The following is a 72,089-nucleotide window of genomic DNA, read 5'->3' as shown; positions in this document are numbered from 1 at the left end:
GGGGCCAATCGCGTGTGGAACTTCCCGCGCACCCCTGAAATACACGTACCCTGCTGAAATCGCATGTGGAACTTCCTGCGCACCCCTGGAATACACGTACCCTGCTCGCACAGGTCCAATCGCGTGTGGAACTTCCCGTGCACCCCTGAAATACACGTACCCTGCTCGCACGGGGCCAATTGCGTGTGGAACTTCCCGCGCACCCCTGAAATACACGTATCCTGCTGAAATCGCGTGTGGAACTTCCTGCGCACCCCTGAAATACACGTACCCTGCTGAAATTGCGTGTGGAACTTCCCACGCACCCCTGGAATACACGTACACTGCTCGCACGGGGCCAATCGCGTGTGGAACTTCCCGCGCACCCCTGAAATACACGCACCCTGATGGAATCGCGTGTGGAACTTCCCGCGCACCCCTGAAATACACGTACCCTGCTGAAATCGCGTGTGGAACTTCCCGCGCACCCCTGAAATACACGTACCCTGCTGAAATCGCGTGTGGAACTTCCCGCGCACCCCTGAAATACACGTACCCTGCTCGCACGGGGCCAATCGCGTGTGGAACTTCCCGCGCACCTCTGAAATACACGTACCCTGCTGAAATCGCATGTGGAACTTCCCGCGCACCCCTGGAATACACGTACCCTGCTCGCACGGGGCCAATCGCGTGTGGAACTTCCCGCGCACCCCTGAAATACATGTACCCTGCACGCACAGGGCCAATCGCGTGTGGAACTTCCCGCGCACCCCTGAAATACACGCACCGTGATGGAATCGCGTGTGGAACGTCCCGCGCACCCCTGAAATACACGTACCCTGCTGAAATCGCGTGTGGAACTTCCCGCGCACCCCTGAAATACACGTACTCTGCTGAAATCGCGTGTGGAACTTCCCGCGCACCCCTGAAATACACGTACCCTGCTCGCATGGGGCCAATCGCGTGTGGAACCTCCCGCGCACCTCTGAAATACACGTACCCTGCTGAAATCGCATGTGGAACTTCCCGCGCAATCCTGGAATACACGTACCCTGCTCGCACGGGGCCAATCGCGTGTGGAACTTCCCGCGCACCCCTGAAATACATGTACCCTGCACGCACAGGGCCAATCGCGTGTGGAACTTCTCGCGCACCCCTGAAATACACGTACCCTGATGGAATCGCATGTGGAACTTCCCGCGCACCCCTGAAATACACGTACCCTGCTGAAATCGCGTGTGGAACTTCCTGCGCACCCCTGAAATACACGTACCCTGCTGAAATCGCGTGTGGAACTTCCCGCGCACCCCTGAAATACATGTACCCTGCTGATATCGCGTGTGGAACTTCCCACGCACCCCTGAAATACATGTACCCTGCTCGCACGGGGCCAATCGCGTGTGGAACTTTCCGCGCACCCCTGAAATACACGTACCCTGCTGAAATCGCGTGTGAAACTTCCCGCGCACCCCTGGAATACACGTACCCTGCTCGCACGGGGCCAATCGCATGTGGAACTTCCCGCGCACCCCTGAAATACATGTACCCTGCTCGCACGGGGCCAATCGCGTGTGGAACTTCCCGCCCACCCCTGAAATACACGTACCCTGCTGAAATCGCTTGTGGAACTTCCCGCGCACCCCTGTAATACACGTACCCTGCTGGAATCGCGTGTGATACTTCCCGCGCACCCCTGAAATACACGTACCTTGCTGATTTTGCGTGTGAAACTTCCCGCGCCCCCCTGATGCACACGTACACAGGACAATCGCGTGTGGAACTTCCCGCGAACCACTGAAATACACGTTCCCCGCTTGGCGTTTGCTGTTTGCCAGCCCTGTGAACTGGTCGAGGGTTAGCGCAGCCCTTTGCGATTATTTGGGGATTTTGAAAGCTTTTCCTTGCGCAAGGGCGTAACTGGCGCTGCTGCAGGGTCGCTGCGCCATGCTGCGCCACGGCTGGTTTTGGATGCGAAAATCCATGAATACGCTGTGCACGGAAATCGATTTTAGCGCACGCGGCTGGCGCAGACATTCGCACGGGCATGCTGTGCGCCAGTCGCGTGCGCCACTTTTGTGCGAATTTCTATGAATTACCCTGTATGTTGGCAAAAGGTAGATACGCAGACAAGTTGTTCTTTCTCTGTATTTTTAGATTTAGCAGTAAGTAAGGCCTCTCGATTAGTATATCGTACCCTTTTTCCTTTCTGGTCCAGAGGTTAGAGTTTTCCTGCGTTTTCAGTTTGTGAACTATAGATTCAGCCATGTTTTTTAAATGTATGAATTTTGTATTCTTTGTATTTCCTTTTTCTATGTCTGAATACAATAAAGGTTATTGTAATAACAATTGAAGGCTTGTTCTATTGTAAAGAGAGAACTAAAACGAGATAATTGTTAAATGCTATGAGAGTCTGTATACACCCGGAGGTATATACGCTTTAAGTAGCTCATCTATTAGCCTCAGACTCTCAGCCTACAAAATAATAAAATAGGCTAGGCCACGTTTTGTTGTGTACACTACTGGGATCATAGCATCTGAGCTGCATTCCTTGTTGTAGTGTGGGCGAACGGATCATGGCCCACCTTACATTACTTTAAATCCCATGGCAGTGCTGACTCAGCCCCTCACCTTCCCTAGGTCAATACATAGAGCACCATTAAATTGGTTAATACCAACTGTTCTTTGAACCCAAAAGAAGCCGGCGTGAGACACTATATAAAAACACACATTATCATTATTCTCTCGTTTTATTTGCACTCTCCCTTATGAAGGCGGAGAAACTGAATGCAAATCTCTGTGGGCTAATTCAGCGAGTTATCTTCCTTCATATGTGCAGGAGGCAGAAGAAAATCACCATACAGGTAGCAAACGATATTCATGTTATTTTTTCAGTAATTGCAAAATGTCACTTTCATTGAAAATGTATTTTGGGTTTGAAATTCAGCCGTGACGTCATGGTTCGGCCTAGTAGACTGCAATTGAGGTACCTAGTAAAAAGCAACGACGCACATGAGCGGCCAGCAAAGCGCGCGCGAGGCAAGCCCTAGCTTGAGAAATCAATTTGCAAAGTTAACTCCACAGCAAGCAACCTAGATTTTTCAAGTTATAAATCGAAAAACCGCATGCAGTAATTTCTTCCTCAGGCTTTCTGACATGACCTGTGATCTCTGAAACAGAAAAAAATGTACTTTTTATGTGTGGTCTTTAAATAAGTAGCAGACCCGCCGGAGTGATTTTAGGGCCAGAGCAGCATGACCGTTTATCCTTGTACCTATCAGAGAGGTACCAGTTTCCCTTCTATTCTCGAGTTACACATTTCAGCCTCAGAAGTGTTCCCAGCAGATCCCTGCTATGTAGGAAGGTCTATTAAGCGCCGATGTCCAGTTGCTCTGCACGCAGGCAAATTAGTTTAGACAGAAATGGCACATGACGTTCAAAGCCTGCACACGACGTGGTCCAAGGCCTAGATGTTGCAAGTATAAAGAAGGGCGTATTGTTCCAGTTAGAAGCTGAATTTCTAGTAGAGAACTGTTTAAAAGAAAGGTCACACAACTATTTTCTCTAATTAAATCATTTTCTTGTCTAATTTCCCAGTCTATTATTGAACACGTTTTCACACAAAAATGTGTTAAACGAGATTTGAGCCAGGCAGGACAAGATAACAAAACAAAAAAAATACGTTTTCCCACGAATGGAAAGAAGTGACAAGTATCGAGCGCCAACATACAATCAAAAGCATAGGGAACGTGGGCTTCTTTTCTTATAAAGATGTTAGCCTAGAATTAAATATGGTCTACGCTTTGTTTGTAGGCCTAGCACAAACTTTGCCATACATAACACCTGTAAATGGGTTGAAATATCACAAGCTGTTACAGTGGCGTAACACAACAAATGTGCTGGCCCCCTGCGAGCCCTGCTGAGGGCCCTCCTTAAAAAAAACAAAAGCCACGCCACATGCAAAATGCACAGGGTGATCATGCTGCCACAGGCACGGGTCACATGCTGCACACTAGGTGGAAGATGTAAGGATGTTTTTGAATCACACCACACAACTTTCACTTAGCATATAAACAAGGCTGCACACTAGGTGGAAGATGTAAGGATGTTTTTGAATCACACCACAGATCTTTCATTTAGCATATAAACAAGGCTGCACACTAGGTGGAAGATGTAAGGATGTTTTTGAATCACACCACAGATCTTTCACTTAGCATATAAACAAGGCTGCACACTAGGTGGAAGATGTAAGGATGTTTTTGAATCACACCACAGATCTTTCGCTTAGCATATAAACAAGGCTGCACACTAGGTGGAAGATGTAAGTATGTTTTTGAATCACACCACACATTTTTCGCTTAGCATATAAACAAGGCGGGTGGAGCTCAAACGTACCAGACCTACTGCGCATGGACAGCAACAATAATCTGTGCAGGACAGTGATGGAAACAGCTTTTGGTGCAACAGTGGCTCTTCAGGGTGTGGGATGTATTTACCCATGCATCCGAGCCCTACCTCAAAACTGTGCAGTACTGACATGAAAACATCATGATGGCCAGAGCTTCCCAGAAAATGCACAGGGAAATGCATGAAGAATAGGCTGCCACTCATTTTTGCCGATGTTATGGGCACAGAAGGACACTGCCTAAAACCACCATTGGACTACCCACACAGTAGTCTGAAACCATTGGGAATGGCAATGCTGATTGCCAAAAGCAAACCCATAACTGTGGAGAATTCATTTTCTTAAATCCCAAAAAGGGGTGCAGTACCAGTACTCACCACTATCCAAAAGCCGGCGTTTTAAAACCACCAGATTTTACTTTTTTGTAGAAAACTGAATAAATGAACCCAAAACATGCCAAAGAAAGACTTACTGAGAGGTGGATCCAATGTAAAGTTATATTCTGAAGTGACTTGAAGGTTTATAACAAGACTGGCTGAGCTGTGGATTTCAGCAGTTTAAGTAAATTTGGACTGAAAGACATTAAAAATCTCAATGTTTAAGAGAAATGAGTGACCTACTTTTGAGTGTCACATAGGTTGCAATTGTTTAAATGTCATAGTTTTAAACTTAGAATCAGCATTCTAGCTGCATATGTGAAATTGTTAGTTTATTTGAATGCAGAAACTGGGGAACAGAAATGACATGTAGCTAAAAACTGGCTTAAAGAGATTCCAATTTGCCTGGCAACTACCCCCATCAGGAGTGAAACTTGAGTCACAGCTGTGTTCCCAGGCCTAGTTGCCCTTTTGCTGCTCACACCAAAAGGGATATGACACTTCCCTGATTGAATTACCTGGGCTCTGCAGGAAATTGAACAAAGCCCTGTCTTGACTCAGGCAAATGTTTTATGGCGGGAGTCGTAAATGGAGATTTCTCCTGGAAGCACAGGGGAGGGGCACTGCCTGTGAGAGAAAGCTGGCTTGGCAGAACTGGAAAAAACAGAAATTCAACCTTGTGCTGGAGGAAAACCACACCCCTTTGGGGCCAGAACATAACTCTAAAAAGATGAATAACTCATAGTACGGACTTGTGAAAATTTTATAAATGATACCATAATTCTTGTGATTTTTCTGCCCACGTTTTAAGACGTGCTAGGACCCGGTGGTATGTTCAGGGGAGTTTTAGCGGAAAAGAGGATATTACTCAAAATGTGTGCATGTGAAAAATCTGACACTTCATCAACTAATGTCCATACTCCTTGCGCACATGTGTGTAAATTTGGGTTAATGTCTGGTATTGCAAACCAGTTAAAAAGTGCAAAATATTGCCATTTCTGAATGCAAGCTCCCAGGAAGAGCAGAGTTTGAACAGGGTATACCTCCTGTAATGCATGATGGGTGCATATGATTTTAAAACAATATGTACCTCTGCAAATATGTATTTGGTTCAAATCTAGATTTGTGTGTAAGTTGACAGGAGGAGTGGACTTTCTGCAGGCTGTAAAATGACATCACTCTGACACAACTTAGCTCCCCCAATCAGGGGAGAAATGAAAGCTTGGCCAATGACAAGTGGAGAGGGGCTGGCTAGTGATGCTGCTCACACACACCCATTTTAAAAACACATAAAAGCAGAGAGACAGGACAGATAGGGACCTTCAAATCCATTTGCAGCTGGAAGCTCTGCCGGGAAAATCCATACTTTACCTCCATCAACCTTCAGAGAGCAGACATAGAGACTTCAATCTATCCAGAACCAGAAACCCAGACCAGACCAGCAGAGTAGAGCTGACCTGTTAGCAGAACCAGAGAGAGCTGACCCAGATCACTGTGAAGTGCAGAGACCAGAGTCCAGTCTAAAACCTGACCAGATCCGTGGCGAGGCCCATTTAACTCAAGAATATAGTGTGAGTACATAGAAAACTGTGCAGAACCAATCTCTTAGTTAAAATAATATAATCAAAGCTATTTTAATCTAAGTAGAACTGCCTCCTAACTGTCACCTGTCATTTGTAAAGCTGTCACGTGTCATTTTCTAGTTGCAAGCTGCACTTGTCTTTTTGAACTTTAAAATTTCAAATCTGAAAAACGACCTTTATTTAATCGCTCATATCTCTGTGACCGTTTGTGCTAGAGACTTGCAGTAACTTTCATCTGAAAGCTTAGAATCTCAGCTTCTAATCGCACCAAGAACCACATTCCTACCCCTTATAGTTTTACCGCAATCGCGGAACACGCATTCGCGAATTTTGCCGCGATTTGCAAATTTCTTCACGTGTAAAAATCTGCTGCTGCTTGCCTTCCATTTGCCAGAAATTCGTTTAACCTGCTAGTTACTCCTAGATACTTGCTAAAGTGAGCCTGGACTAATATTAACTAGATACCACTCACCCTGAACCTCTAGAGGGAATTAAACGCATTTTAACATATTTTCACTCCATTGCCAGCACATATGAAAGCATTTTGCCTGTGTTTTCAACGTCTGTAGTCTAAGTTGCTGGGTGAACTGAATCACATTTAATTGCATTTCTGAGAACTGTGTGCCTTCCTTCCATTTCCTTGCATTGCATAAAAGGGGGGAGGGAATTGTCCAAGAAAGTGATTACATTGTCTTTTGCTGAAATCCTATCAAGTTATTTTCTTTACTGCATTTCATTCCACATTGCATCCATTTGAAACCATAAAAGTATTGTTGCTATCTTATCTATTTCATGTCAACTCCTTAGTGATTATCAAGAAGTGTGCTAGTGCCAGATTCTCCGTTGTTAATCTTTATCATACCAGATTAAGTGTGATATTCAATTATTAATTTATTATAAAGCGTGATATAATATATATTGTTTAAGTTATCAAATAAACCTTTAAACTTGCAAAACAGAACTACTTCTTGGCTCAGTGGGGTCAGGAGGATTCCAAGAGAGGGGTGTTATATAGGGGTAGTCATCCAGAACGCATGAACTGGACATAAAGTTATATCAATAAGGGTTTTCATTCAGTATTATAGACTAGGCGTTGACTTAGCTGTAGTGTTGAATTGAATCCTCTTACAAATTGGGGGCTCGTAGCCGGGACGTTTGGGTTAGATCTACCATTTGTGCAGATTAATACAGCGTGCCAGCTGACCAGATACACATATCCGGTCGGATCACCACGCTGTGTTACGCTGTAAAGCACTCCTCAAAGCAACGCTCTAAGGAAAAGGTCTGTTGCAAAAAAAAAATAAAATACAAACTTCTGTAAGTCAGGACAGAGACCAATCTCTAGAATGACGACCTTAGTAGACATGAAAATAGCCAGAGAGCACCTCTTACATAAACTATTTGTGAGAGGTGAATGGACTGAACAGGGCCAGGATGCCTGGTTGCAGGCCATCACGCGACAGGTCACTGAAACAGGGTCAGACCTATGGAGAGATCAGGGTCCATTACATGTGGCCCTGAGTGAACTATATATGGCTCCTAAAGCCAAAGATGAACACGACAAGATTGTTAGGATAGCGGCATTTTTATATTTATATATGGGAGCCATACAGAATAAATGTGCTGAAGGCCATGATCTGGCAAAAAGGCAACAGATGGCGTTAGAGAAGGCCCAATCTGATCTGGACTCTTCTGAGCAAAGGCTGCACAGAAGCCAGGAGTCAGAAAATGAGACCAGACAGTACATCACTAAAATAAAGCAGGATATGGATGTGCTGCAAAAGGAAAAGTCAGAACAGGATACCAGATTTCTGGCCTTGCAGAAGGAACACCAAGAAGGTTTGGACTCCCTACTGCAAAGCCAGAAAAAGCTGGAGCAACAACTGGACTTCAACAGGGTATGTGCTGAGCAGGTAGTCACCCTGCAAGGCCACCTAGATAGGGAAAAGGCAGAAAGCAATAAACTGATTCTGAAAGACCTGGATACCCAGGCAGAGTTTGATGAAGAGCGCCGGAAAGCTGGTGCCCTTCAAAGGCAGAGGGATGACCTGGCGGCACAGATGCAGGCTCTTAGTCAGGAAAGGGACACCTTAGGCCAGGAAGTCTGCCAGTTAAAAAGAAAAACGGAAGAAAATCACTTGGCCCTCCAGGGGCTGGGTGATCTCCAAAAAGAGCATGCAAACTTGTTAGAGCACACCAGAAGGGTGGAAGATGCTCTGGCAAGAAAGGAGCAGGCCAGTAGGGATGGGAATCAGGAGGTAACCCTCCTGCAGCAAAGACTGGCCCAGTGCTCCAGGACCAATCAGGAAGCACAGAGGGAAAATGAGGCCCTCTGTCAACACAATGATAGGCTCCAACAACAGGTAGCGATGCAGGAGAGACTGATAGAGTCTAGTAAGGCCTTAACTGAGGAACTGAAGGCACAAATGCAGGCTCTTGCATTGCAACAGGGAGCAGGGGCGGATAGAGATGAGGTTCGCTGGGAAATGGAAACTCCGGAGCATAACCTCAGGAGCCCTAGTACCAGAGGCCCTCATACCTTTCAGTCCCTGGACTTTGCCACCCCCATGTCCCCTGGCGCACATGAGCACAGGGCCACAGGGATGGCAGATTACTATCCAGCCAGAAGCATGGGGCTCATAGGCCAGTACCACCCAGGAATGGAGGGGCGGGCATCCGGGTATGGGCACCCAAGCACAGTGCAATTTAATGGGGAACCCCAGGAGAGTAGGCCCATTAAGGGCATCCTGAAAACCTCTGCCCAGTTAGGTCAGTGGAGGGGGTACCCATCAAATCCTGGCAGCAAGGAGGAATCTGAAGACTCCTCTGAACTGCGCAGGACACAGGAGACCAGGTCCCCAAATTCTGCCAGCCATTCCCAGGCTCGCAGAATCCGGGAAAACCTGGAAGAACAGACAGGAACCTCTGGGAGCAGTGCCTCTGAGTCAGAGGATGAATGGACAAGGGTTACCCGAACCAAAAAGGCCAATAAGGCAAAAAGGGCCTTGCTTAAGGACCCCTTAAAGCAGATTAAGGCGATCAGGAGCGTCATCACGCCTTACCATAAGAACGCTAAGTATTCTGTTTGGGAGCACTTAGAGTTGTTTGAGCAAATGATGGAGACTTTCCATTTGAAGGACAGCCAAAGCTGTATTCAATATGTAAAGTGGACCTTCTCCCCGGAATACTCCAGTTTCTTTGCGGGGCTGGAGGACCAAAATCATTTAAGATGGTCCACCTATAAGGCGGCCATCTTGAAACATTTTTCCATTCATAGAAATCCTCAAGAGGCTCGCAAGGCAGCCTACAATTTGCAATGTGGGGAGGATCAGGCCCCACAAGAATTTGTGCAAGAACTGAAACGTGCTTTTGCGCAGACCACCAGAAGGGTGCGCACAGACAGTAGAGAATTCATTAATACATTTTTTCATGCCTTGCCCAAATACATAATGACCCAGCTCGTGAGGGATTTTCACGAGAAAAGATCTTTAGACTGGGTCATTCAACAGGCTACCCGGATTTATGAGGTGCAGAAACCGGTAGATAGCAAAAGTAATGCCCAGAAAAACCCCAAAGCCAACAGCACCCCTGCTGCTGCCAAGGTGGCAGAGGTAAAGGTCACCCCCGTTTTGGATTTGGAGATGGGGGGGCCTAAAAACCTACCTGCACCTAATAATGCTAGGCCCAGAAGGTCCTCGGGCCAGTCACAGACAGGGAGCCAGGGAGGCAGCCCCACAAATGGGGTCCCTCGCTCTCCTGATTATATAAGTCCCCGTTACAAGGGAAATCGACCCATCCTGGGTTATGTGTGGACTCCTCCAGCCCAAGGGGGGGGATCCAGCCAAGCACCTAACCCAGGGAACTTCCCTCCAAACTTCCCACAGGAGGGCAGAAATTTACCAAACCCTGGGCAGAACTTTTTCCCCAGATATCCACCCGACTTTCAGCCCCAAAACCATCCATCCTTCTTTCCCCAATTCCCTGAGCCCAGACCACTGAATCCGGGAGAGGGGAGGCCAAGGGTGGAGGGGTATCCAAATCTTCCCAACCAGGGGTACTACCAAAGAAGGGATAGCTACCCTTCCCGGGATCAGCCCAGGGGAGAAAACAGGGCCCCGTATCAGCCTGAGCGGGTTTCCCAGTTAGAGCGCCAGGTTCAAAACATGGTGCGGGATCTGGGTCACATACTGAGGGCTCAGCAGAACCCTCAGATGGGTGTGCCGGCCCAGAACGCACCCAACTCTGGACCTGGTGCTCCAGAACAATGACGGGGGCAGCACCCCGATAACTCACCGGTTCCCAGGGAGGAGGCACAAGGGGAAGGGGGGTGTAAAGCCTTGGAGGAAGCTTCCTTCCTCACTTGTTAACAGCCCCTGGAAACCCAGGAACCGGAAACAAAATCTCTTGCCCCTGAAAGTCTGCCTCCTAAGGAGCAGAGGGGGGGTAGGAGAAACAAAAGACCCAAACAGACTCAGTTTGAGGAGGAGGTACAGACCTTCCAATTTGAGGGAGAGGGATCCTCAGAGGATCCTGGGAAAATGATCTTCTCCTTCAGAGAGGGGGGAACTCCTCCCAAAGAAAAATGGGTCCCTAGGGATGCAGATCCAGACTGGGGAGATGTGGAGACTGAGCTACCGCCGCCCACCATCTCATCCCAGAACCAACAGCAAGAAAATTCCCTGGTTCAAACCCATCCTGGTGACTGCCTCCAAAAAGGGGGGGGGCGGCCCGGAACCGGAGCCAGGAGAACCCACAATGGCTCTGATCTCCAGTTGCCAACTTTTTCTTTCAGATTCCCAAGGCTCTCCACAGAAGTCTGCCCAAATTTCTTCTCTAGCGACGTCCAAAACCAGAAAGTTAGCCCACCAGTTGTCCGAAAATGTGCATTATCTGTGCCCCCTTGAGGAGAAGGAGGGAAGATATTATGCCCCGGTACAAGTACAGGGGCAGGGTACAATTTTGGCACTGGTGGACACTGGATCTCAAGCTACCCTTCTGTCCAGAAGGGCCTTTGATGAATTGAATGCAGGAAGGGGAGGGAATTACCAAATTCCTCTCACCTCACTTCCTGGACAACTCCAGAACTTTGACGGGAAGGAAATTCCCGTCGAGGGGACGGCAGATTTGGACATTAAAATTGGGCGACACAAGTTGAAACACCCGGTCATAGTTGTGACTCCAGAGGGCACCCCTTGTTTACTAGGGAATGACCTCCTGAGAAGGTTGTCACCCCTAATAGATTGCATAAACAAGGTCCTCTGGACCCAGACTAACCGACCAATAAAATTAAAACAGAGTGTCAACCATGTTAGTTTAAACGGCACCTGCCACATGGTTGAACAAAAATCTGACCAAGTAGAATTTCACTTCCAGAATAGCCAAACTCCAGACGTGACAGTAATAGCAGTAGGACAACAGACTGGTGATGGGGGGTCCTCTCTATTTCTGAAAATCAACCTTCCTTCCAGTTTAAGGTGGTATTCCACACTGGAAGGAAACACCCTGAAATTCTTTACTAATCCACAATCAGAAACTCCCACTCCTACAGTCCAGAAAGATGTGAAATCAGCTCAGAGCCTGGCTGATATTCAGCAAATTGGAGAGCAGTTGTTCATCCCTGTTCAGTTAAATGATGGGAAGGACTCTGTTCTCGCTCGAGTGTGTGTGAACAACGGTAAGAGCTTCATCAGCGAAGCCATGTTCCGCCAACTCACAAAAGATCCAGCCATTCCCACATTCAAACTGATAGACAAATGCGAAATGGACCTGGAAGCGCCTAATTCCAAACATCTCCTGCCAAGCAGGTGTATGCTCAAAATCTCCATTGGCAACAAGAGCATAGTCCACAATTGTTGGGTCGTGCGAGACGTCCCTGCCGCCTTTTACTTAGGCAGTGACATTCTCAATCGCTTTGCCATTAGTTTGGACCTAATAAACTTCAAAGCTTGGTCCCGATTAGCGGATAATCCCATGGGCTTTGATGATCCAGAAAAAGCATTTAGGTCAGCTCAATTGCTACCTTATGCAGTTGAAATTCAGATCAAAGAGGAAGTCACCATCCCAGAAAGGACCCGACAATTCTCCCTGGAAGTGAAAGTTAAAAGAGGACAATATTTGCAAAACCCTGATGCTTACATACATCTAAACGCTTCTCTCCAACAGCAAGGGTTGGGGGTAAACCCAACACCATTAGTCAACATAGAACATGACACCATTCCAATAGAGGTGGATAACAGCGACTTAAAGAGTATTACTCTAGCCGCAGGCACCATTATTGGAATGGCGGTTGATGACCGACATTTTTCCATAGATTTAGGTAATGAACTGTTAGGGCCAATCCCCAAGGACTGCTTTGACAGTGACAGTGATGACAATACAACACCAGACAGGATTTTTACCCGGCATGGGGGGAACTTCCTGGTGTACACTTCTTGCCCTTATGGTAAGGAAGATGTGACTTGTGACTTCAGGAGGGACGAGGTGATTTTCCAGGTCCATGAGGGCTGCCTTTCCCACCTGAAGCCTCCAGTCCAAATCAGCACTCTGACCAGGGACTTCTCCACCCAGCTGGAGGAGGCCGCTGAGATAGCCAAACCAGAAGTCTTTCCAGGCTTCAGGCAGATGGTGGAAGAGAGAGTCAACCTAGCTGATGCCTGTGTGACTCTGGAACAAAAGCAAAAGTTGAAACAAGTTTTCTTGGATTTCCAAGATCTCTTTGCGGTAGACTCATATGACTGTGGTCGCACTGACATCCACACAACAACAATCCCCACGGACCCTGGCATGACTCCAGTGTTTGTGAAGGAATATCGCTTGCCTCTCGCATCAATGGAGTCCCTTACTGAAATAATTAAGAACCTTGAGTCCCGGGGAATAATCCGTCCTGTCCACAGCACCTTCAATAATCCGGTGCTGGGAATATTGAAGCCAAACGGCCAGTGGAGACTCTGCGCCGACCTCAGGGAGCTCAACAAACGGGTCCATACTTCCCGATGGCCTCTGCCCTACATTGACCAAGGGCTGGCCCAGATCCAGGGGTCACAGGTATTCACTGCAATAGACCTGACCAATGGATACTGGACCGTGCCGGTCAGTAGGGAGGACCAATACAAGCTGGCTTTTACCTTTGGAGGCCAGCAGTATACATGGACCCGGACTCCCTTCGGATACCTCAACTCCGGTAATGAGTTCAATATTTTCCTACATAAGGCCATGCCTGACCTGGGTGTGAGGGGTAACCTGGCTTATGTAGATGATGTCCTCATTAAAAGTTCATCTGTGGAGGAACACATAGCGGAGATCCGTTATGTTCTGACCCAGTTGAGGGCCGCTGGAGCAAAACTTTCCTTTCAGAAAGCACAGTGGTGTAGAACCCGTGTTAATTTCTTGGGGCATGAGATTACTCCTCAGGGTCTCTGTCCCCAGGAAAAGAAAGTGGAAGCACTTCAGAAACTGAAAGACCCCACAACTCTGCGGGAACTAAGGAGCCTCCTTGGACTGACTAATTACAGCAGAGAGTTCATTGAGGGCTACGCAGAGATTACCAGACCCCTGATTCATCTCCTGAAGGGGGGGGTCAAGTGGGAATGGGGTCCAGAACAATCCGAGGCAGTAAGACAACTCAAAAGAAGCCTCTCACAAGCGCCTTGCCTAGCTTACCCCGTCAGAAACAAGGAGTTCTTCCTGGAGACGGGGTTCTCTAATACATGCTTGACGGCAGTATTATACCAAAAGCATGACAAGGTCAATAAAGTAATCTCCTATGCGAGCAAAACTTTATCCTCTGTGGAGGAAAAATTCAACGATTGTGAGAAGGCACTCCTGGCAACGGTGTGGGCATTGAAGAATTACCGCCCGTTTATCCAGGGGGAACACATCATAGTGGAGACTCCACACCAGCCTCTGCAATATCTCCAAAGTGACAGAATCCGGGCCGGAAATGTGAGTAATTCCGAATTACTTCCTGGATTCTGTCAATGCAAGGCTTTCCTGTGGAGGTCAGATATGGCCAAAACAAGAAGAGTCACCTCGCGCAAGGTCTGGCTGACTTGCATGATTGTGCCAGAGAAAACTGTCTCGAGGACGAAAGTCTTAAAGTCAAGGACAACACGGAGGCATACCTTAATTCCCCACACAAAGTCTTTGAAGAAGACAAGTGTGAGGGAATGCCCACTGTGTATGTGGATGGATGCTCTTACCATGTTGACAACAACGGGGAGAAAGAACTGGTGGCCGGCGTAGGGAATGCATGGGTGAATGAGTCCCCAGAACCCTCCGCTGGATACAAAATTGGTCCCCGAAGTAGTCAGGTGGCAGAATTGATGGCTGTGCATCAATTGGAAAACCAGAGGCATGTTATGTGCTAACAACAAACCCTTGAAACATAGGAAGTTGATCCAAAACATTGATGATCTGGTCACCTCGAATGAGATGACCATCTATTGGAAAAAGATCAAGGGTCATTACAAAGTAGAGGGACCAGACAAAACTGGAAATGACTTAGCTGATCAGCTGGCCAAAACCGGGGCCATCCAAGGGGATCTAATTGAGATTGAGTCCCTGTTGGGGGAAATCCAGGTCACTGCTATCACTAGGTCCCAGACAAATGCTCACAATGACCTCTCAATTGCACAATGGAGTAAGGAGACCCCTGATGCTGATTTGATTACAGCTCAGAAGGGGGATCCAATAATTGGTAAATTTTACCAGCACATTGAGGACCCTGAGAACTTTCCCCTGACGGATACCGATTACATTGGGAAAGAGGACCTAAGAGTGTTGATGAAATGTCCAAAAATGTTCCGAATCCAAGACGGTTTGTTGGTAAGGAAATCCAAAGCTGGCCACGATCAGTGGGTGGTTCCTACCTCATTCCGAAGCCTGATGTTAAGTCACGCCCATGATGCGGCCACCGCCGGTCATAGGGGGTTTCACACAACATTGGAAATCTTAAGAGAGGTTGCATACTGGCCACACATGGGGCAGGACCTCGACCAATACTTGAAGGGGTGTCTTGTGTGTGCACAATTTCAGCCATCATCCCTCACGCACCGTGCGCCTCTCCAAAAGCGGGGGATGACCCTGCCATGGTCAGATTTACAAATCGACTTTGTAGGCCCCGTGATTCGCTCCGCGAGGGGGAATAAGTACATGTTGACCGTCACATGCTTGTTTACCAAGTGGGTGGAATGTCTCCCAGCCCCAAATTGCAAGGCAGAAACCGCAGCTGCCTTGATGATTAACCACATCTTTTCTCGTTTTGGTCTACCTCAAAGGATTGAGTCAGACAGGGGTAGCCACTTCACCAGTGAAGTAATGACAAAGATGTGGGAGATACTGGGGGTCAAAAGGAAGTTGCATATTGCTTACAGGCCAGCTTCTTCTGGGGCAGTAGAGAGATATAACCGGACAATTGTGAGCATCTTAAAAAAGTTTGTGGCAGATTCTGGGCCAAGTTGGGATATCCGATTACCTTTGGTCCTAATGGCCATCAGATCTACCCCTTCATCTGCAACCAAAATGTCACCATTTGAGTTGATGACTGGGCGCAAGATGGTGCTTCCGCAGCATTTGCTCTATAGGACCCAAGAGCAGACACTGATAAATGCCTCCACTACTCATGAGTATGTGGAGAATTTAAGGAAACACCTCCAACATGCTTTTGCTTACGCTCAGCGGAATCTAGAAAGATCGGCTGATAGCATGAAGACCCACTATGACCTGAAGACTTCCAGGAAGGAATATCAGGTGGGGGACCGGGTCTATCTATACAACTTCCAAAGAAACCAGGCAAAACAGCGGAAATTCTTGCCTACATGGAAGGGACCCTTTGAGATCATCGACAAGATCTCCCCTGTGGCCTACAAGATCTGCATCCCCAAAGGCGGTTCGGCAGAGGGGGAAGACAAGTGGGTCCACATAAACCAGTTGAAATGTTGCCATCCCAGGCACACTCTGCAACAACTGGAGGAATCCTCTGGAATCCTAGCGGGTACTGTCTCAGACTAATTCAGTTCCAATCATAAAACATACCACATCTAGTCTCTAAAATATTGTGATTTGCATGAAACTGTCTCTTAGTTATACTGTTTTTTTTTTTCAAAAAAGAATGTAATGTTTCGTTATGATGAAATGCATATGCTGCCCCACTATCTCAACAGTGGTGGAAACACGTCTATGAGTAGGTATTGCCGCTCTTCCTTTGTCGTCCTAGGAGAAAGAAAACCTTGAGACTGGCCAAGGAGGACGATCCGGAGACCGGGAGCAGAGACGCAACGGGCCCAGTGTACCGCCCAATATTCCCATCAGGACCGGCGAGGAGAACCGATCGATCCGACCGGATGGAGGAAAAGATGCTGAACTGTGCCATCTATTGGAAGAAGATGAGGAAACATCCCAGGTCTTGCGAGTCCCATCAGTGAAACCGAATGGCCATCGCAAGAGGGGGGCTTGTGGGATGTATTTACCCATGCATCCGAGCCCTACCTCAAAACTGTGCAGTACTGACATGAAAACATCATGATGGCCAGAGCTTCCCAGAAAATGCACAGGGAAATGCATGAAGAATAGGCTGCCACTCATTTTTGCCGATGTTATGGGCACAGAAGGACACTGCCTAAAACCACCATTGGACTACCCACACAGTAGTCTGAAACCATTGGGAATGGCAATGCTGATTGCCAAAAGCAAACCCATAACTGTGGAGAATTCATTTTCTTAAATCCCAAAAAGGGGTGCAGTACCAGTACTCACCACTATCCAAAAGCCGGCGTTTTAAAACCACCAGATTTTACTTTTTTGTAGAAAACTGAATAAATGAACCCAAAACATGCCAAAGAAAGACTTACTGAGAGGTGGATCCAATGTAAAGTTATATTCTGAAGTGACTTGAAGGTTTATAACAAGACTGGCTGAGCTGTGGATTTCAGCAGTTTAAGTAAATTTGGACTGAAAGACATTAAAAATCTCAATGTTTAAGAGAAATGAATGACCTACTTTTGAGTGTCACATAGGTTGCAATTGTTTAAATGTCATAGTTTTAAGCTTAGAATCAGCATTCTAGCTGCATATGTGAAATTGTTAGTTTATTTGAATGCAGAAACTGGGGAACAGAAATGACATGTAGCTAAAAACTGGCTTAAAGAGATTCCAATTTGCCTGGCAACTACCCCCATCAGGAGTGAAACTTGAGTCAAAGCTGTGTTCCCAGGCCTAGCTGCCCTTTTGCTGCTCACACCAAAAGGGATATGACACTTCCCTGATTGAATTACCTGGGCTCTGCAGGAAATTGAACAAAGCCCTGTCTTGACTCAGGCAAATGTTTTATGGCGGGAGTCGTAAATGGAGATTTCTCCTGGAAGCACAGGGGAGGGGCACTGCCTGTGAGAGCAAGCTGGCTTGGCAGAACTGGAAAAACCAGAAATTCAACCTTGTGCTGGAGGAAAACCACACCCCTTTGGGGCCAGAACATAACTCTAAAAAGATGAATAACTCATATTACGGACTTGTGAAAATTTTATAAATGATACCATAATTCTTGTGATTTTTCTGCCCACGTTTTAAGACGTGCTAGGACCTGGTGGTATGTTCAGGGGAGTTTTAGCGGAAAAGAGGATATTACTCAAAATGTGTGCATGTGAAAAATCTGACACTTCATCAACTAATGTCCATACTCCTTGCGCACATGTGTGTAAATTTGGGTTAATGTCCGGTATTGCAAACCAGTTAAAAAGTGCAAAATATTGCCATTTCTGAATGCAAGCTCCCAGGAAGAGCAGAGTTTGAACAGGGTATACCTCCTGTAATGCATGATGGGTGCATATGATTTTAAAACAATATGTACCTCTGCAAATATGTATTTGGTTCAAATCTAGATTTGTGTGTAAGTTGACAGGAGGAGTGGACTTTCTGCAGGCTGTAAAATGACATCACTCTGACACAATTTAGCTCCCCCAATCAGGGGAGAAATGAAAGCTTTGCCAATGACAAGTGGAGAGGGGCTGGCTAGTGATGCTGCTCACACACACCCATTTTAAAAACCCATAAAAGCAGAGAGACAGGACAGATAGGGACCTTCAAATCCATTTGCAGCTGGAAGCTCTGCCGGGAAAATCCCTACTTTACCTCCATCAACCTTCAGAGAGCAGACATAGAGACTTCAATCTATCCAGAACCAGAAACCCAGACCAGACCAGCAGAGTAGAGCTGACCTGTTAGCAGAACCAGAGAGAGCTGACCCAGATCACTGTGAAGTGCAGAGACCAGAGTCCAGTCTAAAACCTGACCAGATCCGTGGCGAGGCCCATTTAACTCAAGAATATAGTGTGAGTACATAGAAAACTGTGCAGAACCAATCTCTTAGTTAAAATAATATAATCCAAGCTATTTTAATCTAAGTAGAACTGCCTCCTAACTGTCACCTGTCATTTGTAAAGCTGTCACTTGTCATTTTCTAGTTGCAAGCTGCACTTGTCTTTTTGAACTTTAAAATTTCAAATCTGAAAAACGACCTTTATTTAATCGCTCATATCTCTGTGACCGTTTGTGCTAGAGACTTGCAGTAACTTTCATCTGAAAGCTTAGAATCTCAGCTTTTAATCGCACTAAGAACCACATTCCTACCCCTTATAGTTTTACCGCAATCGCGGAACACGCATTCGCAAATTTTGCCGCGATTTGCAAATTTCTTCACGTGTAAAAATCTGCTGCTGCTTGCCTTCCATTTGCCAGAAATTCGTTTAACCTGCTAGTTACTCCTAGATACTTGCTAAAGTGAGCCTGGACTAATATTAACTAGATACCACTCACCCTGAACCTCTAGAGGGAATTAAAAGCATTTTAACATATTTTCACTCCATTGCCAGCACATATGAAAGCATTTTGCCTGTGTTTTAAACGTCTGTAGTCTAAGTTGCTGGGTGAACTGAATCACATTTAATTGCATTTCTGAGAACTGTGTGCCTTCCTTCCATTTCCTTGCATTGCATAAAAGGGGGGAGGGAATTGTCCAAGAAAGTGATTACATTGTCTTTTGCTGAAATCCTATCAAGTTATTTTCTTTACTGCATTTCATTCCACATTGCATCCATTTGAAACCATAAAAGTATTGTTGCTATCTTATCTATTTCATGTCAACTCCTTAGTGATTATCAAGAAGTGTGCTAGTGCCAGATTCTCCGTTGTTAATCTTTATCATACCAGATTAAGTGTGATATTCAATTATTAATTTATTATAAAGCGTGATATAATATATATTGTTTAAGTTATCAAATAAACCTTTAAACTTGCAAAACAGAACTACTTCTTGGCTCAGTGGGGTCAGGAGGATTCCAAGAGAGGGGTGTTATATAGGGGTAGTCATCCAGAACGCATGAACTGGACATAAAGTTATATCAATAAGGGTTTTCATTCAGTATTATAGACTAGGCGTTGACTTAGCTGTAGTGTTGAATTGAATCCTCTTACAAGGGGACACTGGTATTTTAAGGATTCAAGTCAGTGGCAGATTGTGAATATTTCTTTTTTTTGGAGGGCAGTATTCTCGCAGATGAACTATCATTAGGGACTGAGTGTTGCAAGGAATAATAATGTAAAGATGTTTGGGGGTGAGATCCCCGCTGTGAGAACTTGAAACAAATAATGCGTTGAAATGGTGCATTTAGCAGCACAAAGAAAAATGGGTACCATTCCATACAATTTACAATTAGTTATCTAGGGAACACGTCAAAACACCTAGAAGAAAGTCATGTCTGTCAACAACAATAACACAGGAGCATTACTCAAAAGGTGCATGATGCCTTTATCCCCAGAATATGGCAGCATGGCAATGCAAGTCACCTTCATGTCACTATAAATCACTTCATGCAGCTACATCCATAACATAACAGCAGTCCAAATTTAAATCTCTTTGATGTTGGGGCCACAATCTATGCCAGTATCGTTACTCTACATCGCTTTCAAGAATCACTTTAATACATCTATGATAGCTTGGTCACTGTATATCAATTTTGAAGCTTTGGCCACAATCTATAACAGTTCAGCCACTGTAAATCACTTTCATGAAGCTGCCGCCACAATCTATGGCAGTATGATTACTGTAAAACACTTCCATAAATCTGCAGCCAGAAGCTATGTCAGTATGGTTACTAATCACTTTCATAAATCTGCAACCACAACCTATATTAGTAAGGTCACTGGAAATCCTTTTCATGAAGCTGCAGCCAAATCTCCAGACCTCTCCCAGATCCCTGCTCAAGAAAGACATTAATTCCCATTTTTTTCTTGACATTCTGGGATTTGTATTCCTATATTTAAAATTTAAAATACAACTCCAAGTCCCAGATTTCCAAGAAAGAAATGGGAATAGATGGCTTTCTTGTGAGAGCTCTGACTCAATACCAGTAGCATCACTATAAATGACATTCAGGAAGCTGCAACGCACAAGGACAGCGATTGGACTCCTTAAAGCAGGCTTACTTTTGTCCAATCAAATGTGGACTTTGCCTATACAAGTGGGGGTCTCTCACTCCTCCTCTGATTCATCTTTGGATTTCAAGACTCCAAGAATAATTTGTTTGGACCCTGCTGGGAGAGAGAGCCAGAGCCAGAGCCCTCCAGTTATTAGGTGAAGGCAGGTGTTCCAAGTCAGAAGCAAGTTCTGCTCCCTAACCTTCCCTAGGGCACAATGGGGAGGCCTGCTGCTAGCATAAGATGTGCCTTTCTGCTAGCTAAGCCGGTACCCAGGACCTCACTGGAGGTGAAGGGTCCCGGAAGGCATTTACTAGCTGCTCATGTGTATGGGAGAACATGAACAAGGACTTATCTTGTCCCTGAATTGGGACTCACAGCAACCTGAGAGCCAGATCAGCTAGGGCCCCTGTTTTTTGCAGTCAAACTGCTTCAAGCTGCAGTTCGAGAGTGTTTAACACATTTGAACAACCATGACTCCACAGTGCTGCTTTTGGCACTCTCTTCAGCTTCAAACAGCTCCACAGTGCAGAGAGCCTATTTCAATACTGTTGAACTGCCAAAAACAGTCAGCTAGAATTACTGACTCCTAACTGCCTCCCTGGTCCAACTTTGGGTCCTACAGAGGTCACCTTTGATACTCTGTTTGTGCACAAGACATATCCTTTTACAAACATTGCGGTTATTGATTGCCTTTCATCCCTGTTTCATTGCCCAGAGTTCACCTTTCTATCTCTTGCATATTCTGTGTTCTTTTCAAAGGCATAGTTTTGTGTAATGTTGTTCTGTTTAGTTATTTTGGCACACGGTATGTTTAATTAAAGTACATATGCATATATGATTGGGCATTCCTTTATTTTGGACTCCCGCACTTTGCTTTTGAGTTTGCTACTGTTTCACATTCACACGCTCTTGGGAGCATAGGCTGTCCTCGGCCCGTGTTACCACAAAAGGCAAATGTGGTATATCTCTTAAAATGAGGCTGTTTCACTTTGATGACTGTGATCACTCTTGTTTTGTAGAAGTGTGTGGACTGAGTAGGCATTCATCCTTGTGCAGGGCAGAAGTGATTATGTTACACTGGGCAGCGTTTGGGATGTGACACAGACTGTGCCTACAACTTAGACATCCAAAATAAAAAGGAAAGTGCAGCTAATGTTAGAAACACTGACCAACATGTTTTAATTGCCACAAGGAACTTGACCTGAACCCGCATACACTTTGTCAGTAGGTGAAATGCCAAGTCAGGCGACTCCAATGTAACAGTGAGGTTACAAAGTCTGAACTGTTGAAAAGCCTCCAAGCTTTTGTGGAAGATTGAGGGATGGGGGATTTCCAGGGGCCTAGTAGCAAAATAGAGCCCTCAGGTAATCCTTTCTCTGGGAGGTGGAGAATTGGATGGGATGGCTACAGTGATACCGCTTCCCGCCATACTTCTTAGAGAGCAGGGAGTGTGGTCTTTCAGAGGTCCAAGTAGTCCCACTGGTCTCAGGCCTCAACCAGGTCCGACGCTTCTGTGATGTCCTAAGCTTCCTGGGTGAGTCGCACTAGGGACGTGCTAGCTGACAGGAAGTTCCTTCTTGATGACGATAGTTGTCCATAAAGGAGAAGAAGCAGAAGGGCGAGAGGCAGATACAGAGGGAAGAAGCTGCTTTAGCAGACCTAAAATTGAGGGATTAGAGGGAGGCAGAAAAGACTGCAGCATCAGTAGCAGAACAGGAACACAGGGGTCTGATCACACTGGAGCGGCACAGACTTTAAATTGAGAAACAGCGAGAATGCAGAACATCTAGTGGGGAGGGAAGTATCTTGGGGAGCAGTCCTTATGCGCAGTCTACCAACAGATGGAATTGATGTCAATATTCAGTTGGCTGCTGATAAGAGGCCCATTTAAAAAAAATGTAAATTGCCATCCGCGGGAAGTTCTGCAAAACCCATGAGCAGTACCTCAGGAGTTTTAGAGAGCTAATAAAGAAAGTAGGTTGACCTTTGAGGTGTTTGTGCATAAGTCTTTGTAATACCTGAGTGGGTGTACCACATGTAACAAAGTTTACACATTTGAGGGCATGTAAGGGCATGTAAGTTTTGGTTGCATTAAAAAATATCATTAAGAAGTGGGAAATGGAGTTACAGCATTTAGTGGTCAAGTGTACCACAGACCCTAGAGAGCTTGCCAAGGCTGCCAAAAGGTATGTGAGTACTGGAGTCCCGGAAAATTACTGGGGAACAGCATCTAAGCACAATGAGAAGGTAATTGATAAAACCAAATCCAAGGAGTGCAAGGTCACAGGCTCTGACCGTACTGCTGAGAAAGGGCCCCAAAAGCACAATGGGAAATCCCTGCCACATGGCTCATCAGCTCCAAGAGAAAGAAGGAATGAGTCTAGCACTAAAACTGGGGTACCTGCATCCACAGCCCCAAGATTATTTGTATGTGGAAATAGGACACATAGGTGAAGAGATTCAACTTGGAAGTGTAGTCCCAAATAGGACATAGTTAGTACTATCCTCATGGAGGGAGAATCCATAGACAACATGGACATCATAGATGATGATTTCCCACTAGGCCAGGGGTGGGCGGGATCAACCCTAGTTTCTCTGAGTGGGAAAGGTATTGGGTTTCCAACAGAGGCCCCAGATCCTACTAATAATGAGCTATTTTTGGATCGTGTAGTCATAATTTTGTGTTGCTGCTGTGTGTATCACCCTTATTTGATGGTGGTGGGTGCAAGAAGACCAGTTATTTCCTGGTCCTGACAAATTAGTTAGGGGGTTTTATGGCCTTACACAATGCCCACTGACAATCATGGAGTCCAGTTGGAGAGCTGAAACTTCTGAGCTCTGCATAGATGTCTTGGATGCAATTTTGGTGTATTGTCTGTGAGGGCACAACCTGCAAAAAAAAGAAATCTATGTCACGGGTCACTAGATCTAGGTCTAAGGAAGTAGCACAAGAATGAGAACTTGCAGCCATGGGCCCAGGAATGTTTTCAGCTGGAGATGTTGAGCTATTGGCACTGGTACTGTGCACTCCAGATACAGAGTTCACAGAGGAACCTGCTCCTTCTGGAGCCAGCCTATTGGCCACTGAGATGCCTACTGTGGTTGCAGAGCTCTCAGGGTTGCCTACAGGCATAGAACCATAATCTGGGACCGATGCCAAAGCATTTTCAGGCCTCAGGAGCCTACCAGAACTCTGTGATGTGTCACCAGCTGGAAGTTCAAATCAGGCTGTCCTTTGCCCAGCACAGAGGAACTGTGCCACTCTGGCTGATCTTTGTGAGCAGGCAGAGACATAGGCCCTCATTCCGAGTATGGAGGTAGTCATGGCGCTATTTGTGTCATGACTATCTCCCATACTGGTACCGACTACGACTTGGTTCAATGGGGACTTACCAGTGTAGTCCGACCTTTGTGGGACCGGTAAGTCCCCAATGAAAAATCCATTCCCCATTCCCATTTGAGCCCACATAGGGCTCAATGGGAATGGGGAAGTAGCTATTAACGGCACCGCAATTTGCGGTACCGTTATTAGCTCTGAAGTCCCTTAACAAGTCCCGCCCATAACGCTTGGTCAAACCAGGTGTTAAAGGAGGGACCCGCTAAGGGACCTCGGAATAGGGTGCAAAGGGTTTACCGGCACCGGTGTCCTTATCGGTGCCGGTAATCCCTTTGCACCCAACTCGGAATGAAGCCCATAAACTCAGGTTGAAGCCCATGGGAAGTTCAGGGTGTACTAGGAGAATGGTCTCCTGTACAGGTAACCTAGGAATACTGAGGCAGGGACCAACCAGAGGCTGGTTGTACCCCAATGCCAGGAAATTGGCTCATGACATTCATTTGGCAGATCACTTCAGAATGACCACGACAGCTGACAGGTTGTCCGCCCATTTGTATTGTCCCCCGAAGGGGGGTGAAAATAAAGGAGTTTCTCAGGTACAGTCATACTTGCCAAGCAACCAGTAAGTCTGGGGGGGCAACAAAGGCCCCCTTAATTCCACTATTAGTTGTTGGGTGGCCTTGTAAGAGAATAGGCATGGACATTGTGGGTCCTTTGGATCCTCAGACCACCTCAGGGAGCTGGTACATTTTGGTTGTGAAAGACCCTGCCACAACATATTCGCAAATTCTACCATTGAGACGCATCAAAGCCCCTGTGGTGGCAAAGGCTTTGATTGTTTTTTTTCTCCAGTAGGGCTCCCTAAAGAAGTTATTTTTTTTTCTTTTTTTTTTCTTTATTTAACTTTTAAGAAACAATTAAATATCAACAAAGTTATATTTCAGGATAACAAATCATTTCAATAAAACAAAATAATGGATAGGCAATCAGCATGAAACTTATAATAAAATAAAAAATTAATTGCATAAACAATAAAAAGAATATCCACAGGATTTCTAAAATGTAAACTTTGATACAATATTGTCAAAGATACCAATAATACACATACCAACACAAGACGCACAACATAACACAACATTAAACCCCCCTCTGAATCCCCCCTCTTCACCAAACTCTTAAGGAAATAAAACATAAACAACCAAACTCCGGCCAAATATTAAACACAAAATCCATTAAAAACACTCCATTGTTCATTATAAGCTTCATCTCTATGCAATTTGCCAAATTTGATCTTCTGAAAATGCGAAAGGAGCTGCACATGTACTAGCCATTCTTCAACACATGGCTTTTTCCTTGTTTTCCAGACACGCAAAATGTGTCTAGCGGCCACCAGAAGAACTTTAGTGACCCAACACAACGTCACACAATCCAAATGTCGAACACAATATGGGGATTTCATAAGTACAGCCAAAGGTGTTCTTGGAAAAGCAATATTCCACACCATGTCAATCCTATCTAGAACATCATTCCAATATCCATTCACCTTTGTGCAATCCCACAACATATGTAACATGGTGCCCCTTTCATTCAAACAACCCCAACACTTATCACTATCGCTCAGGCCAAATCTATACATGCTTGACATTTTATGGGGAGCAGCCACAATAAAATCACATCTCTCGGGTCTTTGTACCAGAGGAGTGGACATCATATTTCGTCTTTTAATCAACAATGTTTTTAACAAGTTATACCTTCTTTGTTCCCGCTTTTGTAGGCCATACTTCATTTTTAGGTACTCAAAAGTTTGCATCCCCCACCATCACATTACACCAAACATCTTCTAGCAACAATATGCCTCTGTTGATCCAACTCCTCCAACACAAAGTTCTATTATCAATTTGTAAGCCTGGATTCTGCCAGATGGAGGCTTCCCCGTACATGTACAACCCTTGATGACTACTCAAAATCACTGAAGTTACAGCATCCTTTGAAGATAATACTGTTTGTAAATTCACAACCGACCTCCTCAATCATATTTCTCAAAATAGTACCCCCCTCCTCAGGGTTGCCAAGAACAATCGTAACATCATCTGCATAGGCTAGGGTTTTAATTTCGAGCTCCCCCACTCTAAACCCCGAAAGACACAGAGCATGTCGAATATAAATTAAAAAAGGATCCAAAGCCAAATTAAAAAGATAAGGTGACAAAGGACACCCATGACGTGTGCCCTTAAAAAGCTTAAAACAAGCTGACAAGACTCCATTTACCCAAACCCTGGCACTGATATCAGACTGTAGTGCTCCAACTGCATTAATGGATAAAGGGCCAAAACCCATCCTCAACAGAGTGAAATTTAAGAAGGTCCAATTTGCACTATCGAATGCTTTCTCTGCATCCAAAAAAATAAAGAGCATGTTTCCTGTTTCTGTGTTTGATAGGTTCAGAATGTCAAGGAGGGTTCTAATGTTGTCATAACCATAGCGATGCTTCATAAAACCTACTTGAGTCTCATCTATCAAATTACTCATAAACGTATCCAACCTGATCGTCAAAATTTGAGTAAATACCTTAACATCAATGTTAAGAAGGGATATAGGGCGATAGTTACAACATTTGGTTGCATCTTTCCCTGCCTTAGGAATCACAGTTACAATTGCTTCCTTCATTGATGGGCATAATGAACCCTCCATGAGAAACCGGTTATAAAGAGCACACAGTTCTGGTGCTATCTGTTCACCAAAAGATTGATAAAATTCAGTCGGTAAGCCATCAGGACCCGGCGATTTTCCAGTCTTCACATTCTGAATAGCCTTCAACTAATATTGGAGCATCTAAAAACTCTCTGGCTTCACTAGACAAACAGGGGACATCAATCTTATCAAAGAACTCCATCAACTCACTTTCCAATGGAGTACGATCTTCAGCATACAAGGTTTCATAGAAGGAGCGAAATGATTCACTTATCTCTTCCCTCTTGACCAATACTCCACCTGAACCATTATCAATCTGAATATAAGACCTCTCACATAGGCCTCTCAGCCTACTTGCTAGTAATTTACCACTACAATCTCCAACCTCCCAAAAACGCTGTTTGGTATAAAATGTTCCACGTTCAGCTTGAGCATCAATCTCACACTTCAACAATTCTTTTATCTTTCCCACCTTTATACAATCTTCCACAGCTCTAGTGCTCCCAAAGATGGACTAAAGAAGTTATTTCTGACTGGGGATCCAACTTCATATCTGCGTATAGGAAGGCCCTGTGGGATGACTGTGGGGTAACTTAGAAGTTCTCCACAGCCTTTCACCCACAAACCAAAGGTCTTGTTGCGTTGTTCAACAATACCCTGAAAGTCATTAAAAATGGCTTGGAAGAGCACCTGAGGCAGAAATGGGATGCTCGCCTGCCTTGCCTAGTGGTAGGTGCCAAATATCAGTGTGGGGTTCAGTCCATTTGAGCTGTTTGGCTACCCTGTTATGGGTCAACTAAGTCTGGTGTGGGAAGGATGGTAGGGCAATTCCTGAATTCCTACCTGCAAAATAGTGGATTATGTGCTTGATTTAAGATCCAAGATGGCCAAGTACAGAGAACAGTGCACCCAGAATCTGAAGATCAGACAGGAGCTCATGAAGCACAGACATGACCAGAAGTCCACAGCGGCATAACATACTCCATGGAGAGCTGCCCTGGATTATGGAACCTTGTAAGCACTGGGACCTTCATGACAAGTAGATTGGGCATTGTGTGGTTCTGGAAGAAATGAGTGATGCTTACTACTGCAGTGACACTAAGCCTTCAAGGCAGACACACAGGATCTTTCATGGCAACTGGCTGAAACATCACTTCTGCAGGATGACGTGGTGTTAGCTCTCGTGACTGATGAATAGACCGAGGGGGACACATATCCCTCCCAGACTTGTTACACTCAGAGTCCACCGATGGGTCTTTGGAGGGAGTTCAGATCGCCCCATATCTAAGTGAACTGCAATTGCGAGACTGTTGGTAGCTGCTGGGCCAGTACGTGAGTCTCTTCTTGCAGACCCCAGCTAAAATGTAATTGATGCATCCATGACATTGACATCAGTGACATCAAGCTGGTGAAGATAGAATTCACTGGATGTCAGATAAGTTAAAGGACACCATCAACAAGAAGGTCTCCAAGATGGTGGGCGTAGTGTGAAGGCATCACGAAGCAAGACACAGACAACAGACTTAAAGATCAAAGTAAAATACTTTATTAAATTCCATTGTCAGGATGGTAAAAGGCCTAACTTGCCCTATGCTAAGGTGGGATTTCCCTACCTGAACGAAACTAAGGAAAGTCTGAGTCGAAGAGTTCAACTTAAAAGTCTGTCTGTCTCCAAAACCGATACTTGCCTGCACAACTAAAGCTATCCAATGTGTAGGGATGTCACAATTTAAATAAATAGTGTTGAAGTCAAAGTTCTGAGCTACATCCAGCTCGCAGCTTTCTTCCTGCTCTCCTTCTCCAAATATAAGAAAGTTCCATGAAAAAGTCTCAAGATTGCCTTTCTCCAGTTCAGAGGGATGCAGTTCAAAACCAATCCTTGGGTTCCCTTCCCCAAGTTCCAAGCAACACAGTTCACAGAAAACACAAGGTTTTAAGGCTTTGTTCTCAAGACCACACATCTAGCTCCTCAAGTCTCAGGGTTCCCTTTCCCAAGACTTTAACTTCATCATCATAATGTTTTTGGGTTTTCAACAATTGTCAGACTGAACGGTCCACCCATCACAGGTCGTGCAACCAGGATCCCTGACTCTTGGCCTCTTGGCTTTGTGTAGATTTAAAATCATCTAGCTTTTCCTTGTCAGCCTCTTGGCTCTGCCATTACTTATCAAACATCCTTTCCAGTCTTTGGCCTTGTCGCACTGCATTCATCCATAAAATTCAGTTTCAGGGTGCATTGCTCACACCCCTCCTCTTATGTCTCTCTGTCACACATGTGCCCTTTTTTGTAATTTGTTTTCACAACGGCATTTGGATAATTCACTTTATTTGCTTGGCTCATGAAGGTTTGTATTACATTCAACACTTACAATGCTTAACCCCTTAAGTGCCAAGGACGACTATGCTTGTCCATTATGCATAGTCTTGCATAATAGCCAATTCAGGGTTTAATTCAATTCGGTATTTGATACGCATTCATGCCGCTTAATTTTGAAGTTCCACTCAATTCCGTATTCAATAAGCATTAGGTTCTCTTAATTTTAAAGTTCCATTTAATTAGGTATTTAATATGTATCTGTAGGATTACTCTGGTGTTCAAGCATACTCCCCGACACTCACCAGTCATTTTGTCTCCTTCCGGGGGTACCCTCTGCTTCTCCTTCACTGATGAAGCCGGGAAGCTCCCCCTCTTGAGCTCCGCTCACCTGCCGCATGTCTCTCTCTGCATGCTGGAAACCAGAATACTTCATTCCAGACGTGGGGGGCGTCCTTTCTTCTTGGTTCTCTCTCACAGCTCCTGCTGTGGATCCTCTGTCACAGAGGCTCCCAGACTTGCAATAAAGACACAGCCCACTGGCTATGGGCTGTGCAAATACTGTGGGGAACTTGCCAGTGTCCTGACTCCTTGTCCGGTCCCACCACCGCTGCCTTCTCTGAAGCGAGGACTCCTGCTGGTCTCTCCAACACAGGCCTCACTGTTGCTCTCTGTTCTTCTGCACTGGTCTCTCTTTATAAACCTCCATCCACTTCACAGGCTGCAGGTGTGGATCTTTAATGATATTTTCCGAACCCCAATTAAAGGTACATGCCTGTCCCTCATAGCTCTTTGTAAGTATCTTCCTCATCCCTGTACTAAAGTGGTGAAAGAGTGTAGTGTTCATTACTATTAGTTGTCTCTTCCTCGTCCCAGTACTAAAGTGGTAAAATGGTGTAGTGTTTATTCCTCTTAGTCGCCTCTTCCTTGTCTCAGTGCTGCCAAGTGTTATGTGTGGGAAAAGGAGGGAAACAGCTTTACAATGACCTATAAAGGTCGGGGGAGGATTTGTTTGGTTCTCAGTTGGACAAGGGGGATGCTATGTCTCTCCTAAGATACCCCACTCCCAGTACCCAGGGACCCTCAACACCAAGGTGATCCTCCCTCTGTTCTCCTCCCTCAGGTTCAGGATCCAAGAGCAATGCCCTTTCCCTGAACACCTGATCAAGGGGGTTTCAGAGTGAGAATACCCTCAGGTTTCTCACAGTAGGGGTGGTTGAGCCTTCCCACAACCCCATTGCCAGTCTGGTGGTACTGGTACCTAAAAAAGCAAGTAGTGTGAACACAGGACACCACTTTTTTGTGGATATAGGGGGCACAATATTGTCACCAAGACATATGCTCATGCCATATGTAGGGAAGATAAGCTTATTGACATATTATGTGCTGTCAAGTTTAACCTCACATCAGGGTACTGGCAGGTTGGCCTAACTAGCAAAGCAAAGGAGAGGTCAGTATTTTCCACTTGGAATGGCACTAGCTGTTCGCTTTTATGGACTTTATGTGACAAAATGTCCCTGCCACCGTTCAGAGGATGGTGAATCAGGTCCTATCTTTTTTAGATGATTTCAGTGTTGCCTATCTAGATGATATTGCTGTTTACAGCCATTGCGGGGAAGACCATCTATCCCACTTGAAACAGCTGCTTCTAACAGTGCAGAAGGCTGGCTTGAGTATTAAGGCATCAAAGTATCTTATATAACAGGGTACTGTTACTTACTTAGGACACTAAGTGGGCGGCAGTAAAAATGGCCTCTCATGGCCATAGTCCAGGCAGTGATGTGTTGGGATCTCTCTACTACCCAGACACAGGTGGGAGTCTTCTTGGGCCTCAATGGGTACTACAGGGCTTTCATCAAGTGGCATGGGACCCTTCCCCTTTTCTCTCCTATGATGTTAGCTCTACAAAGTTGCTAAAGAAAGACACCTGGACCCTTGCTGGCCAAACATCCTTCCAAAACATAAAGAATAGCTTGTGCAAGGCCCTAGTTCTAAATCTCCTGGATTATGGGCAGAAGTTCTTCATTCAGATGGTTGCTTGTGAACTTGCAATTGGAACCATGTTTGCGCAGTACAGTACATGCGTATCTGAGCAGGTGCTTGACCAAGTGAGAGCACAACTGGGCCAGAGTTAAAAAAGAGGCTCTTGAAGTAGTTTGGGTAGTATGAATGCTGAAACTCTACATTTCTGAGTCTCGCTTCACTGTCCAAACTGAACACAGACCTCTTATGTGGCTCAGGGGCATGCTTGGAGACAACCCCAAGTAGTAGCATAGGGCCATATACCTTCAGGGATTGACATGGGCATACAACACAGACCTGGGTCATGGCACTCCACAGCAGATGGCCTCAGTAGATACTTTCAGTTTGAGGATGAGCCATAACCTTAGAAGTGTGAGTCTCAAACCTTTTGGCTAGAGGGGCATGTGATGTGTTGCAATCTGGCATAGGTGCAGACACCCTGACTTTGTTGATTTTTATTAATCAATAAAGTAATGTGGGTAATTCCATCTCTGAAAGGGTGGGTTCCTAATCGACTCCCATTCATAAGCTCCAAACCCAAAGCTCAAAATACACCTCTGCCCTGCTGCATCAGTCTCCTGATCTGTAGCCCCTGCTCTCAGCTGGCACACTGCAGTTTCAGAAGTCACAGGTGCCCGGTTTGACAGCTTTTGTGGCACAACATTGGAGAGGCTAAATTTAATTCTGTACCTCTGTCCCGAAACCACATAATTAGGAGAGTTACTATCCTGCTGGTAGCTGTACATTTTAAATATGAGTTAAACCTGAGTTTAGGCTATAGTGGCTAGTATTTCTGATAACTATTAAAACCACATCTGACTGGTATAATACATGTGTCAACACCGTGAGCACAGGCCAGATTTGGACAGGCTATGCATGTTCCTCCCAGCCTATTTTGATTAAATTCTATTATCAAGGACAGCTAGTCAGTTTAGTGTCAGTATTTCTATCATTTGTTTTAGCATTCGTGTCTACGTGTGAATTGTACTTAGTTTTGACACAATCTAGAAAACATTATATGGTGAAATGAGGGGCAGCAGAAATTGTTGCTTACATTTAGGACACTCCAAATGTTTCTTAGCAAGCATCACTGCATTAGATTATGTCTTTGTTGTAGGGGAGATGATTAGATTGTGACACTATTGTATTAGAACAAGCCCATTGTTAATTCTGAGTATGTGGTTGAAGGGCTAGGTAGTGCAAATATTGAGTAGGGTAGAAATAAATCATTGCTAGCATAAGGGCCACCCGCCATCTCATCCATAGCCCTGCCATGTTGAACTATGCCCAGTTAAGAGTTCAGGCAGCTTTCTATCATTCAGGGAACTAGGCCGCATTTCTGAGCTTCTGTCCAGATCATTTTATTAGATTTTATTCCTGCTTCCCCCAGCAAGTGATCAGAAGACCAAGGACTTGGAAGAAGAGTGAAGTTGTACACAAAGAGTGGTTATCGTTGCAAGACTTAGCTGTTCCCAGATGCTTCAGGGAGGAAATAGGCAATTCTATGTTCCCAACATTAAATACATGTTATGGCATGTGTTATGGCAAGAACTAATTATGATATTGAACAAGTCTATGGTTATACTGCCCCCATTGAGAAGTGGTAGGACCTTTGGAACTGCAGCTGACAAACTAAATAGAGCAAATAAAACCAGGAAATTAGCCCTCAAGAGCAGTACCTCGGCTGTGTTTTTATGAAGCCACATAATTCCGAAGAGAGATGTGGAAGGATATGTGCTAGGAAAGCAACATGTTTCACGATTGGAGTCGCATGTGGTATTGCCAAATGTACAACTGCAAGGTCTGAGAGTCGAGAATGTGTGCCAAGTTGTCTGTTCTCTTGAGAAAGTATTGTTGTCATCTCAGGATTGGGTCATCTCAGGGGCATGCACATAATGAAGTTGTCCTGGACAAAGATAAAAGACCATTGTAGCAACAGTAATATTGATAATGTTGTCTAATCAAAACTGAGTATTTTTCACTGACTACACAATTAGGTCATCCGTAAGGGGCAGCATTTACATGATCATTGGTAGGTTACTGACCAGTGGGTTTGGGTTGCATAGGTTGTGTTTAGATTTTGTTGTATAGGGGCTAGCTAATGGGGAATGTGGGATTAACATGTACTTGATATTTGTAACAAATGTTGTTTTGTAGTTTTGTCTATAAAAACTGTAAACCGGTATGGGCGTGTGAAATGCATTTTCAGTTTTTCAGTTCTACAGAGCTGACTGACTCTCCCGGATGTATTTGCATGAAATAATTGAGTTAGTTCCTTGCAAATCGTACACTCTTCAATGATTACTTGAATTGTTTTTTATCAATTGTTTTTTGGGCCTACCATATAACTGCCTGACTCTGCTGCACCCAGCAGGACTGTATCGCTGACAGATGCCTTTCTTTGATCCTTTGTGAGGTCTGGTGACACCTCTTTAAAGCAAGACAGAGCCTCAGCAAGAATAATCCCGGGAAACAGGAATCAAAGGGCACACCTTGCACAAAAGGACGAGGCTCACACCAGAGTGTTGCATACCAAAGGGCCTTAGACCGTTTAAATTCAAGAAAGGGGTGGAGTTAGTGTAGCCAAAGGGAGCTCTACACAGTTAAGGAAACGTTCGACCATCTTGAACCTCTCTATACCTTTCCTTCCTTCCTGTCTCTTTCACTTCCTTTAGCACAAATCACTTCAGGTATGATGTCAGTAGGCAAAGACCACTTGTCAGAAGGACATGTATTGGAGCCTGTGGTGGGTCAGAAGAAGGACAAAGACTCTGATCTTCCATGGTTAGATATGCTTTATTAAAAGAAAGTTAAAAGCTCCAGACTTTCCCTGGACTATGGGATTTCCTTACCCATCAAAACTAACTAGGGTGTTTGTCAGTTATCAGTGAGTCCAAAATGAAGCTCTGTACTCTGTCTAAACTAATCTAATCTGTTCCTGCCACTATCAAAACAACTAAGGCACAGGAGAGTGACTCCCTTTCCTGTGGGCTGTTTCTTAGTAAGTTCACTTTAGTAAAGTATTTGTTGTTCGTTCTTGGTAACTCATTTTCTCAAATCGTATAATTCAGATATTGGGCACCTCAACTGTCCACTAGTGTGTTTTACACGTTAGTTCCCCCTCTCTGCTTTGTCCTTCTCTCTTGTGACCTTTGTGTTTCTGTTTCCCTCTTCCCTAGGGCAATTCCAATATTTCCTTATTCATTAAACGTGAGCCTTTTTCTCTACTCAATGTCCAATATTTTCCCTGCCTTGTTCAAGTAGGACTGTTCCAATAATGATGCTCACTCTTTTTCAACATGGTAATTATTGGGACAATTATGAGCATGCCAGTAATGATTCTCACTACTTTCCAGCACTTGGTAGTGTGAGGGGTCAGTAATGCAAGGCGGACAACTGTTTAATAATGTATCAAAGTATGCCATGTTATTCTTAAAGTGATATTAAAAATGCCTCAATGTGCCAACTCCGCTACGTAATTCCATGAGTAGCCAAAGCTAAGGGAATACACTCTAACACAGGACTACTGGCCCTCACACTAAACAGCAAACATACAAAAATATATGTATGGCAATACAAGATGACATTGATGACATTCACAGTTCCTAAATGACCTTCTAATGTCCTGGATAATATTCCTTCCCCAGGAGTCAAAGTTACTTCTGCAAATGTTCATCCAAAGAAAGAATATGTCTTAAAAGTGAATTTAAGAAAGTTCCTCTACTGGGTGAAATATCCACTTTCCACTTCCAGTAAAAATAGCACCAATGGTAATCCTGGCCACAATTATTTATCACTTCTTTAGGAAGATTTGCCAGAGTTCAAAAGAAAATGCAAAATCCACACTGTCAACAATACACAGTTCTTGGTCAACAGTTAGGACTTCCTGAGTTATAGGTTTTAGCATTCGCAATGTATATTTGTCAGGATGACGTTTTAGTATTGCTGCTTCCACAACCACACTTCTAAATCTTTTACTGTGAGAACAGTTACCACTTGTCTCACAGTACTTCACCTTGTTTAGTCTACTGCAATGTTGCATCCACTGACATTTATATATATACACTACCACAGCTTCAGTATTTCCCTCCGAGTTGCACCCTGTGTGCTTTCTCCCTTCCGCCTGCCTCCCGTCCTTCCCCCATTTCCTGATTGGCCAAGATCTGTGTGTAAGCACACCAGGGTGTTTTGTAGTATCCCCAACACCCACCGTACCATTTAGGTCCCTGGTGCAGGTGAGTGTCGTGCCTTAGGTGTTCTCCCTCCATTTTGTGCATCCTTTGATTTAATTTGGTCCCCTATCCCCTGCGTGCTTACCCATTCCCTCCGGGCCGCACCCTGTGTGTTTTCTCCCTTACGCCCGCCTCACGTCCCTCCCCCCTTCTTTGATTGGCCAAACGTTCTCATAAGAATCATAGTGCTAGGGCAGCCTTCTGCCGATTGCAGCCCCTGCAGCTAAGTGCCACAAGGCAAAGAGCAGCCCGCTAGAGGCAGACCCTGGAGGTGTCTGCACTTGTCAGCAGGGGAAGCAGGCTGCCACCCACTACCAGCAATAACAGCCAACAGTGCAACCTAACCCCTCAATCCTCATTCACATACATTACCTAAGCAACCGTCTGTGCCCCTATTGTCTGAACTTCACCCTACGCTGAGCTCAAGGAAACAGGGAAGCAGTGCTTGGCACCTAGAACCCTGTTTGCCAGGGCTAGCTCAACCTTTCCACAAAGCACCTCCCAACGCCTTCCCTTGCTACCACCTTTACTCATCCGGGTGGTTGCAAACTCCAAAATTGCATAATATAATTCCACCCCCAAACAGCAGAAGCAGCTCCCAACAGGGTCCACACGTACCAAAAGAGGACCAGACAGCCATCTACCAGCATCAACTGACAATGTAAGCACAACTATTGGTACTAATTTCTATGGTAACGTTCAGCCCATCCTAAACCACCAACACCTGCAATAATTACACCAACCACTATCCACACACACAAAGGACACCCTCTTGCGAATTCAGTGTACAGGAATCTAAAATCTGGGTGTTTTCTCAAGGTGTGACACTGTCTGAAACCTAGGCCTTCATCCCCACTATACAGGAATATCCAATTTAGGTGTTTTCTCATGTGTGCCATTTTCTGAAACCTAGACCTTTTCCCACGGTACTGGAATCTCAAATCTAGGTCTTTTCTTCTCAATGTGGGCCATTTTATTTAAAACCTAATCCTTTTCCCACTATGCAGGAATCTCAAATCTGGGTGTTTTCTCAATGTGTGACACTGTCTGAAACCTAGGTATGTATCCCCACTATACAGGAATCTCAAATCTAGGTGTTTTCTCAGGTGTGCCATTTTGTAGGTGTTTTCTCACATCTGCCATTGTCTGAAACCTAGATCTTTTCCCCACTATGCAGGAATCTAGAATGTCAAATCTATGTGTGTTGATATCACGTCTGCCTTCGTGATACCCAAGCCTTCACCATTATCCAAGAGCACCCAGACACCCCCCAATAGCAATGAACTACAGCTAGTTCACTGCCCCAAGATCACTACAAACCCGTGTCCAACATCTTAATCTTACAGACACACTTACTGCGCTACCCTCCATTCAATGTTTATTATCCTGATACCACCATGCTTAGAACTTCTGCCCATGGAAAGAGGAACACCAGTACCTAACCCACTCCTTGGGCAGCCACCCCTGAAACCCCTAGCTGTCCACCCGCATCCTAGAACAACCAACCAGGAACCCCTCCAACCTCTCCAACGCATTCTTATGCAGACACCCCAGCCAATCTACAACAGCCCACTATATCACCACAACCTCCGGAACTTAGCCAATGTAGTACAAAGACACATTCTCACAGAGTGTAACCTGCCATCACAGCGCAAGAGGATAAGACTCAAAACTATCCAAACCACACAAGGACCTACATATGGGCCACAGCCCCTGTAACCCTAAAACAAACTGTGAACCATCGGACCACTAAGGACCACAAGATGCCCTGACACAGAGCTGGATGCTGCCACAAATACAGAGCACACCCCTACAAACTCTACAGCCGACACCACAAACATCACGAGAAGAGAAGAATCCCTATATCTAACACTGTACCTCACAACTGCCTGTAATGTTGACACCTCAACGACACTGTCATATCGAACCATACTGAGAACCTATTGGAACCCCACAGAAAAAGAAGAGAAGATCCGAGAAGTGAAAGAAACAAAACCAATGCACTCAAACCTTATATCACAAAAACACAAAGACACTGTCAGCAATCACATCAAAACATAGAAGATGAAGATGAAGAAGCAGAAGAGCTCATCAACCCAACAATCAATCTAACAGATTGTTAGATTCCACATACAACCTATCAATTTGCGACAACCACACAGAATAACTCGAACAGAACAACCGCAGGACAAAACAAGGATTAAAAAACAAACCTAACCACTTTGAAAAGAACTATTGCAACCTAATCAACACTAGGTCAATGTCCAAACATGACATAGTGATTTTCAACCTCCTCTGTGATGGTAGTATCGACATCCTATTCATAACCAAAATATGGTTAGATGATACACTCCATAACTGCCTCTGTGACGACTTCAAGTGCTCACAAGCAAACAGGAAAAACAAAACAGGAGGGGAACTGGTGGTAGCATACAAGGAACTCCTGAAAATTAAAATGGATGAACCACTAATTATCAAAAACTATGAATCCCTAATCCTTCCCCTAACAGCAAACCCCAAAACAAAGCTCAAATTTCTTCTGGTATACAGACCACCGACATACGATGCAATCTTTGTGGACACCTTTACTGAAGCCATCACCAAACTAGCTATTGAGCAAGTGCACCTGATAATCCTGGGAGACTTCAACATCTGGTTTGATGAAGAAACCAATAACTCACAAAAATCACTAGCCAAACAACTGAAGAAAATGAAAGTACACCAGCTAGGAAAAGGGGCAACTCACATGGTGGGACATCCGCTAGATGCAATCTTTGCCAACAAAAACCTCATCACCATGACGCCACCTATACAGAACCTCTGGAGCAACCACCCTTCATCTCTTTCATTATCACGCTACCCATGACAACAGCCAAACAGTCTGACAAACTACCAACTACCATGAAATAAATGAAGTATCACCAAAGCTAGCAACTTAGTAAAACAACTAGAAATCAACAAACCACTGACACCGGCCTTGAGCGAAACTGACCTCATCAGAAAAACAGAACGACTTCAGAAATGGATTGCCGGAACTATCTACGAGATCTCCAAGGAAAAACCTTTCACCCTATTGTGCACAAGAGCAGTGGCAAAATGGTGTACCCCACTACTCAATGCCATGAAAAGAAAAAACAGGAAGCTTGAACTAGAATGGAGAAAAAGAAACCACAATCAGATGAAGAAATTACAATTCTAACAACAAATCCGTTCATACAAAAAGGAAATCCACAAAGCCAAAAAGAAATACTACGACAACCGAATCATCAAAGCTGGCAACACTCAAAAGAAACTGTTTAACTTCATAAATGAAATGAGAAACCCCCGTGGCTGCAACAACACAGCGATATCCTCACTGAAACTATGCAACAACCTTGCAGACCACTTCAAAAACAAAATCAGCAACATCCACCAAATCATACAAAGCAGACCAACCAACCACATCACGCAACCCACCCTGCCAGCTGAGGATCGCCTAAACAAACTCTGAAACTTTCCCCAAATATCAGCAAAGACATTTGTCAAGCTGGTTAGAAATAGTAACAAAGCAGTCTCCCCCATGGACCCCTGCCCCCAAGACATACAGAAATCCATCCTCAAACAAGGTAACACCCATGGAATGCTACAGAAACCTTTTCAACCAATCACTCTCAACAGGGAAAGTACTGAGATAATTTAAATCAGCATACATCAAGCCGTTCCTCAAGGACACAGCAAGCAACTACAGACCAATCTCAAACATCGCCTACCCAGTGAAACTACTCAAAACATACGTCTAAAGAATAACACAAGAATACATAGAAGAAAACCTTCAGCTGGACAAGGCACAAGTAGTCTTTAGACCAATGAGAGGAATGGAAACGACAGTGCTCTCAATCTGGGACGATCTAAAGGCTAATGCAGAATCAGATATAAGTGCAGCACTAACACTTCTGGATCTCTCTACAGCATTTGACACAGTCAATCGTGACATCCTCATGAGCAGATTGGAAGAAATAGGAATCACCGACCTAGTCTTACTCTGGATTGAATCTTTCCTAACAGATAGAACAGAAACCATCTGGATCAAACCTTTCAAATCTACTCCAAGGGAATCCACATGTGAAGTACCACAAGGATCCTTTCCACTGCTTTTCAACATATACCTGTCTCCAATAATCAAGCTCATTAAAAGACACAGCCTCACATGCTACAACTACACAAACAACATACAGATCATATACAAAATACAAGACAAACATGAAGAAAACACAACGCTGGAAGGCTGCCTACAAGAACTCTACGGTTGGATGAACACTAACAGCCTCAAACTTCCCCCAAGCAAAACTGAAACAATGGCCATATCCAAAAACGGGGAAAACAGCCACTACATCCCAAGGTCGACAGAAGTAGGAACAGCACCGACACCATCAACGATAGTAAAGAACCTTGGAGCATTGGTGGACAACAAACTAACACTTGAGCCTCAAGTAAACGTATAATCAAGAAATGTTTCTTCCTCCTGCACATGGTAAAAAGGATCCTACCATTCCTCTCCTTCACCCACAAAACACTCACCATCATTGCACTCATCATGTCCAGAGTTGACTATGCCAAGAACCTATACACAGGCATGCTGGAACACATATTAAAGAAACTTCAGCACGTCCAAAATGCAGTGGCCAGACTCCTGCTCAAACTGCCATGAAGAGAACATATTACCCCAGCGCTAAAAATGCCACACTGGCTACCGATAAAACAACTAATAAGTTTCAAAACGATGTGCATAACACACAGAGCCATCCATGGCCAAGGATCAGAGTTCCTAGGTGTGAAAATAGCCATCTACCATCCCACAAGGTCAGGCAAATCAAGCAATGACATTCACCTAGAACCAAAGCCATACAATAAAGGAACATTTGGAGGATCATCCTTTTCTCACCTGGAAGCAAAAACATGGAATGGCCTACCAAAAAACATACGCAATACAAGGGATCATCTGGAATTCAGAAAACTACTCAAAACTTGGCCGTTCAATCCTGGACCAGAAGGAAATTACTAAAACTCATAGATGCAGCTGTAAACAAGAAGCCCAGGGAGAAACCTGTCCACATACACCTGAATCCTACAGAGAAAAACTGCCACTCTGCAACAGGCCTGCCAATTAGGCCGCCAAACATTTTCAAAACACACAGGATGGTCATAGATGTTGAGCACAGAAACCCAAAGCAAAGAGGTAAGAAAAACCAGGGGAAAAAGAGTGCAGAAACCCAAAGCAAAGAGGTAAGGAAAAACCCGACTAACCCAAATCTATAACCTCAATCTTCTGCATACACTATTTCTACAGAAACTCACACAACATTCTCTCTGCACAGCAATCCGCATATACTTCACCACACCGCAACAACATACAAACAACACATAACCTGGCACAACAGCACATGTGAATCACACCGACCCGAAAACCGCACATAAGCTCAGCGAACGGTGCAACCCGAACTGAAGCTGCCAAGAGGACATCACAAACTTCACTTTCCTATTCCTGCTATACCCTACTAACCCTCAACCCCTCCCCTATTTTTTCACACCCTCCTTTTTTGATCCACCAGAGCACCTGGAGACTATTCCAGTGGTGATAGTGCACGGGACAGGTACACTTTAACATTAACATTAATTGGTGACACCCGACTACTCCTATATGGTGACCAAAGGATGTAAGAAACACTCTTTTAATGAAGCGAGTCAACAGCCTTTTCATTCACACATGCAAGCTACATTTTCCATTATTCATGTACTTCAGAGTAATAGTCTTAGAATTGTGAACAAGGAATGTAAGCAGTCTTTTACTTCTATGCAAGTAAACAGCCTTTCCCTTTACACGAGTGCTACATTTCCCATTGTTCCGGTACTTCAGATTTAATAGACAACTTCTACTCGCTTTACTCATATGCGAGCAAACGAGGGACTGGATACGGTTGTCGGTAATCCTCGCACCAGGTATTAGCAAGCTAAACTTCACTCACCGGCTTCCTCAATGCTTGCTCTCTGGCTCACAATTCTATGACTTCCACCTTGATTCCTACTGTTTCTGGCTGCTTTAGGACCCACATGCTTCCTCTGTGAAGGTGTCTCTAGTCCGGCCAGACATTTCTGGAGCCCCTCTCGCTCCTAAGACCCACGGCTTGGTAACTGTTCCTTGCATCAGTCTCCAGCAAATTCAGAATGAGGCCACCACAGAAATCAGGCTCACACGGGGAAAGACAGCTCTCGTGCACGGCTTCTGCAGCGCATCGTCTACACTTCAGAGTTTGGAAGAACAGTACCCTCTCAGAATATAGAGGTGAAATCTACCGTTTCCATGTTTCAGTTTGCCAGCCTCGTGCCATCTTCTTTCTACTGCTACTACTACTACAACTACTACTACTACTATCACAGTTCCAGTTCCCTCCTCTCCTTCCTCCTTCTTCCTGCACCTGATGGGGCCTTTTTTCCTACTAGGTTCCTTCAGGTGTGGCCTGTTAAACACAAATGCATGACTGCTGAAATAGCGGTGAGGCTTAATCGCCTGACTACTACAATTACATAACTCTTCAGCCCTCTTCCTCCTCCCAGTACTCATGGGATTATGAGACACGTAGTTCCCTTCAGCAAAGTTCGTTTTGATAACATATGGGTTAATGTTAAGGGTAGATGTATTTCTCCTAACATTTTTAAAGGATGGATTATTAGAATTAGCTGTTACAGAGGAAGGCATGGAATTTTAAATATGTTCTCTAGATCAGTTTACATGATACCTTTGGGAGTAAGAAGGGTGTTTGTATTGAGATACATTGAAAGATTTCTCTGTTAATAAGGCTTGCTCAGGTTTAACACAACTTGTACCCTGGAACACAGATCTTGTATGTGTGACAGGGACATTATAATGGCAATCTGCAATTACCTGTTTTGGAAATAGAGCAAGGCACTTTGGTTCAGAGGACAAATACTGCATCTCATCCCACGGGATCTTCTCAACACCCTGGACCCTGTCTCCTCCCAGGTGATCCTCCCGCAGTACACCACCCCCAAGGTCAGGATCAGTAAGCATCTGCCTTTCCCGGGCCTCCTGGGAGGAGACATTAGGCAGGGTTTCAGTGAGGGATCCTTAGGATTCTTAACATACCATTCCCCTAAAGACCAGACCTCCCAGTTCAGGTTCCTGTTCCTCACCTACACCTGCCTCCACTGCATTTCTACTAGGTCCACCACTAGTTTTCCAGTCCCAGACTGGATCATTGGGAAATAAATCATTATGAACCCATGATCCCAGACTGGATCATTGGGAAATACATATTTATGAACCATAATTCACAGGGAGAATAGTAAATGTCTCCTCTTTTTCCTTGAGTACTGAGATTTTCCTCAGTTCTTAGTTTTATTTGTGCTACATGGAAAATTCATTTGTCAAACCAGGGGATTTTATCAACCAAAAAAAATGTAGGAAGATCAGGTATTACGTCAACTAATACTGAAATATTATTTCCTAGAATGGGAACATCAAGGATGGTTAAGGGATGTTTCTATATTTGACCATGTACACAATGTATTTCTTTATAGCCCATATGTTTCCAATCAGGTGGAAGAAGGTCAGCTTGTATAGCAGAGTTTTTACTACCAGTGTCGAACTGGGCCCAAACTTTTTTCCCCTGAAATATTACAGGGATTCCATAATTGGGTGTCTCTCCTGTACAAAACATCTTATCTGATTGGTCTTTCCTTCTGTATTTAGAAATGTTTACTGATGACATACTTTTCTAGGAGACTGTTTGTTTTTCCTCTTCCCATTCATCATTTAAGACATTATATGGATGTTGAGAATTTGTTCCATACTCATGTTGCTGTTCAAAACTGCCACCTCTTAAATATCTTGATTCAGGAGATACAGCTTTTTCTGAGAACCCTAAATCTTTAAATGATGAGATGATTTCCTGTGAACTTCTGGAGATGGATTTTTGAACTGGAGGTAATGTTTTAAAATTCTACTCAGGTGGGAGAACATTTTTAATTGGATACAAAGAGATGTAAGCATTTGGTATCATATTACTTGATTTCCTCATCTCCTTTGGATGATTATAGTTTTGTCCTTATTCTAAACTCACAGTCTCATTTTACTGATCTTGATACAGGGGCTCAGGTGTAGGGCAACACCTCTCTTTCTCCATACAGTATAAGATTGTATTCTGATGCTCTTCCTTTTTTTATCTTACTAGAGGGAGTGACATAAAGTTCACAAGTAGAAAAACTGTCGGGTCTTGGAACGCATTTGTTGGTACAAACCTCTCTAGATCCTATGATACCCAAGCTACATCATACAATAATCTGCCCACTCTATCTCCCTGATGTACATCATGGGCAGTGGTTGAAAAAGTGAGACCAATAAACCTCAATTCCTTCCCACTAGAATGAAGATGATGAATCTTAAATCTTGGTGCTAGTTCAGGTATAACATAAGCAGATATATCTAAACAATTAAGTCACCCCCTATGTGGTTTCTTATCTACAATACTACCTTATGTCCTTTTGGCTTGCATGTCAGAATACATTTACCATGTAAATGAAACACAAACATTCATTCAGAACCTCTCAGAGTAACACAATTTAAAATGACTAACTTGGCTTTAGTCATCTACATGTGCATCCACGTTGTAAGTCAAATATAAGCAAAACCTTTGCTGCAATGGGTTTAAAAACATTCTATTTGCGATAATGCCCAGAGTTCTGCCAACACTGGCCTTGAACTTTGCAGCAAAAATTGGCAGAACACGGGCTTCTGTCACATATGAGTTTTATCACAGCAAAACTTGGAGAAACATGAACACAGTTTTAAAAAAACATTTAAAAATGTCATTGTGCAGTACCTAAAAATGAAATAACTTATACACGGTACACTATCTAATATCAAGCATTCATTCATCGGTACGCTCCTCAAAGTGACTGATCATACCAAAGAAATCTTTAATCTTGTGTGTGTCTTGAATTGCTCGCGACCCCAATCTAGTTGTTGGACAGAAGAACTATTTATCTTGTCCACTCCCTTTTCGCCTAGAATGAAACCTCTACCAGACTTTCTGCTCCCGAAGTCAGCTAGAGGAAAAGAGCACCTGAAATGAACCCTTTTTAGACAGCTGCCAGCTCCCGAGCCAGTGAGTGAGTGACCCAGCCCTTTCTGCTGCAAGCCTTTATGTAAGACCTCATGTGTCATTCAAACCACCTCCCTTTTTGTCAGTCAGCCAATACAAGAATGTTCTCACCGTGTCCATCCTCGCCGCTTAGAATTGGAAAAAATAGCCACATCTCAGTGCGCTTTTCCTGCTCTGAAATGTTTTAAACAATGCAATGTCTTTATCTGAATGGATGTCACATTCCACACTTCTGATTTGTCACATCTCCACTCAGACACAGCACAGCTATAAGCCTGCACATTTATTTTATTTCATTTCCAAACTACAATGCATTTCCATCAATCTGCACCAAGTTAATATAACCGGCATGGACTGGTTTGCACTAAATGTTAGTATGGGAATCTCTTATATGTTAAATGCATAAGGTAAATTAGTATGTTAGTTTCATATTAGTTTTATTTTCAGTGCAACTCAGCCCCCAACCATAGTATCGTGGAGCAAAGTGATTATTTTTCTAGCATGTGTTCTGTGCATTCCCAACATTGCGATTTACTAGATTCAGCCTGAGTTTCACACATGAGTCACAGACATGAGTCTCAGACCCTTGGTCCTAGTTAAAATTCAGACCGTTGCTGAAATGTGGATGTTGAAATGTGGAGCTACCCTTGTTGAAATTCAGATTAGGAAAAAGTATTTCCCTATTACATTTCCCTACTAAAGACACCATCAATTTGCCTTTTCCTAAAATCACATAAATTTGCAGGAAATATAAAGATGGCAGATATTTCTGTAAACACATTGGGCCTCATTACACGGATGGCGGTGGACCAAGGTGCTACCTTGGTCCATGCCGGTAAAATACCGGCACCGCCTTGGTGGAAAGGGGAATTACCGCCCTATTCCAAGGTTGGTGGGGCGGTAATTCCCCCTTCTCCCATTGCCCTTCCCCATTCCCATTTTTGCCCCATAGGGCATAATGGGAATGGGGAAGGTGCTAATTACGACACCGCAAATTGCGGTACCGTAATTAGCTCCCTGGTATTTGTATTTATTTTTTTATAAAGCGCAGCCAGGCCCAGGGGCATACGGGCGTGTAAATTAGAACTGGTTACAATTACAATTAAACAGTCAACAAAGGTTACGTTACAGTTACAGATAGGTGCTAGCATAGTATTGCAAGTGTGTAAATATACATTAAATTACAAGGTGTGTCAGCGAGAGTCAGGAGGTTCGCCTATAATAGAATCTAAATTATGAAGCCAGGACTTAGTGTTGCGTTTAAATAGGTTGAATGAGGATTCTGCTCGCAAGGATGCAGGGATAGTGTTCCATAATTTGGAGGCTTTTACAGGGAAGCTAGCTCCACCCGAGTTATGAAGTTTGAATCTTGGTATGGTCATGGTGTTAGATTGTGCCGCTCTGAGTGGTCTTAAGGAGGTGTGGGGTGTAAGTTGGTTCGTAAGGTATGCTGGCGCAAGGTTGGCCCTGGCTTTGTGAATAAGGGCCAGCGTTTTAAGGGATATTCTGTGTTCCACAGGGAGCCAGCGTAATTTACGTCTGGTCTCAGATATATGTGCCTTTTTGGGAATGTTGAGGGCAGCCCTGATGGCATTGTTTTGGACAATTTGTTGATATTTTTGTGACTAGTGCCCAAGTAAAGAGCGTTACAGTAGTCTATTTTGGATAGGACTAATGCTCGGGCAAGAGTAATACAGTTGGGTGCAGAGATGAACGGTCTCCATGCAGTGATCAACTTGCAGGTGTATGCAGCCGATGATGCTACTGCATTGGTTTGTTTGGAGAAGGATAAGGTGGCATCGATGTAGATACCAAGGGTTTTAGTGTTGTTTGACACTGGGATAAGATTGCCATCAATGGTAAAGGCTTTGAATGAAGGGTTAAGATTTTTGAGTTTAGCATGAGTGCCCAGGATGATCAACTCGGTTTTTTCGTCATTGAGACACAGTCCATGGTGTGCCATCCATGCTTGTATTACAGAGTAGATTTCATTAAGGGTGGTGCTGTCAGTTTCGTAATCACCCGTGATGGGAATGAGTATCTGGATGTCATCAGCATAATTGGTATACGTGACACCCAGATAATCAAGGATATCGAACAGGGGTTTTGTGAATACGTTATAAAGTGTCGGGGACACGCAAGAGCCTTGCGGGACTCCACAGGGTACAGGTGAAGGTTCGGCAGAATCCGTTGGGGAGAAGACCCTCATGGTTCTGTTCGTCAGGAAGGAACTAATCCAAGCCGTGGCTGCGTCTGAAAAGTGTGCTGCAGATTTCAAGTGGTGACAGAACGTTTGGTGATTAACCAGATCGAAAGCAGCTGACAGGTCAAGCAGTAAGAGGAGTGCGAGTTTGCCATTGTCTTTCAGGGTTTGGATCTGGGTAGTAAGGTCTATTAATGCAGTTTCCGTACCGTGTCTTGGTCGGAAGCCTGATTGCCTGAGTCCTAGGAGGTTGTTTGATTCTAAGTAGGCCTGTATTTGTAAAAAGGCTGCTCTGTCTAGTATTTTCAATAAGAACGGTACAGTAGTTATCGGCCTATAGTTAGACGGGTTGGTTGGGTCAAGAGTAGGTTTTTTGATAAGTGGAATGACCCAGGCGTCTTTAAGATTGTCAGGTACTTTTCCAGATTTGAAGGAGGCATTGATGAAGTTGGTAATGAATGGTGCCAGGTCGTGAGCTGCCGCTTTGATGATCGGGGCAGGGCAGGCATCACCTTGGCAGTTTAAGGGTTTAAGTTTCCTGATGATGTTTTCTACTTCCCAGATTGAGAGGGGTGAAAAGCTAAAAGGTTTGCAGGTTGATTTGAAGGTAGATGGTTTGTTCGGTAGTTGTTTATAGTCCGGGTCAGCTAGTAGTAAGGATTTTTTAGCGTTGATTTTGGTTTGAAGGCGAGCTATTTTATCTAATAATGCTTTCTGAATATTGCTACACCATAGTGTGTCAGTAACACATTTGTCTGTGGGGGCGATGGGGGATTCTAGTTCTTTCAGAATCTTAAAGAGTTCCTTTGTGTTGGAAACCGCTTGTGTAATCCTTTTATTATAGGTATCTTTTTTGGCAAGAAGTATGGCTTCTTTGTAGCTAGAGGAGGCTAGGGTTAGCTCCGTTTTATTAGATGTTGTGGGGTGTTTCTTCCAATGAGCCTCAGCGGTTCTTTTAGTTTTGCGTAATTCTCTTAACTGTGGTGTGAACCAGGTGTTAAGGTGTCGCTGTGGTTTAGGTTTCCGCAATTTTAGAGGGGCGATGGTGTTCAGTGCTTTGAGAATAGCCTGGTTGTAGGTATCCACTAAGACTGTGGGGTCGGCGTCTGAGTCAATATTATTCAAGATAGGGAGTAGTATAGGTATGAGATTGTCCGGAGTGATATCTTTCTTGTTTCTCGTGCAAGTGGCAGGGGCGATGTTGGGCACCGGGAGGGGTGTGTTGGCTTTGATAGTAAAGGTTAATTTATGATGATCCGACCAGATGCAAGGGTCATTGGATAGGAGGTCAATGGGGCAGTTGAGGTGGGAGAGCCAGTCTAGTGTTCTGCCTTTGATATGAGTAGGTTCATGGATAATGTGTGTGTGGCCCAGTTCAGATAAGGTGTTGGCTAGGTCATGGGCGTTAGAGTCCTTAGGGTCGTTGAAATCTAGATTAAAGTCCCCAAGTAAGATGGTTTGGGAATTAGGTTTGGTATTTATGGTTATAAGTGATGCAATGTCCCCTATAAAGGAGGAGATGGGTCCTGGGGGGCGGTAAATAAGGTGCACAGTTGCCGTGTGGTTGGGTGAAAGAGGTAGTTTAATTGATAGGGATTCAGCAGAAGGGATTTGGGCGTCTTGGATGACTTTAATGTCGAAGGTATTTCTGAATATGAGGGCGAGTCCGCCTCCCTTCGTTTGAGTGGTGTTTCTATCAGATCTAATGATAGCATAATCCTTAGATATGGCGAGGGCCAGAGATGGGCCGGATGCAGCATTGAGCCAAGTTTCTGTGACTGCAAGGAGATCAAGATTTTCATAAGTTATAAAGTCAGCGATGTCGAGAGCATGGGCAGGAAGAGACCTAGCATTCACCAAGGCTGCTTTAATTAATATGTCTTTTTTGGGAGATTTTTCAGATGGTATCGTTCGACTATGCCGAAGGCTGTGAGCTAGATTGTCTGAGTCAATGGAGGAATTGCCAAGATTATGGTCAGTATGCAAGTGTTTCATGCTACGGGATCTTAGTCTAGAGTTTCTGGATAAGATGCTAGGGTGGTGAGAGTAAGGGGAAGTGGGTGGGCCAGTTCTAGAATTCAATCTAGCGTTTCTATTCGAAAGGCTGGGGTGGAGAGAGCATGGATAAGTAGGTAGTCTAGTTCTAGAATTCAGTCTAGTGTTTCTGGTGGCAATGGAGCAAGGTTGGTTAGGTGTTGGTCTAGTAGCAAAGTGGCGTATCCAGAGTGCAGGATCATCCAGGTATGGGTTTGCGGATGTCATGGTGCTAGGCAACGATGAACTAGTGGATGTGTCTTGATTAAAGTGTGGGTTGGGTTGACTAGACCAGTGTCTACTGTAGGTATGCAGTAGGTGGATGATAGTCGATAGGTACCAATACATGATGTAGGTGGCGTCGCTAGTACACAAGGTAGCAGATGCGGTCTGTTAGCGAACAGAAGCACAACACTGATCAATTCAATGTGGTCAAAGGGTGACCATGAGGCATAACATAACAATTAATGGGGTCTGTAGGCGACCATAAGGCGCAACACAATAATCAATATGGTCTGTAGGCGACCATAAGGCACAACATAATAATCAATGTGGTCTGTAGGCGACCATAAGGCACAATAAGGCACACAATAAGGCACAATAAGGCAGTAACTAATGGGGTCTGTGGGCGACCATAAGCCACAACACAATAATCAATATGGTCTGTAGGCGACCATAAGGCACAACATAATAATCAATGTGGTCTGTAGGGGACCGTTAGGCACAACATAATAATCAATGTGGTCTGTAGGCGACCATAAGGCACAATAGGGCACACAATAAGGCACAATAAGGCAGTAACTAATGGGGTCTGTAAGCGACCATAAGGCACAGCACGACCGTCAATGTGGTCTGTAGGCGACCATATGGCACAACACAGCAATTAATGGGGTCTGTAGACGACCATAAGGCACAACACAATAATCAATATGGTCTGTAGGCGACCATAAGGCACAAATGTAGTGGGACATCAATAAACACATGAATCAGGGGTACCTAGATTCGACTTTAGCAGGGGGAGCCAAAAAGGCACTGACTTAAAATGCAGAGGGACATCAATAAATGCATGAATCAGGGGTACCTAGATTCGACTTTAGCAGGGGAGCCAAAAAGGCACTGATTTAAGATGTAAAGGAACAGAAGCGCAAAATGTATGAGCAGGGAACACAGCAATGTAGTTTTGCCAAAGGGTGAGAGGGCATAGTAAGCACAGTAGGAATGCTCAATAGTGTGTGGAAAGCATAGGGCTGACTAGGGTGGCGCACTGTTGTGGAAATTTAAGCGCCCTTAGCGTCCAGTGCAGTGACTACAGCGCAAGGCAGGTGCTAGCAGAGCGCTGAGGAGAGCAGTTTGGTCCCTTTGCGGGTTGGTTTTTAACGCCTGCAAAAAGCAGGTGTTAAATTCCCCAACCCGCAAAGGGACCTCGTAGTAAGGCAGTAAGGGTTTACCGGTACCGGTAAAATACCGGTACCGGTAAACCCTTACCACCTACCGTGTAATGAGGCCCATTGTCTTTGGGACGGATAGCCTGATCTGAGACTTTGAAAAATGTTATGCCTACTTTCATTTTAAGAGGCCAATGATTACAAGGGACTGATCTGATTCACCTGGTTCCTTTGATGGAAAAGGAATCAAAACTCCTTTCTTCCCCTGTAAGGGAGGCATTAGAACAAGGTTTTGAATGGGAAGTACAAGTGGCATGAGTAGGTGGAATAGGCTCAGAAAAACAAAACCCTTTTCTGACTCAACTTCTGTTTGATCAAAATCTACCATGTACATTGTGGATCCCCAGTTTGTATAAGCTGATTCCGATCCCAGTCCAGACTCCATATGTGAGGGGGCAGTAATGTGAGGCAGACAACTGTTTAGTGATTTATCCAAGTATACCATTTTATTCTTAAAATAATGTTCAAAAATCCCTCACTGTCCCTACTCTGCTGAGGAATTCCCTGTCTAGTCAAAGCTCAGGGAATACACTATAACACAGGAAAACTGACCCTCACACTAAACAACAAACATACAAAGAATACATATATGGCCATACAACGTGCCATGAATCCCATTCACCGTTCCTAAATGACCTTCAAATGTCCTGGGTAATTTCCCTTCCACAGGATTCAAAGTCTCGTCTGCAAATGTTCAACCAAAGAAAGAACATGTCTTGAATCTATTCTTGATGTTTCAAAGCCAAATTAAAAGCTCATTAAATAAAGTTCCACCGACAGCAAAGCTCTTCTTGTGGGTGAAATTTCCACTTTCCACTTCTAGCCAAAATAGCATCAATGGTATTCTGGTCACTATGATTTATCACCTCTTTGGGAGGATTTGTCACTTTTCAAAACAAAATGCAACATCCACACTGCACTCACAATGGTATAGTTGTCAGGATGATGTTTTAGTGTTGCTGCTTCCAATTCTACAACCACACTTCTACTTCTTTTGCCATCAGTTAGCTTTTGTCTCACAGTGCTCCTCATTGTTTAGTCTACTGCAATGTTGCATCCACTGACATTTATATATATACACCTCCACAGGTTCAGTAGTTTGGAACTACTTCCCCAGCTTCAATGATTTAGACTCTTAGACAGGGTTCGACAAGATATACTTAGTACTTCAACACCTTCTGGTAGGCAAGGCACTCTTCCTCTCAATATCCCCTTTCAGAATCTCTGCATTACAGGTTGTAATATGTCACGTTTATTCTTTACAAGCATCCTGTTTCCCTTCCCTAGCTTTACCTGTGCCTTTCTGACAGATATACGCCCAATTTATTACCTAGAAGCCTTGGTACCACTCTCTTTGCTTCATGTAATGTGTGCACACTTGAAACATAGGCCAATTAGTTGTTAGTAGCATTCCAGAAACGTTAGATTGTTTTCCCACTTCAAGCAAGGTTGATATTGCTGTCAATATGGGAAGATGCATGGTTTGGGCAATACTTGTTTTCTGCTTCAATGATTTATACACTTGCACTTCTCTTGCGGAAAGGTATGCCTTGTTAAAGTAGAGAATAGAATACAGTCTTTCTTTAGAAATCATAATTAGGCACACACAAACACTGTTTGTTGTAGTTTTCAGAGTTTAAAGATGTTCAGTATAAAATTGTATTCCCTTGTAACGTTAAGGATAGAGTACAGTCCTCCCTTGGGAACTACAATTAGCCACACGCGACCACTCCTTGTTGTAGTTTTTAGAAGTTAAATATTTTGACAATAGATTGAATAAGATTAGCTATTCAGCAATGGTCTTGGCAATGTTCACTTTCTTTAATTGGTGACATGCGACCACTCCTTCAAATAGTACCAGTCGTATAGTGGTGACCAATGGATGTAAGCAATTTTCCTTTTCCAACGCGAGTAAGCAGCCTTTTCATTCACATGCATGTGCTGCATTTTCCATTATTCAGGTACTTCAGAGTAATTGTCTTATTATTGTGAAAACGGGATGTACGCAGTCTTTTACTTCTATGCAAATAAATAGCCTTCACATTTACACGTAAGTGCTACATTTTCCATTGTTCAGGTACTTCAGATTTAATACACAACCTCTACTCGCTTTACTCATAGGCAAGTAAATGAGGGGCTGGATACTGTTGAAGATAATGCTTGCGAAAAGTTTTAGAACACTGAGCTTCACTCACCGGCTTACTCAATGCCTACTCTGTGGGACACACTGCTTCTACGACCTCCACCTCAACTTCTACTTCTTCTGGCTGCTTTAGAACCCAAACTCTTCCTTCGTGAAGGTGTCTATGGTCCGGCCAAACATTTCTGGAGCCCCTCTCACTCCTAAGACCCAGGGCTTGGTAACTGCTCCACGCTTCAGTTTCCAGCACATTTGGAACGCGTCAACCACAGCAACCAGGCTCCCATGGGGAAAGATTTCTCTGTTGCTAAGGATTGCTCAGGTTTAACACAACTTTTACCCTGGATCACAGATTTTGTATGTGGGTCAAGGACATTATAATGGTAATATGCCATTACCTGTTTTGGCAATCCAGCAAGGCACTTTTGTTTCAGAGGACAAATATTGCATCTCATCCCATGGGATCTCTTCACCACCCTGGGCCCTGTCTCCTCCCAGGTGATCATCCCGCAATACAGCACCCCCAAGGACAGAATCAGAAAGCACCTGCCTTTCCCTGGCCACCTGGGAGGACACTTTAGGCAGGGTTTCAGTGAGGGATCTGTAGGAAGTTTAAAAGTAGTTAATGGGACAAGAATACATGTTCCAGTAATTATTCTCACTCTTCTCCTTCACGTGTTAGTTACTGGGAAGGGTAAGAGGGTTCCAGTGATACTTCTCACTCTTTTCCTTCACATGGTTCTTACTGGACAAGTATGAGTGTTCCAGTAGTGATTCTCACTCTTTTTTGATACTTGCATCTTACTGGGACGAGTATGAGTGTTCTAGTAAGGATTCTCACTACCTTCCAAAATGTGGTAATCACTGGAATGAGTATGAGTGTTCCAGTAATGATTACCATTCTCATGGGGTACTTCCCATACTTGATCCTGACTGTGGCAAGAATGAATGTGCCACTCGTTATTTTTGGTTCCCCACCCGGGTCTTCCGCTCTCCTCATTACCTTTCTGCTTCAGTGATCGTGTCACCGGGCTTGCGGTCTGCAGAGGGCCTTCTTCAGTGAATGTCAGGTTGTCTTGTCGACTTGTCATTTCCTCTTCTTTCGTCACACTGCGCAGTGCCTTCAGGTAAGTGGTCTTTGCATTGTTTAGGGACTCCCAAGTCCACCGAGCTTTGGTCATGCCACCACTTCTGACTCTGACACTCTTTGGACCTTCTGTCAGTTCTACAGCATCTCTGGTCTTAGGTTCTTCTGAGCATAAGATACCGGGCCTCGAATGGCTGCTTACTCTCTGCATCTGAAGCTGTCTGTCGCCACCTCCTTCAGTTCTACTCTCACAGTGGGTTTGGATCTCCCGGGCTTCTCTCTCTGCCAGGTCTCCTACTCTTTGACTTATGATCTGGCCGAGGGACCTCCGCAGGGGAGCGTCAACGTCCCTCTTCTCTGTTCTGCTCAAACTCTGTATTACTTAAGTGGTTTACTTCATCAGAACTGAATAGGTATCCCTTTTCAGATGTACTCCTGGGTTCTACATGACAATAACAAACCTCAGTTTGTTCTTCATGTTTTCTTCTAGTAAGTGTCAATAGTGACAGGTTAATGGGGGATTGAGTCGAGAGTTCCTCATCGGAGTAGGAGTCCTTGTCCACACAGGGGAGTCTCTTCGCGTGAGGTCCTGCTTGTCTCTACCCCTAGGGAGGGTGATATATAGTGGGCTCACATCCCTAGTCTCACAGGGAAAGGCTCCCCTTGGGAAGAACTGACTGAATCCAGCAATAGGTCACATACCCTTTCCCTTGGTTTACTAGCGTTCTCTTCTTCTATTTTGATATTCTTCAATCTCTTGTGAAGAATAGATATAAGTATTTCTCATTGCTTTATATCCCCACCTGTTTCCCGCTTCCATAGACAATAGTCTCAAGTATTATAGAAGTTTCCCATAAATAAATGGGTGAATATTTAGGTCGTTAGATATGGGGAGATGTTAAGAGGTTACCAAAATTAGGAAAATATGTACTTCTAATAACCTCCTTTGGGGGTCCTGGGACAATAGCGAATGTCATTAATACAGGTAGTTTCTTGGCGCACGGTTTAAAGGAACCCTCAGATAAGTCTCCATGTCCCCATGTATGCAAATGATTGTTACTGGCTGAAACCCTTTTAAAACTCTGGCATATATCAGGTCAGCATGAACAGCAGTCTGTTTACTACTTGAGTCAATTATGGCAAGGGCTTGTAGGTCCGCCTCATACTCATATACGCCTGGCAAAATATCCTACCTTCCGGCCCTGGTGAATGTCCTGATGGGATTCAACCGGGAAAATAAGACGGCAGTTGAAATTACATGAAAATCAAAGGCACCATCGATGTCACAACTCCTCCACCCTGACTTATCCTCATTTTGTACTTCTAGAGTATGATTACAAACCACATTCAGGATGTTGATTCCAACATCATCTACTACCCACTGAGAGACACACTCAAGTTTCCCAGACAATGCACTAACCTCATAAGAACCCAACTTGTTGAGCCGAATAACTTTCATATTCTTAGACTTTTCTAATCTGATAACTTCCATCAGCAAACATCGCACAATTCTTCAAACAGAATGAACTAATTCAGGAAACATCCTGGACCTCATCATCACAAATAATCAGACTACTGAGAGTCAAAATCTGGTTAGCTGGCCTGATTTCTTTAGCACCTTCTACATTAGTATTATTTCTAACGTGTGTTCTTAGAAAGCAGTTCAGGCTGGCCTGCTTCTAAGCACTATAATATCAGGTAGCATTTTTACCTCATTTATTGGCACTCAGTGTATTGAACTCGGAAATATAAAGAGCTGAGTCTATCCGGCTGCAGGATTCCGACTTGCAAAGTACAGGCTAATTGCAGGTGAGAGACCAGCACTTAACTCGCGAGCTAACCACATGGACATTCATGTTCTAAGAGCTACCGGACAACCTGAACCTTGCAAGATTGGTTTTAAAACTTCAAAAACAGTGAACCAGTTACATTTCACAATATGGTACACTTATCGATGCTCACCATCCACTACTACACAAATGTGCACACATTCACAACCCAACTCCACAATTCATTAACTATATGAACACATGTGCACCACTAATTCTACCTGCAATGAATAGCTCCAGTGATCTCAGCTGCTCGAAGCACAAAAGCAGTCTCTCCATACACATGAAAAAATTCCTGATTAACACTCAAATAAACAGAAAATTATATTTTAAAAAAAAACTTCAAAAACGATGGAAATTTCATGTCAGAAACGTGAAGCATTTCTTCAAAACATGATTTTTAAATGTCCAAAACACCCGCCTAATTTCTCACTCCCAAGGAAAACCCATACCTCTGTATACGTTCTTACAATTCTCCAACTTCGGTGGAAACATGTCCTACAGTCCGATGGGAAATTGGTATCCTCTGAGATGAAGTCCCCTTCCTTTTTTGGAGGATAGAGAATGTATTGTCTCAGGTGGCTTTGTGCCAACCCAGCCAGTGAATGTCGGGCCTGGGGTAGTGTGCATACATTCCCAATTCATCCCACCTTGGTGGCATCTCTTTGCAGGAATGGATAACCATGCTGCACCACAGACAGCTCTTGTGAGATCAGATTTTCCCCTCTACACTGGCACAGCAAGGGGTCAGTATTTGGAGCTATAGTCCCGCCCAAACCTATTGTGAGCCTGAAGCTCTCCTTGAGCAGACCCAATAGTACAACATGGATAAAGTCGCACTTTCCTTTAAGAGAAGTGGTGGATTTCTGGCATTGACTATGGTAGCAAGTGTTTGAATACTGCTCCATAAGCAACTACTACATCAAAGGGTTCTTCCCAGAGAGTTTGCTGCACAGGCAGTGAACTCTGCGGTTCGGCAGCTGCAGTGTTGCTATTTCACAACTTCACAAACGGTGAGAGTTCAGGACAAAGTGTTTTAGAGGTATTGTTCCTTAACTTGAGAGTCTCATGCTAAAGATACTAGATTGCCGTTTCCCCACATGCTCAGTAAAAGTAAATGTTTCAAAAGCTTACCCAGTGTATTCCTAGCCTTTAAGCAATACATTGGAAAGATGGAAGAGTCGAGAACACCACAGGCAAAAGCCATGAGGGTCAGAGTGGAAAGATTAAAACCCAAGATAGTGAAATGCTTGGCTCAACCCCTTGATCTCAAAGCAGTTGCAGGTGTACTGAGGGAGAACAGACAATCACAGTTCTCACTACATTGCAAACCACAGCTATATACCCTCACTAGAAAAAACACCCTTTGGAGGCGGGCACACATTATAAACAAGCCCCGTCCCGGTCAAGCAGCGTGGTTTGTAGGAGCTGGAGCCTTGTGCTTAGTGAAGGCTGGAGACTGGAGAGCGTGAAAATAGCAAAAGCTGGAGAGGCAGAAGAGATTGGAAAAGTGGCAGCAATGGAGAGCAGGGCGAGGTGATAAGAGCTAAGAGGGTCAAAAGAGGATTGGGCAGCATATGAGGTTGAGCTTGGATCGGAGGAAGTGGTAGCCAAGGAGTACGTTGTAACTACAGTGGGTGAGATTGGGCAGGATAGGTTGCTAGCCAAACTGGAGGTGGTGTTCACATCAGCAGGTGAAAGTGAATAGGTATAGGAGGAGGTGGTAGCTAAATAGGGGGAAGTGGCATCAGCATGATGGGATAGCCAAAGAGGAGGTGGTAACATTAGAGTGAGAGAGGAAGTAGATGGAGGGGGTGTGAGTTAATGGAATAATAGAAGCAGTGGTAACATCAAGGGAAGGGCAATTGCAGAAGGAGGGATAACATCAGAACAGGAGAGTGGATGCCAAGAGGAAGGGATAGGAGGAAACATGCAGGAAGAAGAAGGCATGGCAACCAAAGAGAAAAAGGCGGTAGCAGTATCTGAGGGTGGAAGCAACACATATGAGGCAACATCAGGGAGAGTGGCAGATGCAGAACATGTGGAAGAAAGATCCTCACAAGGAGAAGGTGGCAGGAAGCTGGGTCGTCAAGGTGTACACAGGTGACTGGAGGGATTGCATCAGGAGCAGAGAGCAACACTGTGATAAGAACACAAAGTGCTGTGGTAAAGGCCGAGAGAGAGAGAGAGAGAGAGAAAGAGAGAGAGAGAGAGAGAGAGAGAGAGAGAGAGAGTAGATCAAAACCTAGTCAGTAGGAGCAGGCAGGTTCCAGCAGGGCCAGTGGTCCCTATGCAGGAAGACTATCCCTCTGTCCAAAGCTACTCTTCAGAACTCCTAATTGGGAACTGGTTACCCACACACGCCACTTCCACATGACTCCCACCATGCTTCCAAAAACTATAGTCTTGACTGTAAACATTGCATGAATTTCCACACTATGATTGTATTGCTGTTCTCTTTATCAGACCTCTCGTATGCCCCTCACACCTCTGGCAGCCGCATAGGCTCTCGACTATGAGACACATTTTACCTTCATGCTACATATTAGGTGGTGTTTTTGTGCATTTATCTGTTTCTATAATCAATGTTATTTTTTCACTAATACAATTAAAGTATAGTGCTTGAATGCTCATTACAGCATGGTCTGCACTTTATATAGATAAACAAACAAGTTAAAATGCAAGTCCTTCAAAAAATAAACATTTTAAAAAATGTATTCCTCCACACAGTGATGCATGCTCTTGTTCTAAGCTGGATTGACTATGGCAAGTCCTTTTTTGCTGGCTTTCCTAAATCCACAGTCTCACTGCTAAAAACAGTGTAGCCTTCAGCACTATGACTGATCTTTGATATTGATATTGATATTTTATTTTTATCACGCTCACACACGTGTTTCAGAGCACGACGAGGCAAGGGAGGGGATCAAGGGAGAACAAAAACAACTATTTTACTAGGCCCATTGACCAGAGGCGTTACTAGCAGGGTGCTGAGGGGGCTATAGCCTCGGGTCTTTTGGTTGTAGCCCCGGATAGAAGCTCAGGGACTAAAACCAAAAGCTATAGCTAGCCCCAAATCCCGCCAGTCCTGACATTAGCTTAGCCCCTGATCTTTTCCAGACCTAGCAACACCCCTGCCAGTGACATTGAAAATGTGCAAGTGCAGGGGCGGGAGGGAAAGTGCAGGGGGAGGGTAAAACACGGAAAGTGCTGAATAAATGAATACAACAACAACAAGTGGTAGTGCAGCAAGCAAGTGGCAAGTGCTAGGTTTAAGGCTCAGACAGGGGGGTGTCTGATAAAAACAAGGGGAGGACTGTAGGGTTACAGATACAGACCCAAGTGTAAGGGTTGCCAGGAGGCAGTGTGGGTGCGTGGCAGGGTGGGCAAATACCTGGGCCCGAAATTAGAGGGTAACCAGGTGCACGATGCCGAAGCGAAGCCAATCAGCAGGGGAGAGGAGGAGAGAAGGCAGGAGCAAAGAGTAAGGTCTTGAGGTGCTTCCAAAGCCGAAGATGGTTCTCCTCAAATTTCAGAGTGACAGGGAGACTGTTTCAGAAGGAGGCCCCAGCCGAAGACAAAGATCTACTCACAGCTTGTTTTTTTGAGAAATGATTGACCCTCAGGGAGTTGGAAGTGGAGGAGCTAAGAGCTCGAGAAGGAAGTTATTTATGGAGGGAGAGTTGAAGGTATTTTGGACCCAGGCCCCAGAAAGCCTTGTGGAGAACGCAAAGGGTCTTGGATGTAATCCTTGCAGCCACTGGGAGCCAATGAAGAGATTTCAGGTCTGGAGAGATACAATCCCAGGGCTTGAGGCCAAGGACAAGTCTTGCAGTCCTGTTCTGGATGAGTTAGTTGCAAAGGGTGGGGAGTAGAAGCAGGTAGATTTAGAAAGAGGCTGTTGCAGTAATCCAACCTGGAGAGAACCAGGACAACACGATCTTGGGTGTCATTGACTCATCATTAATGCAAGATCCATATTCAGCCCATCTACCTCCCCTACATGACTCCACATTGAGGCTACTATGCCTTCCTAAGCAAAACCATATCGGGTGGTATATGCATTTTGCACATCTATAAGGATGTTAACATATCGGAAAAGGCAGTCGGTTCCTCAATAGGCAGTTGTATAAACTTTACCTGCTGTCTGTGCATAAATATAAAATATTGTTCATCATTAAACTTTATAGACCTAGCCAGAGGGGCGTACCAGGAGTTATGGGTCGTTGGTCTCCAGGACACAACTCCAGTGCGGCCCAAGGATGTGGTCTATAAGGCTATTATAACCAGTCAAGGGGTGTACAAATAATCTGCCTATGGACTTGGAGTGGTTGCCGGGAACTTGCTAGTATTAAGGAGGGAGAAGCAGAGATACGATTGTAGCCGGGCCGCGTCTGCTAGGTGCGTCCCTGTAAGGTGTGTGAGTGTTGGTAGGGTGGATAAAAGCAGAACCCAGGCCGTGTCTGCTAGGTGTGGCCCGTGCATACTTAACAGTGCGGGTGGGAAGCTGGGCAGTGAACCCAGCAGGCGGTGAGGCTGTTAGAGCAGTGCTCCTGCTCCCTCTCATCATGGGAGCACTGCATGAGAGCCCTACTGGTATCAGGGCTACCAGAGCGGTGCTCCCACTTATCACGCGAAAGCCACACTGGCAGGGGGTGACTGGCGGAGTCAGGAGGCGTCCCCTCTTATTGGCCAATTTCTGGGCCGTTCATGTTTTTGCGAGTCATACTGGCTCCTATGGCCTGGAAATTGGTCATTGGGGAAGTGCTACATCATATACCCAGGTAATACATGACTTCATAGCACAAGCAAACATCTATATGTAGTTCTTATTGTTGAGAATCCCTGCTCATCTATCACTTTTGTGATAATGAATAATGTTCGTTACAACTATATTCACTTCCTTAAAAATTAACAATCATTATTATTGATGCCCTTGATCATCGAAACACTATTTTGAAGTCGTTGTATTTACACAATTTAGAAATGCCCTATAAGAAGCCTGTGAACACTTCTTCGTCTGCACGAGGCAGGTCCGAGAAAAAAAGGCATCAAGTACAAAAACAAGTACAAAAAAAGTGAACCCTATACATAGCAACGCCGATGTCAGGGGACACCACAGAACATGTTGCTGCTGTGCTGGGTTCGATGAAAACATACCCTGGCTTTGTTCGAAGATGCTCCCATGTTTTTTTTTGTTTGTTTTTTTTTTACCCAGAAACACTTTCATTCCAATTCAAAGTGCATTGAACTACGGCATGATGAATTCTGCCTTTTATATCATTAGTTCGAAACGCTTCTAATTGTAGTGGTTGCTGCAAATCCACCCGAGCAGCCAAATGACATTAGCGTTCAATAGGATTTACATACATTTGGTGCAGCTTCTGCGTCAGCTGGCAATTAAAGTTTAAACCGTTGAACATGAAAGCGAGTGGTCGACTAAGTCATATTTAATAGCATTAACAATGCACGTCTTACAGCCTCGGCATCTTTTTACAGGGTCATCAATTCACGAGCGTCACAAAAGACTTCACCTCTCCAGCTACGCAGCAACTTCCAGCAGTGGGCACTCTGATGAGAAACATTGTGAGCTCATGTCAGAATGGCGGGAGTGTGTGTGTATAGAAAGGGAATGACTGCACTGATCAGCACAGGCTCGATCAGATCACAGATGTAATTTTAAGGTCATTGTTCTATGGTCACCAACTGGACTGTGTAGTCTGTGGGCCCGATTCATGGAATAATCTGCGCTGAAAATAGGGTAGTTGCGTGCGAAATCTTGCGAGGAATCTGCACCGGTCCACCACGTCACTGCGAACCGACGAATGGCTTGTGCAAGACTCGATGCTGCGCTATCTCCTACCTAAAACCCAGTGTAACCCCCGTGATTAGCTGTAACATGCTGGACTCATTGTCTATTGGCACATGTTGCCACCCGAACTGCCAATTTATGACTAGGGATTCTAGCTGGTAACCCGCTATCTTGCATTTCACTCCAGCATGTTTTTTGTGTATACCTTGACTGTATATTTATGCATACAATTGTATCCTCTACGATGTACCCTTTCCTGTGGAAAGTTTATGTGTAACCTTGTAACCACTTTGCCTCAAATTATGTGCCCAGAAACCTTCAGGGCAAAGTGTGCAATACAAATAAATAAATACAAATACAAATATTCCAAGAGAAGGGCCTGCCGGCCGGGCCTGCGCATCCACCTAGAAGGGGGCGGAACACGTGGAATGAGGAAGAACAAGCGAAAATGTGGGTGTTATGAGGAATGTAGCACCGTCAAACAATCACACCGCCCATACAAGTGCAAAACAAACATATTCATGGAATTCAACACGAAACGCCGGCACGCGAAAAAGCACGTACAAATCGAAAAACACATACGCCACGCGTGAACATCAATGTGCACACAAAAAATGTATAAAAAGCACTCAGGCTCAACAAACACACAGACACTGCCAGGATGAATGCACCATTTGTTGCAGCAGTCATCCAAGGAAACCATAGGAGCAGGACAATGGTGAGGGCCCGGACCTTCCACCCAAGGACAAGCCTTTTTGGGATGCCTGATGACCAGGTCTATGGCAGGTATAGTTCCCCCCACATATCATCCTAGACCTGGCCACGGAGTGGGAAGATGGCCACACATCACCCACCATGTGCTCCCAAGCACTGAGCCCCTTGCAAAAGGTGCTCACTGCTCTGCATTTTTTGGCCACTGGCTCATTCTAGCAGACCACCACCATAGTAGGTGGCATCTACCAGGCCACGCAGTTTCGCTGCTTACACCAGGTGTTGGCAATCATAACTGCACGTCCTTCTGTCTGCCGGCATATCTATATGCCCAGAACACCGGCAGAAAGGCAAGCAGTGGTCCAGGAGTTTTATGGGGTGGAGCACTTCCCAAAAGTGCTAGGTGCCATTGATTGCACCCATGTTGCTCTATGTCCACCTTGCGTAATAGAGCACATATACCGCAACCGGAAACATTTGCACTCCATCAATGTTCAGGTTGTGTGTGATGCCAAAGGCATCATTACTGAAGTGTATTCCAACTATCCTGGTAGCGCACATGATAGTTACATGTGTGTGTGGCATACGCAATAGATTGGTTGTGACAGTACCATGTAGTTTGATGTGATCCTGTAGAGTGATGACCAGGCAGGTGACTGCATGGATGTGGATTGCATGTCCATGGGTGTGGGTGTGGAGGTATATGGTTGTTCCCTTGCCAAGTCATGTTCCTGTGAATGTTGGTGATGCCACGCTGGCTTTGGTGCAGTACACTGATGTTGCTGTTCTGTGTCTCTTTTTCAACAGTTGCATCGGATGAAGAGGGCGGAAGTATTGCTATGGAGCGGGGATGCCTCCACCAGGCAGAGGCACAGGCCACAGCCACGCACCCATGACAGCTCCTATTCGGGGAGCGATGTGGCTGGGGCAGCATCAGGGATATCGGACATGGCTGTTGGGGGTGAGTCCAAGAAGGTGAAGGTGAGAGTGTACTCCTCAGGAGCCGTGGGGCCAGCTGATGCCACACAGGGGCCATACATGGTGGAAGCCGTCCCGGAGTCATCCAGGTTGATGGAGGGGGACTTGGAGGAAATGGCTGTTGCTGCCCAGCTCATGGGGTCAGGTGGGGGTGGTGAGGTGAGTGTGTCTTCTGCAGCCCTGTCCCATGGGCATGAAGCTGTGAATGCCACCGTGGAGGTGCCTGTGCAAAATCCTTTCCCTGGGCCATTGGATGCAGCAGTGTGCACCTGCCGGGATGCCTCCACCCAGACCCACCACCCAGTGTTGGCTGATGTGTCAACCCAAACTGATACCTCCTTACCATGTGATGTGTACATCTGGGATTATGTGCTACCCCTGCTGGCCAGATTGACGAGGCAGACAGGTGTCATTCGTGATGATGTGCAGGCTACTCATAGTCTGCTTGCCCATCATCACAGTGAGCTGTACGGCCTCGTCAGCTGTCTTTCAGCATGCCTGTTCCATGTTGTCCTCCATGGGATGTTCACTGCTGAAACCACCTCCTAGTCTTCCTCCTCTGTGCACCAGTCATCGCCTAGTGTGCCTTCTGGCCCAGATACCAGCATGGCCCCCTGTGCACCAGTCTCACACACAATGTTCCTTCTGGTGGAGCCAACATTCCTGCCCGAGTTAGGTGTCCAAGGCACATCAGCTGAGGTGGTCACTGTGCCCACCCAGGCACCGAAAGGGTCATCGGCAATCGAGGGACAGCAGGCAGCCAGAAGCAGAGCAGGTGCTGTACACCCCTGGGTATCGTCATCAGCTCAGAGGGCGTACCCACATAGCCGGCACCGGGAACTGTGGCTTCAGGTGGCAACAAGGAGGAGGCTATTTTTTTCAGTGCAGACCACCGAAAGGAGGCAGGTGCGAAGTGTGATGCAGGAGGCACACGTGTGCTTGAGGCATAGGATTTCTTCCGTGTTCCGAGAACATGAAGAGCAGATCAAGACAGAGCGGCAGCGGGCTCGGGAAGTGATGGTAGTGATGGCCAGAGCTGAGATTGCGCTGCATCAGGCAAGGAGGCGGGCTGCCATCCTGTGGGCCACTTGCAGGGACGCCCAAGTGATAGAGACACAAATGCCGGAGACTCTGCAAGATCTCCAGGCAACAATGGATGCCCGCCTAAAGGTTGAGGATTTGGTGCTGGACTCAGCCCTGGTGGAAAGGCTCAGTGAGATTGGAGAGGAGGACTAGCCTGCTGCCTTTTAACAGTTAGTTAGGTGCAGGTTTCCTTTTTTTATTTATTTTTTTCCCAAGTCTTTGAAGACTTTCCTTCCCCGTTTTTATTGTATATAGTTGTTTAGGCATAGGATATTAGTTTTATTTATTTATTTTTACATTTGTATAGCACACAAGGCATATTCCCCCTGGACTATTTTGAGGCTCATTCCCCATTTATTTCAGTACATATTTATGTCCAATACATTGTTCTGGGTGTTACATTCTACACTTCATGCAGTTCATTCGTATGTCTGCCTCTTTGATAGTTCTATTTTCAGCCAGTGCATCTCTCCATTGCAAGTCATGTGTCTTGTGGGGCGCATGCTTGTGTGTTGTTGTTACTGGGATGGTTGTGGCTGGGAGGATGCACATGTGCCTGACATGTGGGGGTGGGTCTGTAGAGATGGAGCCAAGTATCCCCACTGACAACTCCACCCCCATGATGCCTATATATTGGGAGCCAGAGTGAGAGACATGTGCAGTCCCTGTGGAAATAGCCATACCAAAAAGAATCCTGGAAGTAAGGTACCCTTTGAGGAAGCCATGTATGCACTCATGACAATATGATGGTCATTTGAATTAAATCCTGGAGGAATTGTGAAAACGAGCAAGAAAGAAGATTGGTGACGTCCTGCGAAGCAGAGCTGACACATCCAAAAAAGAGGCTGAAGACCATAAACATTCTATTAGATCTAAGGAGGAGGTGTTAAAGATGAGCAACATTTCGGGCTCGAGATGAAGATGCTCATGCTACAGAAACGATGAAGAAAATACAAAGTTGTTTTACAATTGTAAAGACGCAGTAATGCAAGTAGACAAAGTATTCTTAAAGGCTGGCTACGTAGTGAATAGATAGCGGTGATGCACCAAAGTATATGCATAGGAATGTATAGACTATGGATGTTCCACAGCGCTTTTTAGCAGAGTCTGGACCCGTGAACAGAAAGGCTTTTTCAGTGTGGCGCAGTTGGAAAACGACTTAATGACGCAGGTGAATTCAAGAAAGGCTTGGCTGGCCCAGCACCAGGAAGTCAAGGCCACTGTGAGTTTGCATGTTAATGCAGTAGCTATAAAACATGTGAAAAGAACAAACTCCTGTCTGAACATTGAAGATGTCAGAGGTTCATTTTTTAATAGTATTTCAAATACAGAAAAGCTCTGAAACATGGTATCCAGTCACATGGTTGGATGAAAATAGATACTGAGTTTAGCTGTATCGAAACCAAGAGACAGAGTATGCCTATACTTCCTTTTATTCTCAGGCAGAGAGAACATTTCCAAGGTCAATGTTCAAAGGCTAATTGACTGGCAGACAGCAAGAGTGATGATAGATGGCAGGCTAATTAGGTGGGAAGCTATGGTCATGACGGTATCACGTAATAAAATCATGTCAAAAATGTCACCGGTAAAAGAAATTGTGGCAAAAATATTGTGGTTTGACCAGGTAAAGGTGGGCCCCATTATACCATTTAAGGGGAGCGGAGTTTGCGGGGGTGTCCCCCGATCCCCTTAAATGGTATAATGGGTCAGGGGTTGCGGGGGTGTCCCCCGTATCCTTTACATGATTGTGGCGGCAAAACCACAGCATTTTTGCTGCAATAATTTGTATGCACAGCCATTTTTACCGCAATTTTAAGACATGGAACCGTCATGACCAGCCCACCAGCACCTGGGTGCCAGCCTGCGTGCTGTTAGCGGGTGTGGAATATTACATAGGGCTACAAGGGTGCCGACCAATTGTAGAGGGCCATGTAATAGAGAGCTCTATAGTTTACAGAACCAGTAGGATGTTATGTATTTGATGACATTCGTAGTGACTTGCACTAGAGGAGGGCTTAGTTGCCCCACCTGATGTTAGAGACCCAATCACTTTCCCGAACAAGTATGGAACATATACCTAGATGTTCCCTTTAAGTCTATCTCTTTCCCAAGTAGGTTTTTGTAGTTTGCCAGGTAGATGGACGTCAATGATGATGAGTTTGTACTATAAAAGCTATGTCTTTTATGAAACTCACAGAGAGAAGATCGAGCGGATGTTCGTTGAAGTTCGTTATACTCCCTGTTTTAGACACTTGATATTAAAACAAACATACTTTGGCAACTTCCTGAGTCAGATATTCTGCATCCCCATCCATCTCAAAGTAGTGCTACCTCGTCTTAAAGGGCCTGGTGTTGGGTACACAGGTTCAGGTCTATCAGACAACTGGGTCTGCACTATATCTTTTCCTTTGCATTTATTTGTGCAATATCACTGTGTGTTTGGCATCAGAGTGGTTGGGGTGGAGGGAGGTGGGCTCACTGTGGTAGTGTTCCATGGTCACATTCCTAGCACATTAGTTTGTCATTGCTGTTTAAAACCCATGTGGTGCAGACACATTCACCAGCATGTGTAGTCACACACTGCCTTCTCTCGTGTGTTGCTCAACCTCTACCACTGGAAGGCAGTAGTGGGCCATGTTTGCTCTTCCGGAGTGGCAGCACAATTCTTAGTCTCTGTGACTCATGCTCTCTCTGACTGCCCTACCATCACCCATGCATGGCCCTGTAATGTGATTGTTCCCTGACAGGTATTTTGCCACCCATTCCACCCAGGTCACTGATGCTGAAACTGTGACACGCCTGCCTATTGTTTGTGGATCTTGCAATATGTTTTGGTAGGTCTGCTTCTGTCGTAGGAACTCATTCAGTTACTGTGCTTTGATGCCTTGGCAATGTGGTATGGAAAACATTCACATGGATTTGCATTAACTTGCCACATGTGTATAGGGGGATGACTAAGGCCTGGAAGGGTGTGTGAGCAGAAGCTCCACTCATGGATGGACCTCTGGTGCTTCCAGTTGGTCGTTTCTGTGGTGTACATGTTGGTGTTGCACTTCATGGTGCTGTCAGACCACGGAGGTTCAGGTGAGCTCCAGAAATCCATTGCGCTGGAATTATGGAAGACTGTCAGGGGGCTGCCTGGGGGGTGTCACAGGTGAGGGGAGCTGGTGGCGGTGTCCAGTCTCGAGGGGGGCTGGTGCATGTTGTCCAGTTTGGAGGGGGCTACCTTGGGGGGTGTCACAGGTGAGCGGGTATGGGGGGTGTCCAGTCCAGAGGGGGCTGCCTGGGGGGATGTCACTGGTGAGGGGTTGGGGGATAGTGTCCAGTCTGGAGGGGGCTGCCTGGGGGGCTGTCACAGGTGATGGGGGATGGGGGGTGGTGTCCAGTCTCGAGGGGGGCTTGTGGATGTTGTCCAGTCTCGAGGGTGCTGCCTAAGGGGTCACAGGTGAGGGGGCTGGGGGTGTCACAGGTGAGGGAGTGGGGGTGGTGTCCAGTCTTTGAGGGGGATACCTGGAAGGGTATCACAGGTGAGGAGGGCTTGCGGGTGGTGTCCAGTCTGAAGGGGGGCTGGTGGGTGTTGTCCAGTTTGGAGGGGGCTGCCTGGGGCGTGTCACAAGTGAGAGGGGTTGGGGGGTGGTGTGCAGTCTGGGGGGGGGCTGCCTGGGGAGGTGTGTCACAGGTGAGGGAGACTGGGGGTCTTGTTCAGTCTGGAAGGGGCTGCCTGGGGGATGTCACAGGTGAGGGCAGCTGGAGGGTGGTGTCCAGTCTGGAGGAGGGCTGTTGGGTGGTGTCCAGTCTGGAGAGGAATGCCTGGTGGGGTGTCACAGGTGAGGGGGGCTGGAGGGTGGTGTCTGGCCTAGAGTGGTTGATGTGCAGTACGGGTGTATGCAGCCAAAATGGGTGCCAAGGGTGTAGGGGGCACTCACATTTTGGTAAAAGGGTGTAGCCTCCACTTACGGGGGGCCCACCTTATCGCTGGGTTGCAGCCTTGCGTTTTGAGGAAGCGCACATGTTTTCGTTGGGGTTCTTCCTGGGCTTGCGAGGTGAGGTTTGTGATATTTCGCTGGGGTGCAGTCTGGCATTGCGAAGGAGGGCACGTGTTTTCACTGGGGTGTGGCCTTGGCTTGCGATGTGAGGCGCGTGATTTTGCTGGGGTGCAGCCTGGACTTGCAAGGTGAGATGCGCATTTTCACTGGGGTGCAGTCTGGGCTAACAAGTTGAGATGCGCAATTTCGCTGTGGTGCAGAATGGGCTTGCGAGTTGGGGCACACAATTTTGCTTGGGTGTGGCCTGGCCTTGTGAGGGAGGGCACACGTTTTCTCTGGCATGTGGCCTGGGCATGCGAGGTGAGGAGTAAAATTTCGCCGGGGTGGGTGCAGCCTGGGCTTGCGAGGTGAGGCGAGCCTTCTCAAAGGGGTACTGGATGGTGGGCCAGGGGTGGTGCAGCGTCCTTTTGCTTGCTTTTTTGCTGTGCTTCAGGGCGTGTTGTGGGCGTTCTTCACACAGCTTGTTTTTACTTGCGCAACAGCTAGTAATGCGTCTTTAAATCCATGAATACACTTGGAGCGCAATATTTTTTCTGCACCATGGCCTGCGCAGGGTCCTTCTTGGCGAACAAACCTTGTGCCATTTCTTTGCCCCATTGCATTAATCGGGCCCTGTATGTTTTCATTTCTTTCATTTCATGTAGAGATGCTAGCATAGGATCCACATCTGACCACTCAAACACCAACCCCATTCCTTTTCTCCATTTTCTGCCACTTCATCACTATGGAGATGGCCAACTATGACTACTTTGGACTTTCACAGCCTTTGCTCTAGAACCAAACGATTTCACAACATTGTGGCATTGTGGCACCTTACATAGTGCTTATTGATTAGTAACACTATAAGGCGCTCATTCTGAGCCCCTTGTAACGGGAATCAATAGAGTAAAAGCTCATTTTCAGCAATTTATATGGATTTTCATGCTGCCACAAATGCTGAGGATCTCTTTGGAGTCAATCGGCTTTTTGCATCATTTCTGCTTTGGACTGTGGCCCTCTCCAAAGATCCACCACCACAAGGCTGAGGATCACCTAGGTGGTGGAGATGCTGGATCGATGGGCCGATTTGTCCACCTTTCCTGACACCGGATAATCAGCTTCATCAAAATGGTGGATGCAATGTCCGCAACTGAAAGGAGGGTCCATCTAAGATAGCCTGCATTGTTCTTGATTGGGTGCTCCATGCCTTAACATGATTGGATGGGGGCCGGCAGGTGAAGCTGGACCCCGGCGAAGGACCAAGGCAAAGGACAGGACTTTTCCTGTCTAAGTCTGTCCGGGCATTGAGGAGCCCTGCCCTCGTTCCATCTTATGCCACCTTCTGGAATTGCCTGCTTTGTTTTCTCTCCTGCTCAGGCCACTGCTTTTTGCAGGTAAGGTTTCACCTCTGCCTACGTTCACCCATTACGATTTACCTCTTTCCATTCCCTGTTCCCCTCCCCACCTCTGTCCCCCTCTCCTTCTCTCCTTGTAGTCATTAGTTATTGCCTTTGTATGCCTACTCTGCATCCTGGTATTCTGCTGCACTCCATGCCGTGTTGTTCCCCTAATATCTGTGATGGCTATGCTCTGAAATTGTGAACTCTGCTTCCCGCTCCCTTATCCAATGCGACATTTGTCCTGTCTTAATGTGCCTCAGTTGGGACCATGCCGCATCCTGTCCTGGCCTGTCTGGGCCAGTATGGGCCTACTGGGCGCCATCGAACCTCCAAGCACCCTGACCTGTGAATTTAATGTTATTCAGCGTGTGCTAGCATCTCTCTTCCCATATGAGCTTGGTTTGCTTTTTATTTCTCCTACTCTGTTCCAGTCTGCCCTCTTAGTTTTTCCATCCCGATCCCGTCCTAACCGCTGTAAGGGAGGCATGGCATCACAAGTATGACACAATAGGTACAATTTGTAAAACCTTTATTCAATTTTTGGGGTTTGGAACAACTCCTTCTTTGCCCTATAGCTAGGATGGGAATAGTCTCAAACCTCAAATAATAAATAATACAGTTCAAGTTTAGTCCATCAAATCAAAATGGCCTATACGAACAAAACCTAATGCCTGCCCAATCTCTTTTTAAAAAGTCTGTAAAGTAGAATATGTATGCAAAAGAAAGTCAGTGTTCAAATATAAAGAAAAAATGTGGCTGAGTCAGCTCTCCTCTCCATGTTCGATAGCACGGAGTAGATGGTCCCTGTAGTCAGACTGACATAATCTTGCTCAAGTTCTTAACACAAAGGTAGTTCAAAACATGGGTCGAGGCCCGCCTGGCCTTCCACGTTAAAGTCTTTCTTCCCAGCTTTCAAAACACAGTTCAACAAAATGTTTACGCCGGTCCCCTTCTGTCGAGGTCAGACCTCTTAAAGTAAAAGTTCACATCAGTCTCCCTCAGTCGGGCTCAGACCTTTCAAAGCAAAAAGTTCAAAACACTTGCAGGGGTTGCCTTCCCCAAGCTTAATTCAAATCCTTTTGGAGTTCCCTTCCCATAACTTATTACACTGCCAGTCTCCCTCAGTCAGGTTCGGATCATTTTCTGATGTCAAAGACTGTCGAATATGCATGGCTTTAATTTAGAGACATCCTCAGGACCACTTTGACCTTCCCTTCAGCTCGCACTCTTGTGCTATTTGCCTCAGTGCTTCTTGGTCTGGGTAGCTGAATGTCGGAAGCATCAAACTTCAACGTTCACCTTTTCAGTCTCCCCTTTCCTCTGCGTTAATTTTGGACCACTTCAATTTTACAGTCCATTCACTTTATCACTACAAACATTTCACCTTTCACTGAGACTTTCAAGTGGGCTACTTCCTTTCGCCGGACCACTCCATTACTCACTCTCGCTTGTTTCAAAGCTATTGTTACTGCAAAGTTCATTCACATGTCTGCTTTTCTTCGCGTCTCATCCAGATGCACACAGCCTTCAATTGTGCAATATAATGTTGCAACTTCAGTCTTTCCCTAACACATACCGGTCTTTCATGTTGCTTGCCAACTCACCGGCTGAGTGCATTTCTTTCTTGTCTTTATAGTTTTTCAATTCACAAGTCAAGGTTAGTACCGCAAGCTTGGCCTCGCCTCCCCAACTCTGACGTTCATCCGGGAAGGTTGCTGGTGTCCTTGACACACAATGCAGCCTTCTTGTTTGGGATTTGGCCATCTCCATGTGTCTTTCTCAGCCCTTTGGAGGTAATACACTCCTGCAGGGAACTCCTAGGGTTCTACACCCTCTGCTCTCGTCCCTCGGTACGTTTCTCTGTTCCAGAAGGTTCGCCTTCTCCCCAGAAGTTGCTTGTGTTCCACCTTGCTCAGAGTGAGTCTCTATATTCCGCCTTTTATCTGTGTAAGGAGAGTTAATTGGTATCAGATGAATGCACTTAAAGTGAAGTGCCTGGCTTTGCCTGACCCAATTAGCAGGACATGTCCTATGCGATATGTAAGGGTTAGCCTCTTTAGTCTTAGTTGCCCTCTTCCTCAGCGCAGTGTTTGTGTGAAAAGTGGGGGGGAGTTGAGACATCAGAGAATCCTATAAAATAGGATGGGTTATATGTACGGGAAAGGGGGGAATACCGTGTCTCACCATTTGTCATCTCACCCCCACTCCCTGAAGACCCCTCACCCAGGTGATCCTCCCACACTAGTCAACCCCCAGAGTCTGGATTCAAAGGCTATGGCTGTACCCTGGACACCTGAGATAGAGATCCCTGGGAACTAATAGGCGAAACACCCTTTGGTTTCTCACACTGCTAACACACTCCCTTGGTTTCCCCTCTTGGTCTATACCCTTCTTTGCCTCTTGCTGTCTGATTCAGTGTATTGCACTCCTCCTCCTCTTTCCACTTTGCTTGCTGGTTGGCACTGCCCTCCCTCTTCTATCCTTCCTTCCTGTCCCTGCTGACCCCTGTGGGGTGCATTCAAAAGCCCCAAACTGAAGGTGCCTTTCACATGAAAAGCAAGATTTTAAACACTGACCCAAAAACGGCTTTGCGTATGTGTTTTTCAAGTACAATTGAAGAGCTGTGTGGAAAAGGCCTACCTGTCACTACCAAAGGAAAAGCAACATTTCAATCCACAAATGAAGAAGGAATCAAAAGTCCCTTTAACACGAAAAGCAGAATTGTTTAACACTGACACAAAAACTGCCTTTGCTTGTGGCTGCATGTGAAAACTGAAAGTG

Source organism: Ambystoma mexicanum, chromosome 6q, assembly GCF_040938575.1.
Source record: "Ambystoma mexicanum isolate Mex_15411 chromosome 6q, UKY_AmexF1_1, whole genome shotgun sequence".
Taxonomy (NCBI): domain Eukaryota; kingdom Metazoa; phylum Chordata; class Amphibia; order Caudata; family Ambystomatidae; genus Ambystoma; species Ambystoma mexicanum.
This window is presented reverse-complemented; position numbering follows the sequence as displayed.